This window comes from Malus sylvestris, chromosome 13 (genome assembly GCF_916048215.2).
Source record: "Malus sylvestris chromosome 13, drMalSylv7.2, whole genome shotgun sequence".
In the NCBI taxonomy this organism is placed as follows: domain Eukaryota; kingdom Viridiplantae; phylum Streptophyta; class Magnoliopsida; order Rosales; family Rosaceae; genus Malus; species Malus sylvestris.
Window position 1 is genome coordinate 13,426,854 of NC_062272.1, and position 70,500 is coordinate 13,497,353.

General features: G+C 38.9%; 5 protein-coding genes and 1 long non-coding RNA gene across 10 annotated transcripts; 3 read left to right on the top strand and 3 right to left on the bottom strand.

The window, feature by feature from the left end:
- Positions 1-3,355: 3,355 nt before the first annotated feature.
- On the top strand, positions 3,356-7,570 carry LOC126597106 (lipase-like). Of its 2 annotated transcripts, none has more exons than XM_050263875.1 (11): positions 3,356-3,522; positions 3,638-3,707; positions 4,396-4,475; positions 4,807-4,872; positions 4,951-4,998; positions 5,084-5,151; positions 5,403-5,475; positions 5,560-5,721; positions 6,070-6,264; positions 6,773-6,861; positions 7,048-7,570. In XM_050263875.1, exons 2-11 carry the CDS (start codon positions 3,641-3,643, stop codon positions 7,259-7,261), a joined length of 1,062 nt encoding a protein of 353 aa, XP_050119832.1. In that variant the 5' UTR covers positions 3,356-3,522; positions 3,638-3,640; the 3' UTR covers positions 7,262-7,570. The 2 variants fall into 2 exon arrangements, with proteins under 2 accessions (XP_050119832.1, XP_050119833.1); XM_050263876.1 differs by having other exon boundaries at positions 3,367-3,550.
- Positions 7,571-8,029: 459 nt separating this feature from the next.
- Positions 8,030-9,506, bottom strand: LOC126597107 (uncharacterized). Of its 2 annotated transcripts, none has more exons than XM_050263878.1 (2): positions 8,717-9,506; positions 8,030-8,445 (listed from the first exon to the last, which is right to left on the bottom strand). In XM_050263878.1, the coding sequence occupies exons 1-2, from the start codon at positions 9,309-9,311 to the stop codon at positions 8,312-8,314; spliced, it is 729 nt and encodes a 242-aa protein (XP_050119835.1). In that variant the 5' UTR covers positions 9,312-9,506; the 3' UTR covers positions 8,030-8,311. The 2 variants fall into 2 exon arrangements, with proteins under 2 accessions (XP_050119835.1, XP_050119834.1); XM_050263877.1 differs by having other exon boundaries at positions 8,030-8,451.
- Positions 9,507-9,963: 457 nt separating this feature from the next.
- LOC126595779 (uncharacterized) lies at positions 9,964-11,612 on the bottom strand. 2 transcript variants are annotated; one of them, XR_007613680.1, is made up of 3 exons: positions 10,867-11,612; positions 10,534-10,618; positions 9,964-10,102 (listed from the first exon to the last, which is right to left on the bottom strand). It is a non-coding gene; the product is annotated as an uncharacterized LOC126595779 (long non-coding RNA). The 2 variants fall into 2 exon arrangements; XR_007613681.1 differs by having other exon boundaries at positions 10,534-10,622.
- A 30,213-nt stretch (positions 11,613-41,825) lies between these two features.
- On the top strand, positions 41,826-45,418 carry LOC126597342 (E3 ubiquitin-protein ligase MIEL1-like). The gene is made up of 12 exons (XM_050264127.1): positions 41,826-42,301; positions 42,414-42,501; positions 42,618-42,674; positions 42,863-42,895; positions 43,011-43,088; positions 43,299-43,342; positions 43,449-43,489; positions 44,265-44,347; positions 44,444-44,535; positions 44,621-44,690; positions 44,822-44,863; positions 45,024-45,418. The coding sequence occupies exons 1-12, from the start codon at positions 42,252-42,254 to the stop codon at positions 45,147-45,149; spliced, it is 804 nt and encodes a 267-aa protein (XP_050120084.1). The 5' UTR covers positions 41,826-42,251; the 3' UTR covers positions 45,150-45,418.
- A 2,328-nt stretch (positions 45,419-47,746) lies between these two features.
- On the top strand, positions 47,747-51,479 carry LOC126597515 (uncharacterized). Of its 2 annotated transcripts, none has more exons than XM_050264308.1 (11): positions 47,747-48,114; positions 48,518-48,616; positions 48,712-48,866; positions 48,954-49,047; positions 49,139-49,209; positions 49,298-49,404; positions 49,579-49,700; positions 49,877-49,965; positions 50,413-50,472; positions 50,835-50,939; positions 51,055-51,479. In XM_050264308.1, the coding sequence occupies exons 1-11, from the start codon at positions 47,943-47,945 to the stop codon at positions 51,172-51,174; spliced, it is 1,194 nt and encodes a 397-aa protein (XP_050120265.1). In that variant the 5' UTR covers positions 47,747-47,942; the 3' UTR covers positions 51,175-51,479. The 2 variants fall into 2 exon arrangements, with proteins under 2 accessions (XP_050120265.1, XP_050120264.1); XM_050264307.1 differs by having other exon boundaries at positions 47,748-48,114; positions 48,518-48,628.
- Positions 51,480-58,684: 7,205 nt separating this feature from the next.
- Positions 58,685-61,263, bottom strand: LOC126597259 (CASP-like protein 1E2). The gene is made up of 2 exons (XM_050264042.1): positions 60,852-61,263; positions 58,685-59,240 (listed from the first exon to the last, which is right to left on the bottom strand). The coding sequence occupies exons 1-2, from the start codon at positions 61,097-61,099 to the stop codon at positions 58,901-58,903; spliced, it is 588 nt and encodes a 195-aa protein (XP_050119999.1). The 5' UTR covers positions 61,100-61,263; the 3' UTR covers positions 58,685-58,900.
- Positions 61,264-70,500: the final 9,237 nt, after the last annotated feature.

The following is a 70,500-nucleotide window of genomic DNA, read 5'->3' on the forward strand; positions in this document are numbered from 1 at the left end:
GTTGTGTTACAAGTGGGAAATGAAGCATAATGAGATGAATGAAATAATGTGATATGACGCACGCCTTACGGATTAAGGTTTCTCTCAAATGCCAGTGATTGATAGCAGCATTATAAATGTGGTTAGTGTTTTCTCCATGGGGATATAGATATAGAGATTTACATGTAAGTTCCCGAAAAATTACATGGACTAGTTCAAATAGTTCCAAACCACGGAACACCCTCTTAACTTGTTTGAGGCGTTCACTTATGGATTGAAACAATCTGACGGATGTCGTATACCCGTCTAAATGATTATTTAATCAGTAAGGGATATGAATGAATACCCTTGTGTGTTAAACTATGAAGTCTTATTTTAAATTGCTAGAGTTTCAGTTTATGTCGTCGACACGAATCTCATTAAGACTCTAGAAGAGCTTGAGAAAACTGCCTCGCACCTGAAGATGAAATTTAAGATGAAGGATCTTGGGAAAACTTGTTTATACCTTGACTTGAAGTTCAAGTATTGTTCTGATGGTACTTTGGTTTACCAGTCAAACTACACTCTGAAGGTGTTACTTTTGAGTATACATGTGATCGTCCATACGTTATATGCAAATGAGACCCTTGAAGAGGTTATGGAATCTGAAATTCCATGTATGAGTTCAACTTTGCGCTTTGTTGTACTTAGCTCATTGTAATAGACAAGACATCTATTTCGCTGTTGATCTATTGGTAAAGATGCAGCATCGCGCCTACACGTAACCACTGAATTGGTATTAAAGACGTACCCTGAAGGTACTACGAATTTGGGTAAATCTCAACGCATCTTAAACGGATCCGACCCCCCTGATCGTCGGAATGATGCTTACCTTGTTTGTTATGCTAACGCTGGTTACTTATCAAACATGCATAAGGCAAAATCCCCAAATGGTTATGTCTTTACCATTAAGGGATATCGCAATATCTTGGAGGTCTATGATATGACCTTAGTTGCGAAATCTTCGAATCGTTCCAAGACTCACCTCACTTCACTATGCCACACGTGAGACATGTTTAGGAGTTCTTGTTGAGCATATTCGAAGTACTTGTTGTTTTTCATCCATCGTTGAGTCCCAACGACAATCCATAAAGACTATGTCGCATGTATCCACCCGACCAAGACATGATATATCAATGAAATCTACATCACATCAGTAAAGCATCATGAGATTGAAGTCATGCAAGTCGATCCTAAACAACCTTGCTGACCTCTACACTACGTCACTGATGAAGTCAACCTTTCAGAAGCTTGTCCGAGGAATTGGTATGCCTAACTATTCATATGCAATGCTTGTAGTTGTCATTTGGAAGTTCTGTCAAACTCAGGAGGGGTATCCAGAAGTATACTCACTTGATCTTAATGTACTCTTTTTCCCTACAATTAGGAGCATTTTTCACACTAGGTTTTTGCTATCTAACTAGGTTTTGACGAGGCATCCATCCTAGGCTAATCATACCTTTGTGAACTCTTCTACTTGTGTCCAGAAGACGTATAGTTTTGACTTAATGCAACTTCTCACTTTTCTCATTAGTCTATGGGTTTTTCTCCCACATTGGGTTTTACCATAGCGAGGTTTTGTGAGTTATACCTTTTATGCATTATTCTGTTGTTTTGAGACTCGCATTCGCTCATTGTGCGGACGACTTCATCAACTGTACTTACTTCATCACTTAAGACTTAATGCGCCATTGTTTGAGTATTTACACACTCAAGGGGGAGTGTTGCAGTCCTATTAGATTAGGAATGTGATTGTGTAAATCCTAACATATATAGGATATCCTTATGGGATTCTACCATATCTCTTAGACTATATATTATCCTATTAAAGTTGTAATCCTATTAGGGTAAGGAATTAACCTTCTTTACTACTATAAATAAATGCACAATGGGGTGGAATAGATCACACCTCACAATTACACATCTCTCTCTTTCTCTCTACTATTGTCGCACCCTTCTCTCTATGCCCTCTATAATTGTTCAAATAAATTATGCCTACAACACATTAGACTTACTAATGTGGAGTTGTGGTTAATTGAAAGATTTGCGAATTCAACGTGGTCCATGATGTCCATAAAATGGTCATAATCAATCATGGCAATCTCTTTTATTTCATTGCAACGATAATAAAAAAAATATTAGTCCACAAGCAGAAGAATCAAAATCTCATTGTCACAAACAAAGGCAACATGAAAAATTTCATCCAACTTTACCATAGATTGGATGGTCCTTAATGACTATTTTTTAGCCATCTTCAATTCGAAACACATAAAAAAGTGTGCATATTGTTCCCTTTTTTGAACAAAAAACCATCAAATCATCACATCCCAACCCCTTTTTGTGTTAGATGGAAAGCTTAACGAAGTTAAGGTAAGATATAAAATTAAATATTTTAGAACGTTGATATGACGGATCATTTAAAATTTTAATTCATATGACAAATTGAAAAAAGTGTATAAATTCATCTGACATTTCAAAAAATTCCCTTTCTCCAAAGTATCCATACAAAATTTATTCCTTTAATAAAATAGTACCGCTATGCTTCTCAATTTGATTTAGATACAATTGAGTTTCATTTATCAAAATCTTGACTTAACTTTTTCCTTATTTAATAAAATGAGGAATCGAATTAAAGAGATGTTTTTCAATATTGGGAAGTTAAGAATCGTAAGGCCAATAGGTAGTCTGTACAATCTAGACTTATTTTGGACGTCGTTTGCTTCTAATTGATTTAAATAGATTTGGATCCTCTCTCGAGCTTAGCCTGAGCAAATTACACGGATTGTTGGATTTTGATCAAACGGCTACAATTATTATAACTTTTAAAGGAATTCCAAATTTGTAGCTGTTGAATCAAAATTCAACGGCCCTTGTGATGTACTCAAGAGGCTCAACAGGTTGAGCTTAGGAGAGGATCCAAATCCGATTTACATATGGAGGCGTAAACATAAATACATTACTTAGAGCAAGTGTGTTTTCCCCGTTCAAAACTTCATTTCTGTATTTTAAAATAAAATATCGATTCGATCGAAGAACAAAATAAGTTCACGATCAAAAGATATGTTGAAATGATCAAATTGGTCAACAAATTAAAAGATATAATAATTAGCAAGGGTGAAAATTCATGTGATCCAAACCCAATCCTATACGAAATTAAATTACACATCAGCACGTGCAATTCCACACGCTTCAAACACCGGCAACTTACCGTAATTACCCTCCAATCGTGGCCCTCAAAGACACATAGAGACAAGATCAACGGCTAAAGAACAGATAAGTAAAGGATAATTTCGGAAGTCTACACAAAAAAAACAAACTAGTTTTCTCTTTTGCCTCGTCAACTGCTTTTCTTCGGTCTCCCTCTACAATCTTACCGCGTTGCCAACCACCACCGCAAGAGCTTCGAAACGGTGCGCCGCGATCATAGCACGCCACGGTTGCACGGTCGCAAAATCCGCCTATATTCGATAGTCTTCGGAGCTCCGAAGCCGCTGCCGGGTTGGGGTGAGTGGAGTGGGACGTCGTGGCGTTGGTCGGTTTCTCTAATTTTCGGATTGCTTGAAACTAATAATTGCTGAATTGTGCCCTAATTTGTTTTTCTTTGCTGTGAAATTATCAGGCCATGGAGAAAAGAAGATGGCTGGTATTGGTAATATTAACGTGGATGTTTGTTTTCTCTGCTGGGAGAGGTAATATTTCAATTTTTGCATCAAAAGTTTTATCTTTTATGTTTTATTAAACAGGTTTAAGTTCATGGCGGTTGATTAGAGGCTTTTTCGTTGCGTATATCGAAATTGTAAATTGGGTTTGAAGGGAATTTGATGGTTGGAGAAGAATTAGTTCAGGGGATTCAATGGGTCATTAGAGTCATTATTCTAGTTTGGAAGTGCTTTTAGAATAGCTAAGCAAACCAAAAACCCTTATGACAAGGTTTGGTAGAGAAGGTTAAAAGTGCTTCGCAGTTTTGAAAGTGAAAGTGCTTCCTGGAGTGGTGATTTATGAAATCCATTTAATAGAAGCACTTTCAGTAAAAGCGCTTATGAATAGAAGTGCTATTTAGAAAAGAATTTGCAAACTGTCTATGAATGCCTTTGCAACAATGTGGTGCTTGTTGGTTTTACCTTCTCATAGATTACTAAAGGATGATTTGGTATCAGTCTGTTAGGGACTAAAGAGGTTCTATATTCACTTAGGAGAAGATAATATGTGATGAGAACTGTACCATTATAAACTGGTGGTGTACTGCAGATTCTTTGTGTATTTTTGTTTTGTTTTTGGTGTGCAGAATTATAGATCAAAATAGTTGGAAGCAGAATTTAGTTGTTTTGAACTTCTCGGACCCATTTTAACGGGAGTAATTTCTTCTTACAAATGCAGAACTGAAAATTAAGCACAACGATCGTGGCCCCATATACAATCATACGCTTGCCACTATACTAGTGCGATATGCTTCTACAGTAAGTTTCATCAGATTTTTGCTTGTGTCACCATTTATGGGGATTTGGTTTGTAAAAATATATGTTACAGAAACATTTAGAAATTTATGTTACAGAAACATTTAGCCTCACCATTTCCCTTGCAAATCTTTACCATATGCGTTGTCACTTGTCAGTCATGGTATGTTGTAATTGTGACATAGAAAAAGGTTGGTTTATGGGAAGTATTGAATCCGTCTAAACAATGAGGAAACCAAATGGAGATTTTCTGGATTATATGTCAAGATTTGAATTATTAGTATGTACCTGCTATAAGGTCCGTAACAATTGAAATCAATTTCTGCTCTTGTAGGTTTATTTGTCAGATTTGTCAGAGCTGTTTACTTGGACATGCTCATGCTGTAATGATTTAATTAAGGTACTGAGGCGTTTCTGATTAATTTGAAATTCTTATGCTTGAAAATCGTTGCCCTTATTCCTCATTTCAATGGAACAGGGGTTTGAAATGATAGAGATTATTGTTGATGTCCAGCATTGCTTACAGGTGCGATTTCATAGTTCAGCCTGGTTTTATGTGTTAAAGTTATTTCTTTGTTGCCTCTGTATGACATAGTCATCACTTTTTCTAGGCTTTTGTTGGAGTGGCACAAGATCCCAATGCTATTATAATTGCATTTAGAGGGACTCAGGAACACAGGTGTGGTGCTAGAGTATTTATCATTCTCAATTAAAGTTTCTGCTGAATTATTTATTGAGCCCAAACTATGACATAGGTGAAGAGAAAATTGAAAAATACATGAATAAGGATGTGGATTCAGAACGTAATGGAAAATTATATCTACATTCGTTTGCTTTTCCTTTAAATATAACTATATGTATCTCTATGGGCAATCTGATTTGCCCTTTTCCCAGAATTTGTTGATTAGTGGATTTACTTTATGTGTACAGCATACAGAATTGGATTGAAGACTTATTTTGGAAACAACTTGATCTAGATTACCCTGGCATGCCTGATGCAATGGTAATATGGTATTGCAGTAAAGTTTCTCTACTTTGTTGCTTGCTGGAATGTAAAGTATCAGTTCTCATTCTTTTTCTGTTTTAGGTGCACCACGGGTTTTATAGTGCTTACCACAACACAACCATACGCCCTGGAATTCTAAATGCTGTGGAAAGAGCCAGGGAATATTATGGAGATATCGGCATCATAGTTACAGGACATTCAATGGGAGGGGCAATGGCTTCATTTTGTGCTCTTGATCTAAGGGTAATCATAATTAAGCCAGTCTCCATTTTGCAAGATATGTTTGAGTTTTTCTTTCACTATTGTTCATCTTGTTTTCGGTTGTCAGTATACCTGTCAGAGCCTGATTCATGTGTTTTATAAACTTGGTTATTGCCAATTGAGCTTTGATTGGTTTTTTTCCCTTTCATTTTAACTGATCAAGATATGGTAGTATGCCAACAACATTTCTTGAATGGCATAAAATGTTGAACTTATTCCAGAAGGGTGTTTGAATAGTTAATTGCATTCACTGCTTGCTGAAATTATAGTCTATTCTGGAAGCATGTTCTTCAAACCTGCAACATTTAATGTTTTTTTTTTAATTCCCAGGTCAATCAGAAAGAGAAAAATGTTCAAGTTATGACATTTGGACAACCTCGTATTGGTAATGCAGCTTTTGCATCATACTATAGTACACTTGTACCAAATAGTATTCGAGTAACAAATGCACATGATATGGTGCCTCATTTACCTCCATACTATACTTATTTTCCTCAGAAGACATACCACCACTTTCCACGAGAGGTATTCTCTTAGCTGACATTGCTGGATTACTTATTCCTTGACTTTGAAACCTATAAGATCTATTAGAAAATAAACTGATTCAGTAGTTTCTTCTAACAAATCTATCTGTGGCAAATTTTCAGTATTTTATGTTTTTCTAGCCCACAGAGGTGGATTAGTTACACATTCAATTCAAAGCCTTTAAGATCAATCAGAAAATAAACTGATTAAGGAGTTTCTTGTAAAATGTCTGTTTGTGGCAAAGGTTTCAATTTTTATGCTCTTTATATACAACCAATTATTTCTGAATAGCTTAAGATTATGTGAAATATTTGTAAGTCATGAGAATATTGTCAGATGATATCCAAATTGTTCTGGTCATATTTTGAATAGGTGGATGAATATTATCGAATACGACTACTTGATATACACTTGCACACGGCACTTGGATCATAATTTCGTATATTTAGGACTTTTTTTTGGGAGTTTCTTTCTCTTCAGACCAATGAAAGCCTTATTCTGATTCTAGGTGTGGCTTTATAACCTTGAAGTTGAAAGTCTTGTTTATGAAGTTGAGAAAATCTGTGATGATTCAGGCGAGGACCCAACGTGCAGCAGGTAATCCAATTTTTCGTTGTGATAGCATTGAGAGTTGTCTCTTTGATTCTGTTCTTTCATCATGTTTCAACACATAGTAGCTCGCTGGTGCAGTCTTCTATGGTTAGAATAATAATAAAATAACGAAGTAAAAAAGAATATTCTGATCCCAAAAATATGATACAAGTTCTTGGGACGCTTTTGCAGGTCAGTGAGTGGGAACAGCATTTCGGACCATTTAGTTTATTATGGTGTTGACTTAATGGCCAAGACATGGAGACGGTGCAAAATTGTGATGGGTACTGGTGTAGCAGAGTACAGCAGAACAGATCTTGGAGGAAATTTTATACTGTCCAGAGATCCTGCAACTTCTGTTCTCAAGTTGAACATAGCGCCAGACACTGGGGCAAAACCCCTGTAGATTGCTGGCCATGTTTTCGCTTGGAAAAATCTAAGAGAGGTCAGTTGTAGCCTAGGTATATGTCCTGGGAAAGCTGTTTCGTTGTATGCCTAAAAGCTCTTGCTTTTCAGAAGCCATAGCTGATGAATATCGTGGGGTGCGATGGGGCTGCGGATGACTTGTGTATATATGAATGTGCTCATCTTCATTCTTTGGGATTTGAATGCTGACATTGTGTTGTGTATATAATGGTTGTTCCCTACGCAGAAATGCTATACTTTGCCCTTTCTCCTGGTAATAATAAGTATACCAATTACTTATTAGATCAAATACTTTTGGATCTTTGGGCTCACCGGTTTAGCTCGGTTGTCAACCCAGGAGAAGATCTTAGGTGCAACCGGGTTTTATAACGAGACCACATTGACGTAACGCTGCTCAAATGACGCTACATTTCCTAATCATTTCCAGTGGGTTTAATCAATTAACCTACCAAGCATCCCTTATAATTCAAGCGGCTTAATCAATTAACCAAGTAAGATGGTCCAAAATTCAAATGTCATTTCTGGTTCAAGCATAGGAAACCACCAGGAAATGCCTTCCCGTCAAATTTTCTTCATTTTTACTGTAAGACGATTTTATAAATTACTCTAATTTATATGGAGGCAGATTCAAGTATATAGGTGCAAGGAGGTTGACGTACTGTCATGGCTAACCGGTCTAATTCATGTCTACCTATTACATTAATTAATAGTGGTTGAATTTGGTCAAATTTGGTCTATAAAAGCGAAATTGAACAAATTTTGGAACAGAAAGTAATTCCAAGAATACAAAAGACCGTACCACTACATATTCTCTGTTCAAGTAACATGTTATATGCATAGCAAGATCAGCTTTGTAGGACAGCAGAAAACCTATAGAAACTAGGTGATTGATCAATTACAAACGCAAAAGCTAAGTGTGAAGCTTTAGATTTCCTAATTTAACTGCCCTTCGCACTTAGCTTGTCTTCTCATCCTTGGCTGGGGAATCACACACATATTGTTCCTGCACTCATGTATTTGTAGATTCAGATTAATTCTTCACTTCTTCAGCAGGGATTGAAACTTCAGGTTCAGCGGCTTCAGCCACTTCGGCTTCAACAGTGGTTGTAACTGCCACTTCTGTTTCCTTCACCGAATTCTCCTCCGGTTTCTTTACAGGCTCTTCTGTACCTACACAATAAACAAATTAAATTAGCAGACATTACATTAGATAGTAATATACACATTTCCAAACGTATGTTTATATTGTCAGACTAGGCATATTTGCTTGATACGTTTGTAGCTAAATTGGACACAATCAATAGGTCAGATTCACAGTTCGGCAAGAGAATGATTCCTTTCAGAAATAAGACCTACTCGACGTGTTCATGTATGCATGCAAATATGTATAGTTTTTTAAAAATGTTGAAATAAAGCAACATTGAGGTTTACAAACCCTTATTTTGTGTCTCCACCACTGGAGCTTTTGTTTCTGCAGCCGGCAGATCTAATTCGTTATCGTCCTCTGCAATATCATCATCTACCTTGAAGTGCAAGTTTCCCTTACTTCCATGGCGTGGAGTATAATAGTCCGACGTCCCAGACCGTCCCTCAGAAATAATCGCGTCAATTCCCTCCTCATCCAATTTCCTCGATGAAAAGAAACGATTCGGAGAACCATGCGAAATCAATCTCCCCGCGGCCCCGTCGTGCTCTTCTTTGTCACCTTTTTCCAATACTTCCTTACCACCATCTTCTCCGTCCTTGTTATTTACCTTTATGTCCTTTACATTCACATTCACATCATCGGCCACCGCAGACGTCTCGCCACCACCAACATTATTGGCAATCGCATTGTCCTCCTTGACTTGTTCTTCTTGTTGGTCATGTTGTTGTTGGTGTTGCACCGATGAGTTTGCGGCGCTGTCATTGTTTTCAAGGACGATTTCTATGTCTTTGCTCTTCTTGGAAGGATCGGCAACACTTGATTTCTTGCGGCGGAGGATGGTGTTGGTGGTGGCAACCGCCAGCTTTGATTCCCCGCAACCCATTTTTCTATATTTTGTGTGTTGTTAGGTCTCGGAGATGTAAAGATTGGCAGATCAAGAGAGACCGAGACAGAATAATTAACGTCTCGAGCTCCCTTTAATAATATGAGGCGGAGAGAGATGTGACAAATGGAAGAAATGGAAGCTGTTTAAAAAAAAAAAAAATTGTTATTTGTTTGTGTTGGAGCTGTGGTTTGCACGGGTGTAATTTGGTGGCGTGCATATGTGATATGTGTACGTAGCTTATATATACAACCGTTTTAGTCGTTGTGTTTTGAAGGTGGAGATGGGTTTATATCTTGGCAGCTCATCATCATTAACACAACAATGTGGCTTGGTGTATTTTTAGATATATACTAGATAGTAATGCCTGCGCGTTGCTGCGGGATTAGAAATCGGCTGCAATATATGAATTTGAGCTAATAATATATGTTAGAATAACATTAATTAATCTAAATAAAAATATCTCATGATAGGAAAGATTTTTATTTGCTGCAAAAAAATTCTTATTTTGTTACTTTACAAAGGTAATTCGCTCCAACTACCTTGGTATCATTGCTCATCTCTGCGACAACTCTTGGACATTCCAAAGAACTAAAAACGAATGCAAAATTACCTAATCAAAATTCTAAGCAAACCGATTGAACAATGAAAACATTTGCAGACATGCCGTATAAGTATTAAATGCGAAAGGGGAACAAACCTTTTCCACGGTGATCTTGAAGCAAGTATGCATTAACAAAATCATCAATGTGATCCTTCAAATCCTCCAAGAAAGTGGCTTGCTCATTCTTCTTTCGGCATGAAGCGTGCACAGAAAAATGCATACAAAAAAGAGGCAACAACATGGTGCAAGTTAATTATTTGGGTTGAAAATAAAAAACAAAGTAGCTGAAAAACTCTAAAACATCGTAAACTGGATATCTTTTAAACACAAAATTGTAATATGTTGTTCATGCATTTGTATAACTCTGACATATCCAATAAAACACACCAAAACAAAGAATGCAATTTCACACAACACAACAGAACACATTAATCAAACAAACCCCAATACATAATGAAACAAAAATCAAATATCCAAAATTCAAATAATTTGTAAAACATGAAAAATTACAGTAATAAATGAAGGATAAGGAGAAGCAACAAAACTTAACATTCTGGGGAAGATGAGACAAAGGTAGGGCAATGGAAGTGTCTCTGAAAGTCTATAAATAAAATTGACCTTCTGGGTGGGGATTTGGTTTCAGTTTAGCTACAGTCTCTGATGCAGTTTCCATGTTCCTTCTTGGGATCTCTAAACTCTTCCTCTTTCTCCAATGACCCAAAATTCCAAAATTTCCAACAGAAAAAAAGGGGTAAATTTATTAGAGATTTTGAGGTAATTGCTAAGATATTTAAAATCCAAGCATGAAAACTTTACAAAGATAAATTTATAAATTAACTAATTAGGCTTTGAATAAATGAAGCTAATTCCTTTATAGTAACAAATTGTTGGTTAAAATACTACAATTTGATTAAATATTTAATAAAAGAAAAATAGGAAAATGATGCTTACCAATATGGACATATGGATTGCTTCGAAAGAATGTAAATGCAAGGTTATTATCTCAATGGTTTTGTCTGCAATAAGAAGAGTAACTAACTTAAAAAGAAGCATCATTGCTACTTGCTAGTCTTCCTACATGATCTAATCACATTGACCATAAACTATTACATGCAACTTAAAAAATAAAATGAAGATAGAGAAATTCACCGAAAAACTCGAAAACACTTGCCGGAAAAACTCACTGATAAGCATTTAGATATCTTTTAATAATTGCACAGTTAAAGCGTGATAGCTACGATATTCCTCTAGCCATCAGAACCTGGAACACATAACTAATGAGTGTTATAGAAACTTACCATGAAATTGTCAAAAGAGAATATACGACCATAAGCTTCATCCAGTTTCATGGCATATCGTATCAGTTTATGAAAATCTCCTTGCAGTTTGTCGTTCAAAAAATCCAACTCAAGAGTAAAAATCAACAACAGTAATTCATAACAACATAAAGTATAACCATTAAATTAAATTCAACATAACAAAGAAACAATTTCACTACCATACATAAAACTCCATAAATTCCTTACCACATAAACCTTGAGAGGTCCAACAGGTCTAGAAGTCTCAAAACCTTCTCCATATTCAGCTCCAGCCACCTGAAAACACCGAAAAATAGAGGGAAAAAAAAAACATAAATTCATCAAAATTCCCTACCCAAACTAAGCTAAAAATGGAAAATATTCAAACCTCATAAACTCTAGTTTCCTAAACGCCACATGGATCTACATTAGAAAACATTGGAGTAATGGTATAAAAGTGAAAGATTAAAGACATTTCAGTACAATGCAAGTGGCAGACATGTCAAATTTAAGTTTTATTAGATAATTATCAAGGAATATCATCTATAAATGACAAAACCAAATTATAGTTGTAGCAATGATTTCACCCTTGTTTATTTTTCTTTTACAATAGGTCCTACATGTGTGTTAATCTCTTATAAACAGTTATTTGATTGAGTCTAAAAGCTTTAGTCAAACATTTCAACAATAAAAACTCTTTGATCCATTCAAATTATGTATTAAATTTTATTATCAAATATAGGTGCACTGGGCAATTGAGACTCATGCAAAATAGAGGAAATACATGCATACTCTTTCACTCTTTCCCTAGGTTTTGTCTATTGACTGTGAATTGTAAACAACAACATTATAAACAATGTTTACCCTCGGTACGCAAAAAAAATTAAAAGAAAGAGGCCCAAAATTTTAGCATGACAGATGAGATTATAAATGTTATTAGAATGAGTAGTGATAGAATGAAGCAAACTATATGCATTGGTTAATTGAGACTCACCCAAAACAGAGGAAATACCTGCATACTCTTTCACAATTTCCCTAGGTTCTGTCCATTGACTGTGAATTGTAAACAACGACATTATCAACAATGTTTACACTCGGTACACATAAAATTTTAAAAGAAAGAGGCCCAAAATTTTAGCATGACAAATGAGATTATAAATGTTATTAAAATGAGTTGTGATAGAATGCAGTGCAGATTTTTAGGTGGTCACATTAATCTACTGCATTTATCTATGTCAATATCTCCTTATGAGATGTGAATGTGGTAACCTATAAATTGTTTGAATTCCACAAACAACTACACACCAATTCTCAAACTGCACAACTACTAAATTACAACAGTACTATATCGATGACTGAAATGATCTTTAGAGCATCTAGGTACCCATGTTTTCGATTAAAAAAGTTATCCAATTGAATTCAATTTAAAAAATGATCTCTCGGGCATCTAGGTACACATGCATGCATTCAAGTGCACAAACACACTCAATTGAGTTATGAATTAACAGAAAACATACCAAAGGCAGTGGGAAGCTGTACGTCGATGTCAGACATGAAACTTAGCTGATTCAACTAAGTGGGCTTGCTAACCAGAATGCTCAGACCTGGATCATATTTAAAAATACCCATAAATCATCATGACCTCAATCAAATATAATCAAGATAAGAAAAACATAACATGCACATATCACATAATAGAAAAGAAGTTTTACAACTCATCCACAATCATCAACAGCTGAATTAAACCCAAAAATTAATCATGATCATCCATTTGTATATCAAACCATGACAAAGATTTAAAATTTATTCCTAATCCATCAAACTTTTGAAATTTTTACAAACCAGGTTCAATTTACTACACAGAAAAATCCATACCTTTAACGCCAAGAAAACCTTGACAATATGAGAGGTTAAGTCAATCTACCACACAAAACCCAGATGCAGATTTACATCAAGCATTAAATTTTTCAAAAATTCGAATCAAATTTCATAGAAAAAGACAAAATTCATCCACAATGAGGCAAAACCCAGATGAAAAAACTCACCATTGATTGTCATATCCCACCACCACAGAAGCCAAATAGAAGTGGATGGAGAGAGAGAGAGAGAGAGAGAGAGAGAGAGAGAGAGAGAGAGAGAGAGAGAGAGAGAGAGAGGAGAACGTGCGAGCCTGCGAGGTCTAAACGGTGTCAAGAACCATATTTAAGCTTTGGTCTCTGACGTTTCAGTGGAGGATAAGAATCAGAGGAAGAGTGACAGATGAGGAAAGGAGAAGAGAGAAGACCATAGAGAGAAAAATGGAAACGGAAGGAAAAGTCGGGAAGAAAGTCCCAGGGAACCTTCGACAATGATCGACTCGTGGCCAAGAAAGAAAGAAAGAAATGAAAACTGAAGGAGGATCGTGAAAAGGAACAAAAATAGAGGGTTAAACGATGAGTGACCCGTGGCCAAAATGGGTAAAACCGGAATTTTGTTGTACCAAGACAACAACAGAACATGGGAGTGAGAAGAAACAAAGGGTATTTCCGCCATTTCACTGTTCACGAACAGTGAAAAACAGTGCCGACCGAACTGAGTTTTAGTGTATAGATAATGTAAAGTGGTAGCTAGGCTAGCTATAGGTTAGTGATTATAAGGAAACATTTTACTGATAAGTTTTACATATAATTATTGTGTTGGTCCATTGTGTGACTTATCTCAAATCTCTAAGGGATTAGAATATTTTCGTATCAAGAAAAAAAAAGAGTAAACTTGGATTAAGGTGAGACAAACTACAATTAGTTTGGATTGGTTTAGTTTGACCTATTTGGGAAACACCTACATTGCACCAAATAACATGCATCATTTATACTGTTTTTGTTGGAATATATGCAAATAATATAAAGGAATTTGATATAGGACATACCAAGCATAATGAAGAATTCTGGATCACCGTCTCGTTTTTACGAACCGTTGCTCGAAGCACAAATAAGGACGTCACCAGAGGAGGATTTAGTTGTATCTACCCTAACTAGATTGCCTACGTACCTTGTGCCAATGCACAAGGACCAAACACAATAGTAATCCACCCAGCATAGGGTGTGGTATTGATATGTGTTCTTTGTCCCATATCAACCGCTTTATTTTTTCTTGCCCTCCTAGCCACTATATGTAGAGGGCTTTGGGGAAGAGAGAAGACATACTAAGAGAGACAATTCTCTATTCTCTAGAGAGGAGAGGAAATCTCTCCACTCTTCTAGTAATCTTTTTCTCTCTTAGTTCCAATCGTAACATATGAGAATTAGATGAGCTAATTGAGATGATGCCAATACTCTATGTGGATGAATGCGAGATGTAAGATTTATAATAGCTAGATAAGGAGGAGAAAATGAAACGGTCTATGTAGGACAAATAACATATATCAATACCACATCTTATATTAGGTGGATTAATATTGTGTTTTATATAATACAATTAATATAATCACCATTTACTGTTGTATTTCATCTTATATATTGACAACATGTCCTTATTATTAGATGGGTATAGTTAGCTATTTGATGTGGTGTTGAAGGTATTGTACGGAAATTCTCCAATAACATTAGTGGAAAATTGCTTATTGTCGATGAATTAAGATGACAGCACACACTCAATGCAACTGCAGCACTATAAGAAAAAAATTAGTGAGCAACAACTACCCCAATTAGTAACTAGCCTTCATCCACATGCGTATTTTTTGAATCATGGCGTGCTACAACTTACACGTTTTAAATGCATTTATATGCGAAAATTGACAAAATGAAAGTCAAATATTTGAAGTAAATGAATAATCTTAGATCATGTAAGAAGAAACCCCTCATAAACCAATTAAAGCAGTTGAATTCACATAATAAAATCAGTCTCTATAGAATTTACAATAAGAATAGAGAAAATAATATTTAATGAACAATTGATGGAATTACATTATTACTAGCCCATTGTGAGGCTAAGCCAATCCCCTTCCCCTTAGTGTATATAATATCGTTTGTTAAAAAAAAATCATTTGACAACTAATTTAATCACATTATTATCCACATGTGAAAGACCTTTTTTATAACCGGCATTATACACCTCTTAAGATGTTTTGAATGTGTTTAAAAATAGAAAATAATATTGAACGAACAACTGATTGAATCACATTATTGCTAGCTCATTGTGTGCTAAGCCCACCCCCTCCCTCTTAGTGTAGATAATATCATTTGTTAAAAAAAAAAATCATTTGACAACTAATTTAATCACATTATTGGTAGTCCATTGTGAGGTTAAGCTCACCCCCTCTCCCTTAGTGTAGATAATATCGTTTGTTAAAAAAACAAATCATTTGACAACTAATTTAATCACATTATTGCTAGCCCATTGTGAGGTTAAGCTCACCCTCTCTCCCTTAGTGTAGATAATATCGTTTGTTAAAAAAAAATTATTTGACAACTAATTTTGTCACATCCTGACCCGGGAGCTCCACCACCGTAGCACGATATTGTTCGCTTTGGGCCCCGACCACGCCCTCACGGTTTTGTTTCTGGGAACTCATGGGCAACTTCCCAGTGGGTCACCCATCATGGGAGTGCTCTGGCCACCTTCTCGTTTAACTTCGGAGTTTCGACGGAACCCGAAGCTAGTGAGCTCCCAAAAAGCCTCGTGCTAGGTAAAGATGAGAATACACATTTAAGGATCACTCCCCTAGGCGATGTGGGATCTTACAATCCACCCCCCTTAGGGGCCCGACGACCTCGTCGGCACACTTCCGGCTAGGGATTGGCTCTAATACCATTTGTCACATCTCAGCCCAGGGCAGACCACTTCCCGGGCCCGCTCCACCACCGTAGCACGATATTGTCCACTTTGGGACCCGACCACGCCCTCACGGTTTTGTTTCTGGGAACTCACGAGCAACTTCTCAGTGGGTCACTCATCATGAAAGTCCTCTGGCCACCTTATCGCTTAACTTTGGAGTTCCGAAGGAATCCGAAGCCAGTGAGCTCCCAAAAGGCCTTGTATTAGGTAGGGATGAGAATATACATTTAAGGATCACTCCACTCGGCGATGTGGTATGTTACAATAATTGTCACAGCCCGTCCCGAAATGAATTATCGATGGCGTAGAAATTACTGAATTACCCTTAGATGTTGAGATATAATCGAGTTATGTGGTGGTGTGGTCTAAGTTTAAAATTGTAACATCCCACATCGCCTAGGGGAGTGATCTTTAAATGTTATATTCCCATCCCTACCTAGCATGAGGCCTTTTGGGAGCTCACTGGCTTTGGGTTTCGTCAGAACTCCGAAGTTAAGCGAGAAGGTAGCCAGAGCACTTCCATGATGGGTGACCCACTGGGAAGTTGCTCGTGAGTTCCTAGAAACAAAATTGTGAGGGCGTGGTCGGGGCCCAAAGTGGACAATATCGTGCTACGGTGGTGGAGCGGGCTCGGGAAGTGGTCCGCCCCGGGCTGGGATGTGACATTTGGTACTAGAGCCAATCCTTGGCCGGAAGTGTGCCGACGAGGACATCGGGCCCCTAAGGGGGTGGATTGTAGGATCCCACATCGCCTAGGGGAGTGGATCATGTAAGTCTTATATGTATATTCCCATTTCTACCTAGCACGAGGCCTTTTAGGAGCTCATTGGCTTCAGGTTCCGTCGGAACTTCGAAGTTAAGCGAGAAGGTGGCCAGAGCACTCCCATGATGAGTGACCCACTGGGAAGTTGTTCGTGAGTTCCCAGAAAAAAAATCGTGAGGGCGTGGTCAGAGCCCAAAGCGAACAATATCGTGCTACGGTGGTGGAGCGGGCCCGGGAAGTGGTCCACCCCAGGTCAGGATGTGACAAATGGTACCAGAGCCAATCTCTGGTCGGAAGTGTGCCGACGAGGATGTCGGGCCCCTAAGGGGGGTGGATTGTAATATCCGACATCGCCCATAGGAATGATCCTTAAATGTATATTCCCATCCCTACCTAGCACGAGGCCTTTTGGGAGCTCACTGGCTTTGGGTTCCGTCAGAACTCCGAAGTTAAGCGAGAAGGTGGCCAGAGCACTCCCATGATGGGTGACCCACTGGGAATTTGCTCGTGAGTTCCTAGAAACAAAACTGTGAGGGCGTGGTCGGGGCCCAAAATGAACAATATTGTGCTACGGTGGTGGAGCGGGCTTGGGAAGTGGTCTGCCCTGGGCCGGGATGTGACATTTGGTATCAGAGCCAATCCTTGGCTGGAAGTGTATCGATGAGGACGTCGGGCCCCTAAGGGGAGTGGATTGTAAGATCCCACATCGCCTAAGGGAGTGGATCTTGTAAGCCTTATATGTATATTCCCATCACTATCTAGCACAAGGCCTTTTGGGAGCTCACTGGCTTCAGGTTTTGTCGGAACTCCGAAGTTAAGCGAGAAGGTGGCCAGAGCACTCCCATGATGGGTGACCCACTAGGAAGTTACTTGTGAATTCCCAGAAACAAAACCGTGACGGCGTCGTTGGGGCCCAAAGTTGACAATATCGTGCTACGGTGATGGAGTGGGCCCGGGAAGTGGTCCGCCCCTGGCCGGGATGTGACAAATTTAATCACAATATTATCTGCGAAAGACATTTTTTTTATAACCGACATTACACGCCTCTTAAGATGTTTTGAACATATTTAAAAATAAAGAAATTGAATTACATTATTGCTAGCCTATTACGAGGCACAAATTAAAAATAAAAAAAAGCACAAAAAAAATTAATTATTAAAAAAAATACTGTTAAAATGATGAAAATGCTCATGCCTTATTTGATGCATTATTTTAGGATGCCTTTGAAGTTTTTTGTCTTGGGGGCATTTTTCTCCAAGTGTTTTTGTTGAAGCTTGGTGATACCAAAATCACTATTCACCTTTTCCATTGGCTTTATATATAGATTATATTGGTAACTGTTGTTGGGATGACGATGACGTTGTCCATAAATGGAGTTAAAAAATTAAAAATATATAGAACAATTTTAGGCACATCAAATGACTGGCACCACAATTAAATTTGTCCTTTAATTCCCAACAGGTTATCTCCAGATCATTTTGGTGAGGATCCTGGGGATCCGTGAATCATGTTCGTTAATCGTACATCATGCGATCAGTTTTTGTCAAGTAATGTTTGTGTTTAATTTTAAATAAAAATATTTAAAATATTTTCTGACTGCATGACGTACGATGAATGGACAGAATTGACGGATTCCCGGGATCCTCACAAAGAGGATCCGGATTCCTTTAATCCTAGTTGGAATTTGATTAATATGGTGATAAAAATTTATATGATGTAGAATGTGGCCCCACCATTTGTTGTTATTTACATACTTATTTTTACCTTTCACACACTTCTTATTAATTTATGGTGTTTAATCATTCCCAATTCATTCGATCTGACGCCCGAAAATTATGAAGAAGTGTGCGAAAGGTAAAAGAGATATGTGGATAGCATCACCTTTTCACATTTGCTAAATATTAAAACTCCACCATTCAACTCTTTCTCACTCTCTTGGAAAATTCATAAAATATTAAATTTATTAAAATAGAGATTATTGTTGAAGATGTAAAGTTAAACTCACTAACTATAAGGGCACATTTGTTTAGCCTTTTAAGTCTCACTGGATTACATTGCCTTAGATTGGAGTCCTAGCCCGTATTTGGCCCAAACAAAGACTGCCTTTAATGAGACTAAGTTGAACTCGCTCCGACTAAAAGTTTCACTAGCTATTCTTAGTGAGTCCCTTGGAAAACTGGTGGATTGCTAATCTCGTTTCTAGCGCCCGCATCATCTGCAAGCATGCATTTCTGATCTCCTTCTTCCCACGAACCCAGTCACCAAATCATGCCTTCCACCCCTTTCTTCAGTCTCCAAATTTGAAACAGCTCTCGCCAATCTCCGTCCTGCCAACTCAACCCCTTCTTGCTTTAGCGATGAATTCATTCAGTTAAGCTTCCAATAAGCTTAATCCACACCATAAACAACACTTCAATTAGAAGATTAAACCTTATAAATCCCAAATATAGAAAATATCAAAATCTGCAATAAATCCAGAAATATATTACCTTGGGTTGCTATGCTTTTCTCCAAAAATCCCAGGCAAAAAACGAAAAACCTCCAGAAATCTGCAGTGCTCTTCTCCAGAAACCAAGAAATCTATTACTTTGATTTGGGATTTTTGTGAAAAAAGAGAGCTATTTCTGCTTTGAGGAACAAGAAGAAATTCCTATTGGTCTTTTGATCCAAATTAGGTGTGTTGATGTACAAAACCGGAGGTCTTGGAACAACGTAAATCCGACCGTGAATCTGCAAGAAATGTAAATAACACAAGATGTATCGTGGTTCACCCCAAGGTTTGGGCTACGTCCACACTGATTATGTATTTATCTGAGAAGTGAGGGAGAGAGATTCAGAGCCTCTGAGGGAGAGAGTGAGGTCTCTGATGGCCTAGGAATTGGCCTCTCCTAATGAGGAGGGTGAAGAGTCCTTTTATAGAAGAATGGCTCCTTACTTATTACATATTTGCCCATTCCTTTATTATATAATTACATTTAAGTCCCCTGAGTATTTGTACGAGATCTAAATACGAGGCCCTAAATATGGTATAAACAGTAGTCTCCCAAGTCTTCAGTCAAGAAAGTCTTTTGGCTGGAGACTTGAAATTCAGTCCATGTGTGGGCTGAAGTAACTAGATGTTATCTTGAACTGATGTTCAATATGAGGCGATGCTCAATCTGAAATGAGGCTCAAGTAGATGTAGCACATGTTGCGAGGCTGCTCGGTTTGTGGCTTATGTTGCCTTGGTTAGCTCGGTTTGTGGCGTTTGAAGGTAAGGGAGTCCCTTTTATAGAATAAGGGCTCACTCCTCAATACATAAATGATGGGCTAGAGTTGATGCTCGCGACGATGCGGTTGCTCAGTTGGCGGCAATGTTCTCTAATGATGGTGAGAGAGTCCCTTTATAGAATAAGGGCCCGCTCCTCAATACATAAATATGGGCTAGAGTTGATGCTAGCGGCGAGGCGGTTGCTCAGTAGGTAGCGATGTTCTCTAATGATGGTGAAGAAGTCATTTTTATAGAATAAGAGCTTGCTCCTCAATACATAAATATGGGCTAGAGTTGCTGCTCTCTAATGGTGGTGAGGGAGTCCCTTTTATAAAATAAGGGCTTGCTCCTCAATACATGAATGATGGGCTAGAGTCCTCCAAGTATTTTTTATGAGGCCCAGTTGAGGCCCAATATATGGTACATAATGTAGTCCTCCAAGTCTTCGGTCAATAGAGTCTGTTGGTTGGAGACTTCAAATTGAATCTATATATAGGCCGAATTGGCGGTTGTTCAGAGGCGGTATTTGTATACCTTGCATTGAAGCTTTGTAGGTGAAGCTTTGCAAGTGAAGCTTTGAAGCTAGAGCTCTGTAAATGAGGTTTTCGAAGCTAAAACTTTTGTAAATGAAGCTTTTGAAGCTAGAGCTCTGCAAATGAAGCTTTTGAAGCTGATTGACATGAGTGATGCTCATGAATGTTTATGTTGATTGATATGAGTGATGCTCATGGATGTTGTCATGAGTGATAATCATGAATGTTAGCATGAGTGATGCTCATGAATGTTGACATGAATGATGGTCATGAATGTTGACATGAATGATGGTCATGAATGTTTATGTATGATTGTCATGAGTGATGCTCATGAATGTTTATGTATGAATGACATGAGTAATGCTCATGTATGATTTGGAGTATTAGGCGTACTTTTGATCACCTGGTTGGTGGCATGAAGGAGAGTACGGGTTGTACATTTCATCACCTGGTTGGTGGTAATAGCGGCAGGTTGCCGAATAATTTTGGAGTACTGGGCGTACTTTTGGTCACCTGGTTGGAGCTATTTTGGGCTTATGGGCCTTCGCCATCTACACAACATTCCAGCCCATTTATTTTGGGCTTTGTCGTTTTATTTTATTTTATTTTTTTATTTTTTTTATTATTACCCTCTGATGGGGTTTATATAGATGTCTCCGAAAGATAAGAAAAATAATATACATCAGTCTGAAACAAGAAAAGTAAATCACATCATTCTGGTGGGGTGTTTATTCCTCACTTTTGCTTTCTGCTTTCTCTTTTCCACCGCACATCTTTCTGCCTCTGTCTCTGCACTGTTGTCCATTTTGTAAAGAGCATCTTTTGGAGGTCATCACTCATAAGCTCTGCGACCACTTTCTTTGGAGGTCATCAACCCATATGTGCTTGCTTGCACTCCTCTTCAAGAAATTCATATTCAATGGTTGCTTTGTCTGTCTCTATCTCACATATTATATCACCCACTTCTATCTCATCTCCTTATTTCTTTCTCCACTTAAAAATGTTTCCATGGCTCATTGTCGGTGATAGAGCTGGCATTTCAACAACAATGTGAGAAGGAAGTTCTGATGTGTTTATGCCTACAGAACTTGTATCTTGTACCCCCTCTTCATTCTTGACATCCTGAGGTGCTGGTATATCCTTTTTGACCTCAGAGCCACTGACCACATTAGCAGGGAGGTTTTGGATATTATCTGCATCTTCAACCATTATTGCAATAGGCTGTCCCACTGGCACATCTTTTGAACCTTCAGGTACCAGTATCTTGGCTAGAAACCCTTCTTCAAGACTCTCCAGCAATAATGCCTCAAAAAGTAATAATAAACAGGCGCCGCGACCGCAAACAAATGCTTGAAGCACAATAGCACAACAAAAATAAGCCCACCATTCCTCAAAACATGAAAGCGAAATCAATAAAATCCCAAGCAAAAACCCATTGTATTGGAAATGCAAATGGTCCACAATCACAAACATTGGCGACCAAATCACCAATACCCAGATCATCTTTTGCTTCATCGAATTCGAATTCCTAGTCAATCGAAAAACCTATACAAAAGGCACAAATCCGATAAGATTACAGAGATTCTTTGGAAGTAAAGAGCTGTGTTTGAGCTGTAGTTCAAGCCCTTTTGGAGGTGAATGATTTGTGGGTCAATGAGATTGCGAAAACGGAAAGGAATCGCTCGAAGTAGGCAAAGAATGGCAGGTAGTCGAGGTCCAAATGCTCGTCTCGTCGGAGTACCTTTGGGAGAGAGGGAGAGAGTGGGTTTGGCTAGCCAGTGGCAGTGGACCTCAAAGTCTGTGCTTTTGTAGACTGGGATCAGAAGTAGCTTTACGCAGGTAGAGATGGTGAAGAACCACCATAGCTCTGTGATGGGGTTGCAGGGTTTCGAAGGGTTTTGAAGTTTCAGAGCGATTTGAGCTTCACAGTACTAAGAGATTTGAGGAACATGGGCATGGCAGTGCGGCCTAGTTCCAGTATAGCAAAGATATCCTTCTTCGAGCGGTTTTGGTATCTTTGAAGAGGCACCAAATCGAGTAGATCATGGTAATTTAGGGGTAACTTAGATTCCCAAGCCGAATCAGACGACGCCGTATCGCGAAACGCCCTGTTGAGGTTAGGAAGATTGCAAATCTCAGGAGGAGTCAGGTACGTGAACACGCAGGCCACACAGCTCTCGGGTATGTCGCCAAGACCCGGTTCATGACCCGACCCATTCGTCCCTTCCGTCAGGTTCGAGAGCAATGCTTCCATATCTTCTTCTCCTATATTTCAGTGTCATGGCCGAGGGACTGCAAAGTTCTTTTTCCGCTATCAACAGCCGTCACTTTACGAGAGGATGATGTCGACGGCGAGCACATGAGCTTCTTCTGAAGTCAACGGGGGTGAGAGGTGGAACCTCTCCGATCTCTTCCGCCATGAGACAACACCGCACCGTGAAACATGATAAGCTACTGGTGCAGTAAGAGGACTGAGAGCTGAGGAGAGAAAGATTTGATTCTCTGGTTTCCTGAATACGAACCCAAAACCCAAAAAGAAAAGACCTTTATCTTTCCTATGGGCTTGTGAGGAGTGTTTGAGATTTGAATCTTTTTTGCTTCTGGGTTTTTGTGATTTTGCAGATTCATGGCGGAGGTGAAAAATTGAGAGAGAACTGACATAACTTTTCGTGTCGATTCCCACAGACGGCGCCAAATGTTGATGCACAAAGTCAGAGGTCTTGGAACAACGTAAATCTGACCGTGAATCTGCAAGAAAGGTAGAAGGAGATGTTTAATTCTTTCTTTACATAAAACAATGTTCAGATCATCTTCAAGAGTTTAAATTTTTGCTAAATTAGCTAGTGAATAGTGTTGAAAAACTATTAGGGTGCGTTTGTTGTATCAGACTATCTCTACGAAGCTTGGAGAAGAAAAACCAAGATATCAAGGTTTTAAGTTTTACCTAGTTTCCGACGCCGATGACGGTTGCCGGAGGTTTGAGGTTAGGGATGACAAAATATTCCGTCAACTTTGACGGAATATTCCAACGGCGTTAGTTAACTTTAACGGATTCCGTTACTATTTAACGAAATATTCCTAACGGCGTCACTGTTGCCGTTGGTGAGCCAGGCACGTGCCCGCGCGTGGGCGGCGCGTGAGTGGTCAAAATTTTTTTCTAAAAGTATGGGGATGTTCGTGGAGTTGTGTAGATCACATTGGTATATTCAAACACCCCATTTGAGCATTGTGAGAAGTTATTAGCTAGTTTTGTCTATGTGCTTTAAATAACGTTTTTATAGTTAATTCGCATATAGGTGAGACTTATCCCGAGGACAAGCGCGTTCAAGGGCGACTCGGGGGCTACGATCATTCGACATACTAGTGAGTGGGATTTTGGTTTTCAGTATATATATATATATATATATATATATATATACACACTTGATATTTTCCCAGAAAAAATGTTTAAATGAGATTATGCCTTGAATGCCATGCATATAAGTTTATAATTCGTATATGAATTGGTATATGATGCATTATATATAATTGTGGTGATGTGGACGCTCAGGTAAGCTCAGGTGAGTTATGTTTGGTTATGTGAATTATCGATGATGTGATATGTGATTGAATAACACTGAGAACATAAAACTGCACCTAGGGTGATTGTGATTTAGCCAGAGATATGACACATGCCTATTTATAATGTCACCTCCCGCACCATATGCTCATATTGGATCCAATTTAGGTGCACAGTCTTGTCGTACAGACCTTTACTATGGTTCCGACTTGTAGGTGACTAGCGATTTATCGCCCAGCTATTATGTGAGAGTAGTATTGAGCATAATTATATTACACCCAGTATTCGTATAGACCTTTTCATTTGGTTCCGACTCTTGTGCAGTAAAGTGTCGTATATGTCATTGTAGTGACTCCGGCTAGATTGACTTTTGAGTTATGAATTCAGCAGTACAGACTACCACAGGGGTTCCGGCTAATATGTTATATTTCTATGAAGTTATTCTCACCTGAATTACTTACTCTGTTATATCTTGGCATGACATACATATGAATATGATTATGTGAAGCATGATTTGAATTGATATATTTACATATATATTTATGTATATGCTTATATTCTAATTCTGGGAAAAATTATACATGTTTTACAGCGAAGGGTTAGAAATGTTGATAAATGAAATGGTTTTGTAAAACATTTGTTTTTGCCCACTCACGTTTTATGTTTTGCGCCCTTCCAGGTTTTAGGTAAGCTTGTTGTTGCTGGGTACGAGGATTTCGGCGTTCTGACATATTAAAATAATTGTAGGACATCTTATGGTACTGTATAATGAGTACTTGTCCTACTGGACTGCACCTAGACTTTCTATGCTCTGATTAGGAGTATTTACTTTTATATCTTACTCTTAACACTTCCTGTTTACTAGTGCACTCTAGTAGTTTCGGTTTTTAATTATTCATATATTTCTTATCCTTATTGCTTCTGCACTGTGCACATGGCTACGTCACCCTCACGTGACGGCCAGCATGCTTTGATCTCGATCGGGGTGTGTCAAAAAATATATTTTCTCTTTGCTTATATTATAACACATAAGGTATCCGATTTGTATCCAAGATCGAAAAAATCTCTCCTCTGCCACACATTTGAAAAGGAGCTGCATTCTTTTGGGGACCGTAATGCCAGAAATCCAGCTTGAATGTTGCATGCATCTCATGTTTCGCTAACATCCATTGCATAGACCCCTGTATACCATCATTAAACAAGATAAAATAAATGGGCAAAATACAAGAAGTAGGGCAACAAGAACTCGGAAATGTACAAGAAATAAGTAGTTTCGATTTCCCATAAATCTCTAGATGCATGTGAATGTGATGTCATGTCATTTCCACCTCATATATATAAAATAATGAACATACGTTGAGAAAAGAAAACGAAAAGATAAAACCTATCGGGTTGAGGGTTTTTTTTCCTCTTCATTTTCTCATCATTAATTACAGTTTTTTTTAAGCCTGAACTTACCAAACATTGGAAATTAAGTAACTTCTCATTTCCAAGTCTCTTTTGCCGCCAACCAAACGCAACCTAAAGTTTTTGGTTTTCTTTTTCATAATTAAACGAACCTTTCAAATGGTGATTAGGAAGCTCTGATAAGTTTGTTGATTCAGAATAATTGATTAAGTTAGGAGATGTTTATTTGATGGACGTGAATTATTGTTCTAATGTATGGCGTTAGATTAATAATTTGACAAAATAATATAACAAAGTCCTACGAATTGGATAAGAAATAAATATATTGACTCAAGCAGCGTGGGAGACAAACAAGCATGGGGAGGAAAGCTACATAAAATGATAACTTATTTCTTGCGTCTATATTAAGGCAATTGAGAAAGAGTGAGAGGGATCCTTTTCTATTATCAAACTCTCCAATCTATGATGTCTTTTGTAAATTTTATCTATTGTGTTTTGGCGTGTGACATGCACAGAAGTAATAGATATTGAATATAGTCAAACATTTAGCGAATGAATCAAGCAAATCTTTTGCAACAACGAGAATTCTTTTGATTTTAGACGTTAGTCTATACTATGCACCGGTGCATATTAGAAAATTTCATCTATAAAGAAACGATATTATTTACACAAAGGAGAGGGGTAGGCTTAACCTCACAATGAGCTAGCAATAATGTGGTCCAAATTTGCTTTTGGCGAGAATCGAGCCTAAAACCTCATCTATTAACAAACGATATTATTTATACTAAGGGAAAGGGGTAGGCTTAGCCTCACAATAGATTAGTAATAATGTGATTCAAATTTACTTTTGATGAGAATCGAATCTAAAACTTCATCTATTAGTATTAAAGATTTGTTCAGCTGCAACTGGATTTGAAAAAAAGAAAAGAAAAGAGAAGAGCTACTTGAGTTTCATTTAAGATTTCTTCATTCAAGGGCTTCATTCTCTCTCTCAATGAAAAAGAGAAAAAGGGGAAACAGGGATACTGGGGGGGGGCTTCATTCTCTCTCTCTCTCCATGAAAAAGAGAAAAAAGGGAAACAGGGATACTGGGGGTGATATAATTATGCCCGGCAGGTGCTTGTCAAAATGCCCACAGAGGGGACTAGGAGGAGGACATGATTGCTTTTGTTTTGGTAAGCCTGCTGCCTCTCATTTAACCCTTTCTCACTCTCTTGGAAAATTCATAAAATATTTAAGGATAAATTACACTTTATCATTTCAGATTTGAGGTCTTTTACAATCTCATATAACATATTCGAAAGATTTCACTTTCATACCTCACATTCTATTTTATTTCAATATAATACATTTATTATATTTTCCATCCATTGATCCTTTAAGTGCTGACGTGACGGTCACATTTGTGCCACGTGGCTGCCAAATTTGTGTTAATTTTTTATTCATTTAAAATATTATAATAATTTACCCTAAAAATAAAAAATAAAAAACACAAACTGATTCGTCTTCCCCATCCCTTCTCCCCACTCGAGCCTATCCCCCATCACCCGCCCCCTTCTCCTATCCCCATCCCACCCCAACACCCCCCCACCCACCCCACCCCACCTCCCATGTAGCCTCTATACCCTACCCACCCCCACCCCTCACCCAATTCCTCCCACATCGCAACCTGTATACCCTACCCGATCTTCGATACCACCAACCCATCTGTGTAGCAGCGAGACCTGCATCATACCCAAATAGGTGGAAGAGGAACGGGCAGATGGATGGTGTGTGGGGAGGGTGGGTGCAAGGAGATGGAGGGAAGAGGGTCAGATGGGTGGGTGTATGGGCATCGTCGAATTCCCAGAATTAGACAAATGAGTTGTCGTCATCGTTATCCCTGTCGTCTATGGTGTCGTCGGCGATAGCGTTATCGATGTCGAATGGGGATTTGAGAGGGGTAAGGCTGACTTCTGTGGGTTGATTACGATGGGAGCAGAGATGGGTTTCTGGTTTTTGGGTTTGTTCGAACTTCTTCTTCTTCTTCTTCTTTTATTTTAAATTTTTTTTATTATTATAAATAGGGTCAATATTATAATATTTTTAATGTATAAAATTATTTTTTTACCATGTGGCACAAATGTGGCTGCCACGTCAGCTCTTAATGGAAAAATGGATGAAAAATGTAATGGATGTGTTGATGCACAAAATCAGCGAGGACTTTGGTACAATAGAAAGTGTCAAGTTTGTGACCTTCGCTAGATTGCTCCGGTCACTATTGTGGATAAGTAAGTAAATGGATAGGGACAGGGAAGCAAACACAAGATGTACATGGTTCACCTAGATTGGCTACGTCCACGGAGTAGAGGAATTCTCATTAATTGTGAAGGGTTTACACAAGTACATAGGTTCAAGCTCTCATTTAGTAAGTACTAGTGAATGATTTAGTACAAATGATATTAGGAAATATTGTGAGAGAATGATCTCTATTTATAGAAGAGAGTTTCTAGTTTCATTCTGACATTGACGCGTGTCGTGTTGTGATTGGCTTCTGATGTTGACACGTGTCGCGCTATGATTAGCTTTTGATGTCGACACGTGTCGTGTTGTGATTGGCCTCCTGGTTAGAGGGAAACTCTTCTGGGTCCTTGACGGTATAATGTTGACCGGTGCTCAGTAGTTTCAGGATTGGTCAAGTATGGTACAAACAGTGCTCCCCTAAGTTCCCGAGTGAGGGAAGCTCCTTGATTAGGGACTTGCAAGATCCAAGCCATTGAGTAATCAAGAAACTTCTAAGTACCGAAGTGTGGTATCATTTTCACTTGCCTTATCTATCTCATATGTAGATGTGGCATCTTTTCTGGAAGCATTTTTCCTCCATCCAGGGGTGGTATCTTTAACCGATGAAGATGCACAAGGTAATGTATCAATTTCACTTGAAGCTTACTTGTAGTTTCGGGCTTGGTCAAGTGCCATACAAACCCTATAGTAGGAGTCCCCCAAGTCATTGAGCTAGGAGATTTTCCGAAGGAGGTAACAGATGGTGCGAAAATTAACTTAACACACAAATTAAACTCTCTTGTTGTCAAATTGTAGTATAAATGCAAGTAGGGATCGTTCTAAACCGGGGATTATGAGGGCTTGCTAAAACCTCTAAACTGACTTAAAAACATATAAACAAAGTTAAAAACACTAAACTAGACTCAAAGAACTTAAAAACAAACTCAAAGGACTCAAAACAAGCTAAAAACGCTCAAATCTGCCTAAAAACACAAACTGGGCAGATTTGGACTCTAACACACTTTTGGGACACCTAAAAACACAAATCAAAACAGATTTTGACTAATAAAATACTTTAAAGTAAAGGGGGTTTTGGTTTTGACGAATTTGAAAACAAAACAAGTAAATTAAAGAACTAATGAAATCTGCACGACTTTGAGTAAATTGAATGGATGGAAGGCTAGCTAGGAGGTTCTTCTCCACACATGACATACTTGCACATAAACTAATTTTTAGTTGTTCTTTCGATCAATCATGAAACTCAACACCCCAGGTAAATTAAGTCCGCTTAAATTAACCTTCAAGTTCTCATTAAGTTATTGAATTGGATGGGAAATCGCATACATCAATTCAAACATTCTTCAAAAGTTCTTTACATGAACAGCACAATAAAGATACAATCAAAGATCATTAAGCATTATGAAAACTATAAATATTGATGAGGCATTCGTTACTATGATGAGCATGAAACTCCTGCCAAGAATTTATTTAACGCGATCGTTTATAAGCGACCTCCACTACTTGTGAATATAAGTTTGTAACTATTAGGTGAAACTCCCTTATACTCTAGCATCATATTCATGCATGCAAACTAAGTGTGCATTCTTAATAAACATACACGAATAAGTTATCAATCAAGCAGTTAAACAAATTGAATTCACAACTTATGAAATCACAACTGAAGGTAATCAAATCATATTGCAAGCATGAACATGGTTTCGAATTCCCCCTAGCTAAGGGGGGTTTAGTTCCTCATACTCACAAAGCAAAGATAAAAAAATTTAGACATTGAAAACAAAAGAATGAAAACACCTAAAAACGCTCCAACAATCCAACTTGAATGGCAAGCACATCCAAGGGTCTTCCTTCTTCTCTTTGTTGCGGCACAAGGTGTGGTTTGATGGATGAGTGGTAAATTATAGTGGTGGATGGATATAGGTGAGTTATGGTGAATGGTGGATGGGTGGATTGTGTTCTCCCGGCTAAGGAATGACAGTGTAAGTGTATGAAGTTGTGAGATGTGAATGTAGTGTCTTTTGATGGATCTTTTCTCCTCCTTGTTATGGTGAAGGGTGGATGTATTTATAGGCTAGGGAGAGGACCACCATCTAATTAAGGTGGTAGTGATGAGTGTTGTGGTAATGAGTGGATGTAATGGGTGTGGTGGATGGATGTTTGGTAATGAGTGGATGTAATGGGTGTAGTAGATGAGTGTTTGGTAATGAGTGGATGTAATGGGTGTAGTGGATGAATGTTTGGTAATGAGTGGATGTAATGAGTGTAGCGGATGAATGTTTGGTAATGAGTGGATGTAATGGGTGTAGTGGATGAGTGTTTGTAGTTGTAGGTCAACACACTTGCACACATACATGCTGATTTCTAGCCTTCTAATCTTCAAAAACGTCCATCCTTATGTCTCCATGCTTGCATTATCCAATCTTGGCCCAAAAATGCTCCAAAGTGCTCCAAATAGCACTTTGTTGCCAACTTTGTTATTTGAACCTACAAACACATGAAAATAGCTTAAAGTACTAAAATAACTAGAATTAAACTAAGTAAATGCCAAGAAACAAGCTCACAAAGTTTCATAAATATGCTTCTATCAACAGACAAGGTAAGCAATCAGACTTCCAAACGAGCAACCTGGATCGGAGGTTCGACTTCAGCTTCCGGTTGATTGTTCTCATTCTCCTTGTGTCGTAAACAACAACAAGGGTAAGGAGAAGCAAATGGAGAAGAAATGATATGAGATACTTTTGCTTTTGAAGAAGTAACTTTCCACAGACGTATTCTTGAACTGGGCTGGAGGGTTTTCTGGTTTCCTCCAGATTATAAGGTTGACTCAAGAATTTGAGGGTCAAAACAAGTCCATCAAATCTAGAGTACATTCGACCCTGATGATATGAGATACTTTTGCTGTTGACAAAGTAATGGATGTATCGGCACGTGTTCTGTTACGCTTGTCTCCACATGCTTCTTTGTAACCTTCTCACTTGGTCTATCTGTTCCTCAAGTAGATATGGTATCTTCTCTGGAAGCATAAGATGTTGAAGATGAGTACTCGAGAGCAATGCTAGGTAAGTAATCAGGCAAGGGGTTCCAGGCAGTCAGTTCTTGACTGGAAGCTTGATTCCAATTGCTGACTGATTGCTCCATTTCTCCTTGTCTTGTAGGTAGAACAAGGCCAAAGAAAAAGATAGAGAAAAAACATGATATATGATACTATTGCTTTTAACCATGATGATATGAGATACTCTTGCTCTGATGTGGCTTGTTTGCAGAGGTATTATTAGGAGGAAAAGAAGCTGAGTATTTCGAGAGACTCTGCTGAGAGTGCCTTCTTTGATGTGAAGAAAAGTTGAGAATTTTTTTTTATTTGCAGGTCTTCCTGGCTGTGGAGGATGGAGGTCAACATATATAGGAGTCTCCCTAACAACAAGTAGTAATGTTATTCCTTTACCCTTCTTGGTCATAGCAATGTAGTGGGAGCTGCAAGCTTCACGTGTTTTAACTTTGTCAGAGCACTTTGAAAAAGTGGTATGTGTTATCGGGAAAGCTGATGTTGCGTGTAAAGATTGCAGACAAGCTTTATCTAAGGAAATCTGGCTCTCGAAGTTCGGAGAACGGTGTCTCTTCGGTTTTCAAACAAGCAATCCTGTCGGGGATATGGCTCTCGAGATTCAGAGAACGGTGCCTCTTCGATTTTTGAGAAAGCAATCATGTTGGGAGTCTGACTCTTGAGATTCGGAGAGCAATGTCTCTTCAATTTTTGAGAAAGTAATCTTGTTGGGAGTCTGGCTCTTGAGATTTAGAGGGTGGTGCCTCTTCGATTTTTAAGCACGTAATCCTGTTGGGAGTATGGTTCTCGAGATTCGGAGAGCGGTGTCTCTTCAATTTTTTGAGAAAACAATCCTGTTGGGAGTCTGACTCTTAAGATTCGGAGAGCAGTGTCTCTTCGATTTTTGAGAAAGTAATCATGTTGGGAGTCTGGCTCTCGAGATTCAGAGGACGGTGCCTCTTCGATTTTTTAGCACGTAATCCTGTTGGGAGTCTGGCTCTCGAGATTCGGAGAACGGTGCCTCTTCGATTTTTGAGCAAGTAATCTTGTTGGGAGTGTTTTCTCAAATGTGAGTAAAGGTTGGGCATTTTTGCCAGTCTGCCTTGCTATGGAGCACGGAGGTTGACACACATTGGGACGTTCTAGTTATTAAGCAGTGGTGCTGTTCCTTTACCCTTGTGGGTAATAGTAGGGTAGCTGGACCTTCAAATTTTATATTTCTAAACTTTGTCAGAGATCTTTGGCAAAGTTATTTGTGGTACCAAGGAGCTGATGTTGCGTGTGGAAAGTGGTCCCTCTTCGAAATATGGAGAGTGGTGCAAGAAGTACATTCAGAGAGTTATTGCTTATAGGAATTTTCCCCTTACTTCAGAGATTTATTGCACCTCATTTCTCCTTCATCATTTCTGAGAATGTCTGGCCCATCCGACCGTCGTTTTGACTTAAAATTTGGTGAAGAGGCAGCCATGCCTTTTCAAGACAACATATGGCGCCCATCCTTCTTATCCCCTATTGGTCCTCTTACCGTTGGGGACTCTGTGACGAAGAATGATATGACCGCTGCGGTGGTGGCCAATAACATTCTCACTCTCAAAGATAACAGACTACTTTCAAAATGGTCTGATGAATTGGCTGTTAAGGATTCTCTGGCTCTCAGTGTTCAGTGTGTAGATTCTGTGTCTAATATGGCCTAACGCCTATTTGCTCGAACCCGCCAAGTTGAATCATTGGCGGCTGAAGTGATAAGTCTCAAACAGGAGATTAGAGGGCTAAAGTATGAGAATAAACAGTTGCACAGGTTCGCACATGACTATGCTACAAACATGAAAAGGAAGCTCGACCAGCTGCAGGAATTTGAAAGTCAGATTTTACTTGATCATCACAGGTTTGTGGGTTTGTTCCAAAGGCATTTATTGCCTTTGTTTTCTAGGGCTGTACCGAGTAATGAAGCTCTAAATGATCAACTTTCGGTGCCTCCTCATTCTGAGGTTCTGCCTAGTACTGAGGTTCCGAATAATCACCCTCTGGTGCCTCCTCTTTCTGGGGCTCTACCGACTGCTGAGACTTCTCCTAAGCAACCTTTGTGAAGGCTCCATCTGTTTGTTTATTTTGATTCATGTATATGTACATATTTGTAACTTATCAAAGATATCAATAAATAAGCTTTGCTTCATTTCAACGTATTGTGTTAAATACACAAAGGCCTTCTTCACTAAGTTCTTTGAAATTTTCCTTTTGTTGAAGCTTGTATGTTGAAGCTTTGTGAGTGAAGCATGTAGATTGAGGTAGTGCTCTCTTAATTTCCCGAGTGAGGAAAACTTCTCGTTTGGAGACTTGAAAAATCCAAGTCACTAAGTGGTCGTGAGACTTCTGAGTATCAAGGTGTAGTAGCACATGGTATGAGTCCCCCAAGTCTCCGGTCAAGGGAGTTGACGAATGAGGCATTTCCTTTCTAAGTGGTAGCCCAAAACTCCTTCTTCATATATATATATATATATATATATTTGTTATGAAAGTTGTTAGGTTCAAAGAAGATGAGGCCTAGGCAATTTTTTTTCGAATTTTTTTTTCTGAATTTTTTTCTTTTCGAATTTTCGAATTTTCGAATATATATATATATATATATATATATTAAAGCTTTGTAGGTGAAGCTTTGGTGTTGAAGCTTTGTAGGTGAAGCTTTGGTGTTGAAGCTTTGTAGGTGAAGCTTTGGTGTTGAAGCTTTGTAGGTGAAGCTTTGAGGTTGAAGCTTTGTTGGATACCATGAATTGATTTTGCTTCACACTATCTTGATCAAGATAGTGTGAAGCTTTTGTAGGTGAAGCTTTTGTGTTGAAGCTTTGTAGGTGAAGCTTTTGTGGGTGAGGCTTTTGTGGTAGGTGAATCTTTTGTGTTGAAGCTTTGTAGTTGAAGCTTTTGTGGGTGAAGCTTTTGTGGTGGGTGAAGCTTTTGTGGGTGAATCTTTTGTGGTGGGGGAAGCTTTTATGGGTGAAGCTTTTATGGTGGGTGAAGCTTTTGTTGGTGAAGCTTTTATGGGTGAAGCTTTTGTAGGTGAAGCTTTTGTGGTGGGTGAAGCTTTTATGGGTGAAGCTTTTGTGGTGGGTGAAGCTTTTGTGGGTGAAGCTTTTGTGGTGGGGGAAGCTTTTGTAGGTGAAGCTTTTGTTGGTGAAGCTTTTATGGGTGAATCTTTTGTAGGTGAAGCTATTGTGGATGAAGCTTTTGTAGGTGAAGCTTGTGTGGTGGGTGAAGCTTTTGTGGGTGAAGCTTTTATGGTGGGTAAAGCTTTTATGGTGAGTGAAGCTTTTGTTAGTGAAGCTTTTATGGGTGAAGCTATTGTGGATGAAGCTTTTATAGGTGAAGCTTTGGAGTTGAAGCTTTGTAGGTGAAGCTTTGGAGTTGAAGCTTTTGTTGGGTACCATGAATTGATTTTGCTTCACACTATCTTGATCAAGATAGTGTGAAGCTTTTAAGAATTTGTAGTTGTCCTCCATTGATAAAGCTTTGTTGAATTTCCTTTTTTTGTTTTTTTTTTGGGAAACTAGAAATTTGAAAATGTGGGAGAGACAACATATACAAATTTTGTTTCCACACTGTTGGGCAAGAGATTGTGATGCAAGCCACACCTTGTAGTAGTCGAAGGTTTGGATGAACCATATAAATTGAATTTGCTTCGAACAGTCTTGAATTTGCCTCGAAGGTTTGAGAATTGTAGTTGCCCTCCATTGATGAAGCTTTTGTTGGCACCATAAATTGGTTTTGCTTCACACTGTCTTGATCAAGAGTGTGTGAAGCTTTTGAGAATTGTGGTTGCCCTCCATTGATGAAGCTCTTGTTGACACCATAAATTGGTTTTGCTTCACACTGTCTTGATCAAGAGTGTGTGAAACTTTTGAGAATTGTGGTTGCCCTTCATTGATGAAGCTCTTGTTGGCACCATAAATTGGTTTTGCTTCACACTGTCTGATCAAGAGTGTGTGAAGCTTTTGAGAATTGTGGTTGCCCTCAATTGATGAAGCTTGCAGATTCACGACCGGATTTACGTTGTTCCAAGACCTCCGGTTTTGTGCATAAAAAAGCTCTTGTTGGTACTATAAATTGGTTTTGCTTCACACTGTCTTGATCAAGAGTGTGTGAAGCTTTTGAGAATTGTGGTTGAACTCTTTCGAAGCTCTTGTTGGCACCTTAAATTAGTTTTGCTTCACACTGTCTTGATCAAGAGTGTGAAGCTTTCTACGAGTTGTAGTGTTTGCATTGTTACAGAGGGGAAATGTCTGAAGCAGATGCAAGAGGGCTGAATAGCTTGATCTTCATATGCCATGCACTGAAGTTGTTGTTGGCTTGCAATAAGACTTTTTTGGTGATTATAACTCTTGTTGGGCATAAGTGCTCATCTAGTTGAGTTGTCAAGCTTGAAGGTTTTTGATTATTTGTGAATGCTAGGAGTTCACATGTATAAGTTGTACCACTCGTCTTCTGGTAGGTGGAATGAATGGTAAATTGCTTTCATCATTTGGTTGGTGGTATGAAGGTGAGTTCCTTCATCACCTTTCATCATATTTCATCACCTGGTTGGTGGCACGAAGATGAGTTCATTCTTCACCTGGTTGGTGGCATGAATGACAAGTTGCCAAATGATATTAAAGTATGGGTTTTACATTTCATCACTTGGTTGGTGGCATGAAGGAGAGTACGGGTTGTACATTTCATCACCTGATTAGTGGCATGAAGATGAGTTCCTTTTTCACCTGGTTGGTGGCATGAATGGCAAATTGCCAAATGATATTAGAGTATTGGATGTACATTTCATCACCTAGTTGGTGGCATGAAGGAGAGCACGGGTTGTACATTTCATCACCTGGTTAATGGCATGAAGATGAGTTCATTCTTCACCTAGTTGGTGGTATGAGTGGCAAGTTGCCAAATGATATTAGCGTACGGGTTGTACATTTCATCACCTGGTTGGTGGCATGAAGGAGAACATGGGTTGTACATTTCATCACCTGGTTAATGGCACGAAGATGAGTTCATTCTTCACCTGGTTGGTGGTATGAAAGAGAGTACGGGTTATACATTTCATCACCTGGTTGGTGGTATGATATTAGAGTACGGGTTGTACATTTCATCACCTGGTTGGTGGCACGAAGATGAGTTCCTTTTTCACCTGGTTGGTGGAATGAGTGGCAAGTTGCCAAATGTATTAAAGTACTGGATGTACATTTCATCACCTAGTTGGTGGCATGAAGGAGAGCACGGGTTGTACATTTCATCACCTGGTTAATGGCATGAAGATGAGTTCATTCTTCACCTGGTTGGTGGTATGAGTGGCAAGTTGCCAAATGATATTAGAGTATGGGTTGTACATTTCATCACCTGGTTGGTGACACGAAGATGAGTTCCTTTTTCACCTGGTTGGTGGAATGAGTGGCAAGTTGCCAAATGATATTAGAGTACGGGTTGTACATTTCATTACATGGTTGGTGGCATGAAGAAGAGTACGGGTTATACATTTCATCACCTGGTTGGTGGCATGAAGATGAGTTCATTCTTCACCTAGTTGGTGGCATGAGTGGCAAATTGCCAAATGATATTAGAGTACGGGTTGTACATTTCATCACCTGGTTGGTGGCATGAAGATGAGTTCATTCTTCACATTTCATCACTTGGTTGGTGAGAATAAGGGCAAGGTGTCGATGCACATTGTAGCAAGTGTCGAAGACACAAAGTATGTTGAACCCTTTCGAAGCACAGTTGGCTTATGTATGGATGTGTTGGAAGGTATGATGTTTATGTATGAATGTGTTGGAATGTATGATGTTTATGTATGAATGTGTTGGAATGTATAATGTTTATGTTGATTGATATGAGTGATGCTTATGAATGTTTTGCTATGCATGAAGGGATACATGCTTTTGATATGTGAACCATGTTGGTTGTAACACTTAGTATCACATACTTTATGTCAAAGTACGCATGTTGAAGCTCTGAGTTGGAGTATAAGGGTAGGTCAGCATAGACCAAGTGTTCTAGTGCTAGGAATGCAAAAGACTCAGAAGAAGTTGTCCGAATTCCCTCTTCTTTAAATATTTGCCGAATGGCTTGTGTGACAAAAGATCTCAAGCGGTTGAGAGTCAAAACATTTGTAATGTGTATGCCTTCTTATAATAGCCTTTCCTTCAGTACTTAGTCCTCCACTTTGAAAGAGTGAGGCTTGGCCCTATAGTCATAATAGTCGACGGTACGTTCACCCCTGGTTGTCTTGATACGAACTTTTATCCCTCTTGTTGTAATGGGCTTGCTGAGAGTAAAAATCCTTCCTTTTACCAAGAGACAGATACGTTTGGTGACTTAGTGAGTAGTTAAATGAGGCAGGAGATGATGCAATGGGTGTCTGAATGGCCAATATCTCCTCACTTGGTAAAACTTGACTTCCACTTCCCATTTATTGATAGGGGTTAACCATATGGGGGTTCCTTTGGTATGTCTTTGCTTCGGCAGAGGCGTGGTTGTAAGCCTGTGCCATCACTTCAGAGTAAGTCTTCCAAGTGTTGGCATTGATCATGTACTTGAAGAAACAATCATGTAGGCCTGTCGTTAAGGCATTGAGGGCGGTCTTGTCATCTGCCTCAGTGCAGCGAGAATACTCATGGCTGAAGCGACCGACATACTCTCGTAGTGACTCGCTCGGCTTCTGGCGAATAGTGTATAAGTCATCTACAGAATGCAAGTGATCGGTCTGGAAGATGTGTTGAGAGACAAACAGTTTCCTTAATTCCTCAAATGAGTTTACTGTCTCAGGTGGAAGACGACAATACTAGTTTATAGCTCCGCCAGAGAGGGTGGAGGGGAAGAGAAGACATCGCTCTTCGTCGATGTGCATCTGATATGCCATGGTGGACTCAAAGAGGTTAAGGTGTTCAATTGGGTTATCCCTTCCAGTATAGAGTTGTAAACCAAGCTTTTGTTTTGTCTTCGCTTGAAGGGGGTGTCGAATATCCTTCTTGTGAGAGGGCCATGCCTGGGTTAGTTCCAATCAGGTATCTCGGCCTGACGTTCGGCCTTCAACTTGTTTACTTCCTTAAGAAGCTGTAGGACATGGGGGTCTTGAGTGGAGTCATGTACCACTGAAATTTTCTTTCCTAAGTCTCCATCGCCTCTTGAAAGTACGAAAGTTTAAGCAAGGGCGTGTGGTTTTTTCTTGGACTTGCCATACTGATTTCTAGGGTGAGTTTGTCGGAATACCTCAGAGTCCCCCGTACCTTCATGTTCCTCTAGGACCTATCGTTCATTCCCTAGATTGGCAGCTGGCCTGGGTCGTGGGAGGCGACCGAGTCTTTCAGAAACCTTGGGTCATTGATCTTCGAGCATATGTGGAGGGGATTCTCTCGACGTTGCTTTAGGAAATCTAGGCAGTCACGATAAATGGCTTTCGATCCTTCCAACCTTTCTGCAAGGAGGTGTCTTCCTCTACTTCTTCTACTTCGGGTCGAAGCATCTGGGTTGAGAGAAGTCTCATGTTGATCAATGTTTTGATGATTAGTTCGCTCCTTATCAGGGATACCCATGTCAAAGGGAGGTGACCCTCCGTGTTGGGGGGCATCCAGATGATGATTGATGTCCAAAAGGGCAACGAGCTCGCATGTTTGAGTATGCCTAGTTTCGTGGAGCGTCTCAAAGAGCTTCTCATACTACTCATGGAGGACCTCATTCTTCATTGCTATCTTGTTGTTCTGAGCTTCTAGCTCATCAACTTTAGCTTGAAGAGCAACCCTCTTTCCTTCATTCTTTTGTTGCTTTGCACTAGATGCAAGATGGGTGTTATTCTGTGTGCTGTGGCTTCCTTCGCTCCCCATGTTGGAGAGGGATGCTTGGTCAAAAGAGAGTGTACGAATGGTGGAAACCAGCTTGGCAAAGCTGAAGAGAGTGGGAATAAGTGTCGTTCCTACAGATGGCGCCAAATGTTGATCACAAAATCAGCAAGGACTTTGATACAACAGAAAGTGTCAAGTTTGTGACCTTCGCTAGATTGCTCCAGTCACTAGTGTGGATAAGTAAGTAAATGGATAGGGACAGGGAAGCAAACACAAGATGTACGTGGTTCACCCATATTGGCTACGTCCACGGAGTAGATGAGTTCTCATTAATTGTGAAGGGTTTACATAAGTACATAGGTTCAAGCTCTCCTTTAGTGAGTACTAGTGAATGATTTAGTACAAATGACATTAGGAAATATTGTGAGAGAATGATCTTTATTTATAGAAGAGGTTTCTATTTTCATTCTGACATTGACACGTGTCGTGTTGTGATTGGCTTCTGATGTTGACATGTGTCGTGCTATGATTGGCTTCTGATGTCGACACGTGTCGCGCTGTGATTGGCCTCCTGGTTGGAGGGAAACTCTTCTGGGTCCTTGACGGTATAACGTTGACCGATGCTCAGTAGTTTCGGGATTGGTCAAGTATGGTACAAATAGGATTTATTATATTGAAATAAAATAGAACTTGAGGTATAAAAGTAAAATGTTTTGAAAAGATGTTGTATGAGATTATAATAGACCTCAAACCTGAGGTGGTAAAGTGTAATTTACCCAATATTTAAACTCCAACCATTCAACTCTTTCTCACTCTCTTGGAAAATTCATAAAATATTAAATTTATTAAAATAGAGATTGTTGTTGAAGATGAAAGTTAAACTGACTAACGCTCTACTAGCTAATTTAGCAAAAATTTAAAGTAACTCTTGAAGATGCTCGGACTGTTGTTTTATGTAAAGAAAGAACTCAAATGTTAAACAGCAAGTAACTTGATACAACGCTAGTCACTTATTCAAGCTTGCTTTATAATATTTTGTTATAACCTAAATTGATCATTTTATGGTTATAACTGAAAAGTCATCCCTGCAAAATTTCATTAGAATCATAAGACGTTTAGGTATTTGATTGTGTCCTAATAAATAGACAAACACAATATCCTCAATAAACCATGAATATTCACAATAACAACTAAAGGGCGAAATCCTTTCCAATTCAAGTGAACTTGCGCAAAAATAATCTATAAATGAAAACCTTAAAAATAAACAGTATGAATCATGATATTACTTTATATTTGTATATAAATACACATATTTGAAGTGAGACGGCCATCAGTACCCCCAATCCCCACTCCCATCTCCCACACATTTGAACTGAAGAGAGATGCTGACCGTGATCGCAGACTGTAATGACATACAACTGGTTACATTTGCTGCCTACGATCTATTAGATGAAACTTCAAAGACTACAAGTCTCAGTGTAGGTTGTACACATGTACATACACTACAAAATTTCCCACTTTCCACTGTCCTTCCTTACGAGAGATTTTTCAATGAACTTAAAACATAAAACAATATACTATTTATCATAATATAAATGAAGGAACACGAAAAATATATGCTCTCTTTGCTTGTATTATAACACGTAAGGTATCTGATTTGTATCCAGGATCGAAAAAAATCTCTCCACTGCACACATTTGAAAAGGAGCTGCAATCTTTTGGGGACCGTAATGCCAGAAATCCAGCTTGAATGTTGCATGCATCTCAGGTTTCGCTGACATCCATTGCACAGACCCCTGTATATCATCATTAAACAAGATAAAATACATGGGCAAAATACAACAAGTAGGGCAACAAGAACTCGGAAATGTACAAGAAATAAGCAGTTCGATTTCCCATAAATCTCAAGATGCATGTGAATGTGATGTCATGTCATCTCCACCTCATATATATAAAATAACGAACATACGTTGAGAAAAGAAGGCGAAAAGATAAAACCTATCGGGTTGAGGGTTTTTTTTCCTCTTCATTTTCTCATCATTAATTACAGTGGTTTTTTTTAAGTCTGAACTTACCAAACATTGGAAATTAAGTAACTTCTCATTTCCAAGTCTCTTTTGCCGCCAACCAAACGCAACCTAAAGTTTTTAGTTTTCTTTTTCATAATTAAACGAACCTTTCACATGGTGAATAGGAAGCTCTGATAAGTTCGTTGATTCAGAATAATTGATTAAGGTAGGAGATGTTTATTTGATGGACGTGAATTATTATTCTAATGTATGGCGCTAGATTGATAATTTGATAGCATAATATAACAAAGTCCTACGAATTGGTTAAGAAATAAATATAGTGACTCAAGCAGCGTGGGAGTCAAACAAGCATGGGGAGGAAGGCTACATAAAATGATAACTTATTTCTTGCGTCTATATCAAGGCAATTGAGAAAGAGTGAGAGGGATCCTTTTCTGTTATCAAACTCTCCAATCTATGATGTCTTTTGTAAATTTTATTTATTGTGTATTGGCGTGTGACATGCACAGATGTAATAGATGTTGAATATAGTCAAACATTTAGTGAATGAATCAAACAAATCTTTTGCAACAACGAGAATTCTTTTGATTTTAGATGTTAGTCTATACTATACATCGGTGCATATTAGAAAATTTTATCTATTAACAAGTGATATTATTTACACAAAAGAGAGGATGTAGGTTTAGCCTCATAATAGGCTAGTAATAATGTGGTTCAAATTCACTTTTGATGATAATCGAGCCTAAAAATCTTATCTATTAACAAACGATATTATTTATATTAATGAGAGGGAATAAGCTTAGCCTCATAATAGATTAGCAATAATATGATTCAAATTTACTTTTGACAAGAATCGAAGCTAAAACTTCATCTATTAGTATTGAAGATTTATTCAGCTGCAACTGGACTTTGAAAAAAGAAGAAGAAGAAGAGCTGCCCGAGTTTGATTTAAGATTTCTTGATTTCTTGATTTCTTGATTTCATGATTTCTTCATTCAAGGGGCTTCATTCTCTCTCTCCATGAAAAAGGAAAAAAAGGGGAAACAGGGAGACTGGGGTGATATAATTATGCCTGGCAGGTGTTCGTTAAAATGCCCACAGGAGAGGACTAGGAGGAGGACACGATTGCTCTTGTTTTGGTAAGCCTGCTGCCTCTCGTTCTCTGCAATCCGATTCGCTAATCTCACGGCGCCTGTCCTCTTCCCTATCAACGGCCACCAGCAACTGCCAAGTTGCCAACCCCACCTTATCCTCTCTCTCTCTCTCTCATATCTGTCTGTCCAAGTGGGTAGCCGCAAAAGCAACCATGGCCGTTACCAAAAACAATAAAAACAATATTAAATCTTTTCCATCAAAACTCTATTATTTTCCATTATTTTACAGCTTAATCCTTCAAAAACCAGAAAATATTGACTATTTTAATGGAAAGGGGACCCCTTTACTCTACGTGATGGCTCGGGCTGTTTTCAAATTGAGCCAACCCATCCTTCCAAATCAGGAAACTTTCATTCATTCTTTAAGCCTTCCCCTCTGCAATTCCTCCTCTTCCAACTCTCATGGAAGGCTCAGCCGATGAACGTCTCGAGTTTGGGAAGATGGGTTACGGGTAATTTGCCATTCCGCCCTTCCCCTTCTTCCTCGAATTTCTGCGAGAAATATGAATTGGGTTTTCGTTTTTATGGCTGATTGTTTCTGGGGTTTTGTTTTTGTTTCTGCAGATGCAAGCATTACCGAAGAAGATGCCAGATTCGAGCTCCGTGCTGCAACGAGATCTATCCTTGTCGCCATTGTCACAACGAAGCCACGGTATTGGTCACGTTTAACTGTGAAAAAGCATGTCAAATTTCAAATCGTGACATTGGTGATTGGTCTGTAATATATATCTAGCTGTTGATTCATCTGGGTTTGTTTGATTTTCTCAGAGCATGTTGAGCAACCCCTTTGATCGGCATGAGCTCGTTCGCTACGATGTGAAACAAGTACGTGACATTATATCATACTCTCTGTTTGTAATTTATGTATTTTTTGGTTTGACAAAGTGATGTTCTAAACTACTCTAATTTATGAGGAGGGAGATTCGAACTTTGTATGTGACGTTATTCGTTTATAATTTCTGTCTTTACTTTCCTAAGTGTTCTCATTGTGCTTATTTGTGTTGCTGTTTCAGGTTGTTTGTTCGGTTTGTGACACAGAGCAGCCGGTTTGTGTTCTTACTTCTTACTGTGTTGGTTCTAATCAAAATTAAAAGATGGAACAAAGAAAAATGTTGTATTGGTTCTGAACTTCTTGAATATCTAATTATCTGTCGGTTTTAGGTTGCACGAGTTTGTACAAACTGCGGCGTCAGTATGGGGGAATATTTCTGTGACATTTGCATATTCTATGATGATGATGTAAGCTAACTTCAATCTCAAATTCAATTATCGTACCTGGATTTTTGAAGAGCAAATATTTAGTTGAAAGTCTGTTATTTTGGCTTCATTGATTTATCAAACTTTATCTCGAAAATAACTAGATTCAGATTCGATAGTTGGTTTTTGATCTGTATATAATGTTGTTGGTTTCCTCCTTTTTGAAGTAAGCTTTCCTTTTATGTGTTGCAGACCACGAAAGAACAATTTCATTGTAATGATTGTGGGATCTGCAGGTTAGTACAATGTCAGAGTTTATTTCCTTCTTCTATATGGCTCATTTTTGTCATATAATTTCGTGGCAATGGAATTTCTGTATCTGACTTTTCATATCTAAAACAGAATCGGGGGTCGTGACAAATTTTATCACTGCAAGAAATGTGGTATGTGCTTACAACCATTATGGCAACTTTGTTTCTGAAATTGGAAACTTCCCTTCTTTAATGAACTTCTTGCTATCAGTTATTCTTTGGATCAATTAAATCTATACTTTTTAGTTTCACCTTTTGGTTTACTGAGATCTGTCCATTGCGATCGAGTTCTGGTGCTAATTTAAGTTTTGGAAATCCAATGTTGGGTTTACATACCACCAATCTTCGATTAAACATCGTTCTGATTCTACGACAGATTCTCATTTTTAGGAATTAAATTGTGGAACCGAATGCACATTGTTGCCCTGCACTTAACCTTGTATTTGTACCCCGCATTTGGTTTGAACTGTGCTCTCATTTATAGCATCTTATGCATAGATGAGTGCTAGAGAAAAAATTTAGGTCGTCTATTCATCGAATGTGAGCTGTTTTCTTGCATTAAAGATGGGTCCTAGCTGTTCCTAAAATTGTCATATGTGTGCACTTCCCATTATCTTCCGTGAACTACAACTTAAGTGATTGCTTTGTTTTAATTTGTCGATATATTATAACTACTATACCATATTAGATTTTATTTTCGATGAGAAGTTTCTCCTTTCTATTAGGGTGAGTTCTTTGTGCTCAAAAATCAGCTATTCATCTTGCTTCATGAAAAATCTTTTCCAGTTCAATGGGAATTTCGCTTTTGAGTTTTGGAAACTGGGGTGGATGGTGAATTTTTTTTTACTTTGTAACATTAATGTTCTGGTAAAAGTTCAGAATATAATGATGCTTTATATTTTTTCAGGGTCTTGCTATTCAAATGGCTTACGTGATAATCACTTGTGTGTGGAGAACTCCATGCGGCATCACTGCCCTATTTGTTACGAGGTTTGTGTTGAAATGTCAGTTGTAGTTATACAATAATAGGAAACCTTTGCTGTGCCCTAACTAACAGTAAATATTCAATCATATTGTGTTCTGTAGTTCCTTTTTGACTCACTGAAAGAAACTACTGTAATGAAATGCGGGCACACAATGCACTGCGAATGTTATAATGAAATGATGAAGCGTGACAAGTAAGTGGCATGACTTTAATTTCATTAGTTTACTATTCAAAAGACGATTACTTGATTCCTAACTCAATCTGGTTAAACGATTCAGATATTGTTGTCCGATATGCTCCAAGTCGGTGATTGACATGTCCAAAACCTGGAAGAGAATAGACGAGGAGGTAGGCTTCTCAAGTTCGAGTGTAAAGTGTTTTGCAGTTAATTCACATTTTGCGTTAGTTCTTTAGTTAACTGGGTTATGTGATGAAAATGAAGAGTTCATACTAATTAGTTGACATTTGCACACTGCCAGATAGAAGCAACTGTTATGCCTGAGGATTACCGGTATAAGAAGGTGCGTACTTCCGTCCATGTTCAGGCCTGTTTTTTTTTTTTTTTTTTAAAAAAGGCCTCTCTGGTGTAAACTCCTGAATATCCATTCCCATGTAACATTATGCCTCACGAATTCGGAACTATTTACCAGTACAAGTCTAAGAAGCAATGTTAATTCACAGGTATGGATCCTGTGCAATGACTGCAACGACACTACCGAAGCCTACTTCCACATTATTGGGCAGAAATGCAACCACTGCAACTCATACAACACACGCACGATTGCCCCACCAGTTCTTCCTCAATGATATCATCGAGTCTGGTAGTCGCAGTGAAAGCTTGTATCGTTAATGGGAACTTGATTGTTATCCTCCAATTGATTCTGTACCATTACTTTGTGATTCAAATGATTGTAATGTTGAAACGCGCCCATCGAACTCTTTCCAGGCCATTCTTCTTCTTCTTCCGATTTATATGGTTAAAAGTTCAAACCCAGGTGTGGTGACTGGTGAGTATTGGGTTGATGTAAACATTATATGTACTGTAATTCAAGGGAATGATTTATGGACCAAAGAAATGTTTGCCACATGATAATAACCATGGAAGAAAATATCGATAATATCGGCGATATATCGCCGATATTATCGGTTTTTCCCCAAACCGATATTTTAAGTGGTATCCAAGGGGTTTTCGTCAAAATTTCGCGATAATATTGATAATATCGCGAAATTTCGGAATTGTGCAAGTCGGAGCTTCTACAGCTCCGGCCGACGGTAAAAGACCTCCTCCATCAGAACCTTGAAGGGGAACTGCGGATTGGCGGCGACTCGGGATCTCCACCCATTAAGAAACATACCCAGAACTTCGAATCCCGAAACCGACGACGACGAGAGACATTGAAAGGGTGGTGGTGCAGAGCACCCGAGCCGGTGAGAACACCGGATCTCAACGCACCCTCTCGAAATACCGCAGCAAAACGCAGTTTGAAAGCAGCTGCATGCCGGATCTGAAAGATGAAGGAGGATGATCGCCGCTGGGGGTGGGTAGGAGGACATGGCCAGATCGGGAAAGGACGCAGGGGGGAAAAGAAAAAACACAGGAGAAAGCAAAAAGAAAAACAGAAGAAGAAGAGAAAGAAGAAAAGACAGAGGAACGATGACATGGGTTTTGATAGACTCACCCACTACACTTGATCCTCTTGAGCCCAGCGTCATAGATGATGATCAGTTGGGTGGGTGGGTGGGGGTGGTTTCTCAGGTGGGGGTACCGAGATCTAGGGGAAGGGAGAGATAACGGAGGAGGGCGGAGGGGGTCGGACATGCGGAGAGTGAGCACTCGATCCTCCTGAGCCCAGCGTCATAGATGATGATCAGTTGGGTGGGTGGGTGGGGGTGGTTTCTCAGGTGGGGGTGCCGAGATCTAGCGGAAGGGAGGGATAACGGAGGAGGGCGGAGGGGGTCGGACATGCGGAGAGTGAGGAATTTGAGAGAATATGGAAGGAGAGAGAGAGAGGCGACTAAAAGGCAAAGTGGGAATAAAAGGAAAAGAGTCTGACGGCAATAGGGATTTTGATAGGTTATGAAGAAAGATGATGGGTTGGGATTTTTTGCATTTTTGGGAATTAAGTGGGACTCTTTCTTTGCAATTTTCTTAATGCCCATTTTGCATTTTGAAAATAAAATAAAATAAAATATTGTTTTCAATCACAATTTTACATAATTTAAGAGCATCTTCAATATAAATTTTAAATAAAACCCCCACAAACATATAATTCTTAAATAAAAAAAATAAAGGGTAATAAGTCACTCATGTATCTTACCATGCAATGTATAAAGTGTAAAATATTGTACTAATTCATTATATATAAATGATTATGGTGTGTTTAGACTTCTTTCATTAATTACTACATATTTTCTACACTCACAATGTTTGTCAGCTCGCTATATAATCAACTTGATAATGTTAAATCCATCATGCAATGCATTTCCTTCCAATTTTTTGTGATAAACTAATAGATAATTGACTAAATAAACATCCTGCAAAGTTTCAATAAAAATTTCCAAGTTTTTCTTACAATTTCCATGGTTTCCATGTAATTTTTATCGATATCGATATTATCCCGATATTTCCATCGATATTTCCGTGTTTTCGGACTACCGATATTTCCGATATTACCGATAGTTTCTTCCTTGATAATAACCAAGCCCATCTTGCTTTCATCTCTTCACATTGCCTTACTTTGTGTAGCAACTATTCAATTTTTACACAAGCGATACTCGGGAATGGGAAGTCGGATCTAAACATCTTGAACAAGAGTGAATGATCTTAACGAACTTGCGACCGTGCAATATGTGCAACATTAGAGAGGCCAATATAAGAGTCAACTTTACTTTTGATAGTCTTAAATAATGGAGAAAATGTGAGCATTGGATCAGCTCTCTCTGTATTCTTTATAGTTTTTGGGGTGTTGGCTTGCAAGTGGCAGGTCAAGGCTGATACTGAGTCGTTTTCTCTCACATTGTGTGTGTCCCGTTATTTTAGATCCTATTGTTCAACAAAAGTTAAATTGCCAAGTATCGTTACATTATAACCGAACAATGGATGATTACAATTTTCTTAGATCACGGGTCTAAGAAAACACGACTGTACATTACATTACACATTGCAGTTTATTATGAGATTAATCTCTCTTATGAGAAAATGATAATTTATATGAAATAAGTTCATTTAATAATAATAATAAGTCTCTATACGTGCATTCTTTGTATCGTTTCAATTTTATCGAATGTCCCCGTCTCCTATACGTATACCTGTTTTGAAAATTACAGTCTCAGAAGATGTATTTTTTAATTAACCCTTTCGTGTTGGGTGCGATGATTAAAATTACGGGTGTATATAGCAAGTAGCAGCATGCGAAGCTCCACAGAAACAACTAAGCACCGCCGTTGCACGTATACAAGCTCCTCTCTCTTCCGCCCTCTTCCCTCTAAACCCTGATCGTTCAGTGTCTGGGCTTTAGCGCGCGCTCTCTCTCTCTCTCTTAAAACTCGCCGAGTTCAATCAGAGCCTCCAACTCGGCGTCGACTCGGTCCTCCAAAGCCATGCAAGTGATCTCCAACACTCGCAGGCTCTCCAGAGCTTTCAAATCTCCCATTTGTATCAAATCCGCCGACCAATTTCTCTCTCCCGATGCCCGAGTCGTCGAAGCTCCTCTCACTTCTCTCCAATGGCGGAACCTCGGCGCCGGCTCTTCCCAAACGGCCTTGTTCTCTGGTAATCTCAGCATTTGCTCATCTAATTCTCACTTGAAAATTCAATTTTTTCTGTTTTTGTTGAAATTTTAGTGCATTATCTTCTGTTTGGTAGCCGAGAAAATATCTGGAAAATCAAAGATGAACCTTTTTTTCTGGAACTGAGGAAATCTGAGCTTTAAAAGGAGTAAATTTTTTTTTTTTTTTTGTGACCATTTTTGTTAATTTCTTGTATTTGGATTTTGTTTCAATAGTTTATATTCTGTTTGGTTGCTAAGAAATATGAGGAATGAAAAGAACAGAAAAGCTCAAGTTATGAAATAATAGTCTTTTGTTGGGTCATTTTTCTTAGTGAACTAAGCAAACAAACTAATTCTACATGATGAAATCGATAGTTTCGTAACTTGAGATGCTGAATTATGTAGGCAGTACTCGTGGTCATCTTTTGCCGATGGAACAACATTCAACTTGTGCAGTGATGACATTGAGAGCGCCCTTTTCTTCTCAAGCGAGTACCATCGAAGGTGGTTCCACAGGTTGTAGTTTTGCTTTGGCAGGAGTTGGTTAAGATTGTTATTTAAGTTCATTTGTTGATATTTGCTTTGCTCGTTGGGTGCAGAGGCTGTGAAGGAGCTGTATGATAAAATGTTGCAGTCTGTTAATATAAAACGATCGATGCCCCCTAATGCTTGGTTATGGTCATTGATTGAAAATTGCAAAAAGGAAGGAGATATTAAGCTTCTATTTGACATCTTGCAGAACCTACGAAGATTTGTTAGTTCCTAAATTTTTAGCTCGCATCTTCTGAGCGAAGTGTAATTTGTTTCTGTTGACAGTTGTATGATTTGGTTCTGATTGCAGAGACTGTCAAATCTTCGCATCCATTCCGATTTTAATTGCAATCTCTGCCGAGAGGTTACTAAGGCGTGTGTTCATGTGGGAGCTCTTGACTATGGTATGCTATTAATCTGATTCTTAGACCTCAAGTTAGAGTTATTGATAGGTCTACACTTTTGGGAAACCCATGCATGTATCTTACATTGCAGGAAAGAAGGCCTTGTGGAAACATAACGTGTATGGATTGGCTCCTAGCATCGGATCTGCGCACCATTTACTGGTACCAATGAAATTGCGCTTTGACTGTTTGGGTTTCTCTTGTACTTCATCTTTGTATGCAATCATTTCTAGCTGTAAATTGGATGCAGTTGTATGCTAAAGAACGCAATGATTCTAAACTTATGGTGGAAGTAATGAAACTTTTGAAGAGGAATGGCCTACCATTGCAACCTGGTACAGCAGATATTGTTTTCAGGTATCTAGGTTATAAACTAGGATTGCCTCAGTAATGCTCTTCTTTCTTTATAAACAATTGCTGTGAAATAAGATAATCATTACAAAAGGTTATAGCTTTCAGTAGGGTTTTGTTTTTAGTTTTTTAATTGTTCTTAATAAGATCCTAAATCTGTTTTGGGTTGACCGTTTGCAGCATTTGTTACAATACTGATAATTGGCAGTTGATGTCTAAGTACTCAAAAAGGTTTGTCAAAGCTGGAGTAAAGCTACGTCAAACTGCTTTTGATCTATGGATGGAATTTGCTGCTAAAATAGGTCTCCACAAAATCACAGTTCTCTTATATTGTATTACACCAAATAATGTTCTTTTTCTATTGTCATCCTCAGCCATGCCAGTACTTGGTTATGCTTTCTTTTACTTCACATGAATATTCTCCTGTTTCCTGGTATTTAATTTATTATTTAAAGAATTTCTAGTTTCTCATTTGCAGGAGATGTTGAATCATTGTGGAAAGCAGAGAAGCTAAGATCTGAATTGATGAAGCAGCATACTGTTGCAAGTGGACTTTCATGTGCTAAGGTATTGAATTTGAACCTTACATACACACATGCCCCAACGCAAAAGTTCGATACCTATTTGTTAAAACAACTTATAGATGGGTCCAGTTAAGCAATGGACTAAAGATGGAGGATTCTACAACCACATATGGAAGAGAACCACTCAAACCTGGTTATAGCTGTTTAATTCAGTCTTGTACTGGTTAAATGGATTCTAAGAGACTAGAATCAACTAGCTCTTGGTCTAAGTGGTATTCCTTTTCCAATGTTGGAGGAAGCCTTAAGTTTGAAACCCCTCTTTTCTTAATAAGAAAATAAAATAAAATAAAATAAAGAGAACTTAAGGTAGAGCTTTGACTCAGCATCTCCAGTTAGAGCTTTGTCTGGGTTGAGTCGTTTGAGTAATTAGTTTCAAGGTTCAACCAACTACCCTATGCTTTTTAATTTTTATTTTTTCAATTCATTGCAGGGTTTTCTGTTAGAACGTAAGCCCGAGGAAGCTGCTTCCATCATTCAAGTTCTAAATCAGGTTTGGTTCCTTAACATACTCATACTTTATACTTATCATAGGGAGAAAAAAGAACTTTCGAGGTTTTGAAACCTAATTTAAATTTGACCCTTTTGGGGAACTGCAACATATTTACACAATACTACGAATTCCCTATGTTGAATTGAAAAGCATAGGTTGAATTGAATTGAACTGTTATATATCTGTACACCCATTGATACATGTTTGACATACAAAGAGGGAATAGTTCCTACACTGGTTTTTCATGAAGTTTGAGTTCCATTGTTAGCTACAGGGGACACAAATTTTGGTCAAACATGTCTCCAATGATCTAATATTATGTTTTCCTATTTGCTGAGGCCATTGGGATTTCTCTATGCCAGATTTTACCTGATACAAAGAAGTCCAGTATCGTGGTTGGGCTTGAAAAGTTAGTTAGTGAGTGGCCCTTAGAGGTTATTAGGCGCCAGAAGGAAGAGGACAGAAAGGTATGCCATTCATGCAGTTGTTTTTGAAAAAAAAAGAAAATGAAATACCTATGCAGTATGGTTGTTCAATTGTCCGTTTGAGAACTCAAGTTTACTTGGTTGTTCCCATGTCCAGGCATTAGCTACATCTTTGATCTCTGATATCCCTACAATGGTTAGTTCCCTATCAAACACGGGCTTACAAGTGAGCATAAACATTGATGACCTAACCAGCAAAGAAGGTATTCTTTATTGAACTCCGGCCTGTAAAAGAGAGAGAACCATGTTTTTCTGCCATGGTTGATGAGCATTCCGATAACCCGCCCTCCTTACAAAGGCACTCCCAGCTTTCTCAATGGTTCGTTAGATTATAACAAATTTTGTTATGCTGGTCATTTGATTGGATTTGATTATACTAGTGCTTTTGTATCATTTCTAATGTTTTCATGTTGAAACATGGTTTTGGTTGTGATATGGAGGGATATTTTCTGAATGTTAGTTTAATTTTATACTATCTCTAGCACTCTAGCTAGATCTTTCTAGCAAGAGGATAGTTCGAAATTTCTTAGTAATATTTTCAGAATTTAAACATGCTATTAGAACATCTTAGAAACGTGAAGACCATCTCCCTGTTTTCCAGTTTAAAGCGATTCTCTTCTTTTCTTCGGTCTGAACTCAATGTGCGTGAATCTAACTTATACACTCTTCTTCCCAACGGAGGGAGTGGAGAGTATACTTTCCCATGTTTTACACGCCGGAGTACTGACTGCTACAATTTCGATAGTTGCAGTCATTAGCCCTTGTGTGTGAGATCTGACTGTTGATGCTAAATTCGGAAATATTGCCCACACGCGTGGGCGACTGGATGTAGCGTACATCTTACATGAAAAAGGAGAGTTTACAAGCAGCTGCCTATCGTTCTTTCTTGCGCCTTAATCGCATGCACTCCTTGACCACCGCCTTTCCATCCTCAGACCGGGATCAGGAGACGCCTTCTAGATTATTGCACGGAGAAGGAGAATACATAGTGACTTTCTCTATAGGCACTCCCCCCTGCCCAAGTACATGCCTTCCATGGACACAAGAAAGTGAAGTACTTTCCTACTGAAATACTCAGTACAATCCGAGCTGCCAATTCAAGCTGCCAAACAAGACGTTTAGGGCGTGTTTGTTTGACCTTCTTAGGGGGGACTGGACTGGACTACACTAATTGGTATTGTAGTCTGATGTTTGGTAGGGGCAAGGATTAGGTTTAATGGGATTAGATCCGACTCGCACGGATTAAACCCCTCGCTAGGAGTTCTTAGCGAACCACCCCAAAAACGTCCGGATTCGTAAGACCTCCTCCCTCACGTCGTCCTCCTCATCCGATTGCGCTCTTGCTAGAAAGAAACTCGGTCATCCTAGGAGAGAGTGTCGTCGACGTCCTCCTCCCTCACGTCGTCCTCCTCATCCTCATCTCTGCGTCCTGCTCGCCGTCAGCTGCATCCTGGTCGCCCTCATCTGCATCCTGCTCCTCATCTGTTCCTCTCGTCGTCCGCTCCCTCGTCTTCACGTAACAGATCTGCTCGCCCTCACCTGCCTCCAGTTGTCTGGTAAGCTTCGATTGTTCGATTTTTTTCGTCGATTTGGGTCGATTTGGGTGGATTTTTTTCGTCGATTTGGGCGGATTTGTTTTGGGTTTGAGCTTTATTTGATTCTGCAGTTGAACAAATTTTAGGGTTTTGATATTTAGGTGAAATTGAGATTAGAAATTGGGGTTTTCATAAAGCTTGGAATTTGGGGTTTGAAATTGAGATTAGAAATTTGGAATTTGGGGTTTGAAATTTGGAATTTGGGGTTTTCATAAAGCAGTGTGTGTGTGTATGTAAGTATGCAGTAGAAATTTGGAATTTGGGGTTTTCATAAAGCTTGGAATTTGGGGTTTGAAATTGAGATTAGAAATTTGGAATTTGGGGTTTCAAATTTGGAATTTGGGGTTTTCATAAAGCAGTGTGTGTGTGTGTGTATGCAGTGTGTGTGCGTGTGTATGTATGTATGCAGGGTGTGTGTGTGTGTGTATATGTATGCAAGGTGTGTGTGTATGTATGCAGGGTGTGTGTAAGTGTATGTCAGTGTGTGAGAGTGTATGTCCGTGTAAGTGCAGTGTGTGCATCTGACCAGTGTGTGTGTGTGTGTGTATGTATGCCGTGTGTGTGTGTGTATGTATGCAGTGTGTGTGTGTGTGTATGTATGTATGTATGCAGGGTGTGTGTGAGTGTATGTCCATGAGTGAGAGTGTGTATGTCCGTGTGAGTGCAGTGTGTGCATCTGACCAGTGTGTGTGTGTGTATGTATGCCGTGTGTGTGTGTGTGTATGTATGTATGTATGCAGTGTGTATGTGTATGTATGCCGTGCATGTGTGTGTGTGTATGTATGCAGTGTGTGTGTGTGTGTATGTATGTATGTATGCAGTGTGTATGTGTGTGTGTGTGTGTGTGTATGTATGCAGTGTGTGTGTGTGTGTATGTATGTATGTATGCAGTGTGTATGTGTGTGTGTGTGTGTGTGTGTGTGTGTGTGTGTGTGTGTGTGTGTGTGTGTGTGTGTGTATGTATGTATGCAGGGTGTGTGTGAGTGTATGTCCGTGTGTGAGAGTGTGTATGTCCGTGTGAGTATATGTGTGAGTGTGTATGCAGTGTGTGTGTGTGTGTGTGTGTATGTATGCAGTGTGTGTGTGTGTATGTATGTATGCAGGGTGTGTGTGAGTGTATGTCCGTGTGTGAGAGTGTGTATGTCCGTGTGAGTATGTGTGTGAGTGTGTATGCAATGTGTGTGTGTGTGTGTGTATGTAGTGTGTGTGTGTGTGTGTGAGTGTATGTCCATGTGTGAGTGTGATTATGTCCGTGTGTGTGTGTTAGTGTGAGTGTGAGTGTGAGTATGTATGTGTATTTTGCACATTTGTCCATGAGTGTGTGTGTGTGTACTTGGTTTATAACCATGATATTACAATGTGAATGTTTTGTATTGTGTGGGGTTGATGCTGAATTGCAATTTTTTGTGGTTGTTGGTTGCAGAGAAGAGGAGCATAAACGGAAGGCTAAGGCTAAGGCTACTGCATTACAGGTGTCCTTTAATTTCCCTCTTCACATGCAATGCCTAGCAATGATAGCAATCCTCATACTAGTGTTCTTAGACACATGTTTATAGATGTATAAGAGTAGAACATTTTGAATATGATGCCTCGGGTTAATGATAACTTCTTTTTTTTCAACGCCACCTGTATATTTGTTGCCTCGGGTTAATGATAACTTTTTTTTTTTCAACGCCACCTGTATATTTGTTGCCTCGGGTTAATGATAACTTTTTTTTTTTCAACGCCACCTGTATATTTGTTGCCTCGGGTTAATGATAACTTTTTTTTTTCCAACACCACCCGTATATTTGATGCCTCGGATTGTGACTTCGCTAGTTACTTTGATCTAGTTCATTTCGTATCATAATCACTTCATTTCCATCACCCTTAATAACAGTAAATATTACATATATAATGTCCTTAATTTGTTTTTTGTTTTTTTTTTTGTTTGGATAGATATGGATCGAAGGAAGCTTTTATTGATCTTATTGTTAAAGATGTCTTATTTGGAGACAATTTGCATTTGTACGATTCTTGTGTTGATGATGCTACGTGGCAAACAGAGACATGTTGAACGACCCACATTGACTAACCGTTTACTTATTAGACGAGAGATTAGTTTGTGTTATCTGAATGGTATAATAGGGAATACTGATACTGAATGTGTCAACGAATTGAGAATGGATAGAAGGACTTTTGGCATATTATGTGACTTACTTCGTCAAGATGGGAGGGTAAAAACTGATGGTTTGGTGTCTGTAGAGGAGCAGGTGTGTATGACTTTACAAATATTAGCACATCATACTAAGAATCGTAGTGTTGGCGGTAGATTTTATAGGTCGGGAGAGACTATAAGTAGGTATTTCAATATCGTATTGCAAGGAATTTTGCGATTACAAGGTATCCTACTAAAAGTCCCTCAGCCTGTGCCTATTGATTCTACAGATCCTAGGTGGCGATGTTTTAAGGTATGATGAGAATTTTTTTTCATTTTCCCTAAGCTTTTAACTCTTCATTCCCTTTGTATAAATTAACAAAAACTTTTTTTTTTTTTTTTTAAGAATTGATTGGGAGCATTGGATGGAACACACATTGATGTGCATGTACCTGAAATTGACAAACCAAGATACCGAACAAGAAAGGGTCGAGTCGCAACTAATGTGTTAGGTGTGTGTTCAGGAGATATGCAGTTCATATATGTGCTTCCGGGGTGGGAGGGTTCCGCATCAGACTCTAGAGTTCTACATGATGCAATTACTAAGACTATTACTTAGTCTCAACTTTGTAAGTTAGGTCTAGTTCTGTTTGTCAACTACAAAACACTAATAAGGTCTGTTTTTCTTTTTCTTTTTCATTAGGTTATTATTACCTTGTAGATGGTGGTTATACAAATGGTGAAGGATTCCTTGCACCCTATAGAGGAATACCTTATCATTTATCTGAATGGGAGGGACGAACACCTTCTAATAAGGAAGAATATTTTAACATGAAGCATTCTAAGGCAAGGAATGTAATTGAACGTTGTTTTGGCTTGCTAAAAGGAAGGTGGTCGATACTAAGGAGTCCATCTTTCTATCCGATAAGGACACAAGGTCGAATAATTACCGCTTGTTGCCTACTACACAATCTTATTAGGCAAGAGATGTCTGTAGATCCAATGGAGAATTTGCCAATAATAGAAGATGGACAAAATACAGAAGAAGGTGAATATGTTGGTAGTGTTCAAACATCTGACCAGTGGACTGCAAAGAGGAATGACATGGCTCAGGAAATGTATAACGAGTGGAGAGCAATTAGGAACCAGCAACCAAACTAGCTATATGTGTTAATGATAACATTTTATTTTAGTATTCCTTTTTATCATGCATTTGTTAGATATTAGCACAATGATTGGATGGTATGCAAATTAATTGGATATTATGCAAGTTGATTGGATATTATGCAAATTGATTATTTGTATGATATTTTCCTTCATTAAAATATTTTTTGTTTAGGTATGGATAACGAAAATATTTTGAATGCTACTCAAGAGCCAAAAGTAAGAAGGCGTAAATGAGAAGCATTTGAGGAAGAAGTATTACTAGGAGTTCTTGAGGATTTTGTTGCTCGGAAGCAACGGTGTGACACCGGTGCTTTCAAACAAGGTACTTTGGTTGAAATAGCAAAAGCTGTCAATGTTTTATGTCCTCATTCAAATATAAAGGCAAATCCACATATTGAGTCCAAATTGAAGAAATGGAAAAAAACATATAGTATGGTCGTTGACATGATAAACACAAGTGGATTTGCATGGAATGATGTCAAAAAGTGCGTTGAAGTTGACAGTGATGACTCATGGCAAACTTATGTGCAAGTTCATATCCTATTTTATTTATACATTAGTTATATTATTGCTGCTATATTTGTTACGCATGCTAAATTTTAGTTTTGCTATGTTGATATAATCTTAGAGAAATAAAGAAGCCGATGGATGGAGAAGCAAAACTTTTCCACTGTTTGATAGATTTGCATATATATTTGGAAAAGATCGGGCTACGGGTAATGTAGCCGAAACCCCTGCTCAAATGGTGGAGGAACAAAGTCATGATCATGTTGGTGAAAGTGATATTGGAGGTGAAAATTTTGTTTCTTCAATGAACCAACAAAGCCAACAAAGCACCCTATCTGAAAATAGCCAAAGAAAGAGGAAAAGAGCTGTGGGAAGTTCAAGTGATGGAACCGAGGCAATTATCAGTGGACTGAAAGATTTTTATGTTGAAAGTGGGAAGAGGATGCAAATGGTAACTGAAGCTTTAGTTCAAGGTACTGCAGATCATACTGACATAGCTAATGAACTTGAAGCAATGGGTCTCTCTCCTATGGATCAAATTGATGCATTGTCTCTTATTTTGGATAAACCAAAAAATGTGGGAGTGTTCAGGGCAATCAAACCGGAACTCAAGAAAGTGTTCGTCCAAAGGCTTTTAAGCGACAACGCAAGCGGATGAGGATTTTGGCTAATGTTAACATGGATGTATTTTATTAATGTTAACATGGATGTATTTTATTAATCATACAATCTTATATTATGGCTTATAACTTAGCTTTGCACTAGTATTTTGGCTTATGTTAACTAGCCATTTTGTAAATTATGGAGATCTATTTTGGCTAATGTTAACTAATGTTAACTAGGATTTTCTAAATTATAGAGATCTTCTTATGTACTTGTATTTGTTGAAGTTGCATGTATTGGGCACTATTATTTTTCTTCTGTTGGGTGATAGAGTTTAAACCAAGCTACATTTGCAAATTAAACCCAATTCTATTAGCAGGTAATAGAAACAAAACAATTGTCAATTTTTTTTAAGATTCATAATATACATGGCAAAAATATGCTCCAATTAACCCATATCATGAGATTTGTAGCATTACTCTATTATACAATGACAAAAATTTGTAGTCCTAGTCTAAGCAAACACAAATCTGGTGAACAGTACTGTTTTTCTTATCCTGCTTCTTAGCCCGACATTACACCAAACGCTTCACTAAGTTAGTCCAGCTTAGTCCAGTCTAAGCCAGTCCAGCTTAGTCCCGGCAGCTAGTCCAGTCCGAAACAGTCCGGCGCAACAAACGCACCCTTAGGGACTTTTGGAATATTATTATTGAATAGGGTTCTTTGAGCGGTATGGGCTCTTTGCGTCTTATTCCTTTTTCGTATGTCTGTTCAATGTGAAGTTGTTGACCTGTGCGCTTCCGGACCCGCATCAGCTGTTGTCAGTTGTCAACGTGTTTGCTTCCGGATGGATCAACAAGGGGATTTTTTTAACATGACAAATTTGCATTTAAAGAAACTGAGAGGAACCTTGCAGATGTCGGTAACTTGGATTTCGGTTGTCCTGATCAGGCCCCGTTTGGGATTGAGGTGATTTTAAAAAAAGCCACTGTGAAAAAAAGCTGAGGGTCATTTTTGTGTTTGGTAAACTGAAAAAAAAGGGCTTATTTTGGAAGCTGCTGTGAGAATAAGCTGAAAATCAAAGGAAAAGCTGAAGCTGCTATTTGCTGCTTTGAAAAAAAGCCAGTTTTTTCAAAGCACACGGAGCTACAGTGCTCCTTTAATGAAAAGACACACTATCATCCTGATTTTTTTTCCAAAAGCACTTTCACAAAAAAGTTTACCAAACACTCTACTGGCTTTATTTCACAGCCGCTTATTCTCACAGCACAGCCGCTTATTCTCACAGCAGCTTTTTTTCAAAGCACAACAATACCAAACCAGCCCTCAGTCTTGTCCCACTTTGTTGGGAACCAAGCAGGTGCTCTCGGTTTGAGCAGGCAACCCATCTCCTTCATTTCTCAACTCGCCAAAAATAAGTTCTCGTACTTCGACTAAAATGGTTCTCATATTTCAATTAACCTACTCCCATTAATGTTTCAAATTGAAATTAGTCTTCAAATTAAGTGTCGCATTCTTGTTTGATTTTTTGGTTAGAATGGAAGGGAGTCGAACTTATTCTGGGTTTTTACAAAACTTCGCCCTAATCAACAAATAAAATTGAATTAATGAAATATTAAAAAAAATAGGATAATTTGTATATAGCCTTGTATAACCTTTTTGTTTCCTTGCTATTTCCTCTTTTGTTCCAAATATCAGAAGTCTATGGAAAACAACTCTTAGCAATAGTACTTCCAGAAATATTGGTAAAGATCATTTGGACAGGATATAAATTACATGGAGTAGTAAAGATGGAATCGAATTCTATTATTATGCGCGCGCGCACACACACACACCCCAAACTGGCTAGTACGAACTTGACAACATGAGCAATAAAAATTACGTTCTACCTCTACAGGCATTGTAAATTAGAGGGTTCCGAGCAGACGATTATTCTACATAGACCTCCTGCTAAGGCCTAGAACAGCAAGCACAACTAGGAAGAAGAATGCCAGAGATCCAAGGAAGGACAGGGCGGTGGAGGCTGCGACTAGGTGGCAGAATTTTCCGAAAACGTTGCAGACCTTGTTCCACTGCACACGTGTATTCCCTTGATACCCCATTAGGCCAATTGCCCCGGCAGATCCAATGGCGGAAAAGAGCAACGCCACCATTGACAGATCGAGCACGATGATCACCAGCCCTAACTTATTCTTCGTGCCCCGATTCGCAAAAGAAAGGACTAGGGAAAATGCTGCATATGCGCATGCTATGGCGTCTGCTACCACAAGGTACCTAGCACATATTCAATCTTGGTAAAATTAGTTGCTTAAACAATTACTGAAGAATTAGCAAAATAATTATAAAAAAAATTTAGTCAAGAAATAACACGCGTAGGTAATTTAGGATACAAGTATACTAGTCTAGACTGAGGTATCCAGGACCATGCTAGCTAGCTGATTGAATTTTTGCGAGCGAAAGTGGTTGAGGTTATTAATTAAGTGATTAAACTTTTTCTTCAACTTAATTTTCCTGTCACAACAATACAGATGGAGTACTGATGACAAGGGACCAGGGAGGATTCCGTACTTAGGAGGGACTTGTAAAGTCTTGTCCTGACTTGATACCTCTATGTACATGTGGAGAGGAATACTACCAGATTGTAGTTTTACTAGCATCTTGCATAGGTGAAAAACTTATATGACACATGTATACTACTACGATGACATCGAAAAAAAGATATATATGAGTGTTTGTTATATCCTCATTTTATTAACAAGAGATGTCACATGATGATATACCGGTATCATATAAGTTGTTCGCCTTGCATAGAGAATTATACGTACTCAAATTCAGGAAAAATGTAGCGGAGAATTTTATTGAGATAAGGCATGGCAACGGACTGAGTGAGTGAGCCATATGAGTTGGGTATAACTTTGAAGCAAAGATTATCTTCCACTACATCAATCTTCATCTATGACTCGTGTTCTGTTTGATCTGAGAAAAGACCTCGTTTATGACAAAAATTATATTCTTACCATCTATTTATTTCATCTCTTTAATAGAGATGAAATCCACACGTGTTAATGAGTCTATCTTTATTAAAAAGATCACACAAATAAACGGTAAATCTAGCATCACTCTGTTTACAATTTCCACATAAGCCTCAATTTGTATGGAATGAACTCTTGTTTTACGCAAAATAAATATATAAATAAATGCATGTGTTCACTGCATTAGTAACACCACGTGGAAAAGTAACCATATCAATTTGAATAATGTATGGTATTGCTTTCTTGCTCTACGTTGATAGATATCTCGTACATTATGTTTGACGCTGTTAATTTGGATCACACAAATACATAAAATTTCACATAGTTAAAGATGGAAATTTCAATTTGTTGCCAAGCATAACGTATACTGCTAATTACATATACAAAGAAGATTTTACCTTAGTTTACACATAACATACTAGATTGTCTAACATAACATAAGCTTTTACTTTTGACCACCTATTTAAACAAAACTTCACCTAATTAAGGTCTACCCGATTAACAGTTTGGCAACATAAATGTCTGACATAACTTGAAGGTTGATGAAAGAATACAAGTGATGCATCAAAGGATTTTCCTACCCGTTATATTGAACTCAAAGACTATGACGCACATATGTTATCCACAAAATCCATAGATTGCTTGGTAATGTATTTATATATCTGGACATTCACATGTAAGTTTCCCATAACATTACACTTTTAGAGGAAAAATTTGACAACAAGAATTTATTTATTTATCTCTTCAATTAAGCTTTTGAAGTAATTTTGTATAAAACTTAGAGTTGTCGGAGTGTTTTTAAGTTTAATTTACTATTAAAACTTGTCGAAAGAGAGAGAGAGAGAGCGCTCACACAAAAGCAGATAAGTAATGCCACTTAGCCGTAGCAGGAACATCAATAGGAGGCAAGGTTGGGATGAGCTTCAACGATACAATTTCGGTTTGCTTACTGACTCCAAGGACAATAGAAGCCGTAAGAGTTAGCACCAAGGCCAAAATCCTCAGAATCGACTCACGTGTCCCACCTCCTCTTTGGTTTGCTATCTTCACTTCCTTCTGCTGTTCCATCCCACTATTGCTCCCAATGTACTGGCTCTCCATATCAAAATTCCAAAATACAAACCCAACTCAGAGGTCTTCCAGAGACTCAGAAACTCAAGAGAGAGATAAGAGAGATGAGGGAGAGGGGATAGAGAAAGAAGAAGATAGCCTTTAAATAGAAAGAGAGGAGGGGAGAGAGAATAATAAAGAGAAAATTGGATATTGGTCTTTGGATTTTGGATTTTGGTTTAATGGGGTTTTGGTTTCTGAATTTAAAATTTAGGAGTATTGATTTTTGAACTTATCATAATGTGAGAAATGATCATTTTGAGTAACAACCTTTGAAATTTCGTTAAAATTATAGGGTTTTTAGGAGAAAATAAGAGACATAAGTTCTAATAATTACCCCAAAGATTATTACTCCATATTTTAACAAATTCAAAAATCAAAATACTCATGAATTTTTAATTCAGAAATCAAAATTTAAAAATTTAGAAACTAATGCTCCAACTATCTAAATAACAAATATTGGCCTCTGTATGAAAGGAAAGTTAGCGGTGGGAAAATTAAGCAGGGTTGGGTCTGTTTGAGGTGGTTAGGGAGGAGAGGAGTGAATAAAAGGGGTGGGGGCCATGTGAATGAATGCAAATGACAACTAGTGTCCGTACACACACGCACGTCTACGTGTGCATGCTCGAGCTATATTGCTACGCATATTTTTCCAATATGTATGCGATCAGAAATCCCGGCGCCATGTTTTTCGAGCAGCTTTTTTCCGGTAGTCAAATTATGTGTATAGGACCAGCGCAGATCCAGAGAAGTTCAAGATAACTTTTGAATTTTGATTGGTTGGCCAAGTGGCAAGAACGAACAGTGTTGCGTGATCTTTAAGAATCTAAACTCAATCATACCAGCTATGTTCGATTTCTCTCATGTGTGATGCCTTAATTTTTTAGAATTAGTGATTGTTTATAAATAAGTAGACGATTTGATTTGATACAGATGATTTACGGGTAATTACATGTTTGATTTTAAGGAGGCTTGTTGTGCTTTTAAGTTCTTATTAAGAATTATTCATGCAAAAAATATACCAAATCAAAAGTTGTCTAATTCTTTGATTTGTAGTAATTTTATTTTAACTTTATTTCAAAAAGATTGTTGTTTTACGCTTTTAAAACGATTAAAGAAACTTATATATGTTGAGAGTTGTCCCACATCAGTGAGGGACAAGGTTTGCTATGTGCTTATGTGATCTTAAGTTATTCCTCATATTGCCAATTAATTTTATGGTGGAACCTCAATTTCATCATGGTATCAGAGAGGGTTGTCCTCGTATGAAGCCGAACGGCCACACGCGTTCCACGTCACCCAGTTGTTGTCCACGTGTAGGCTTGAAAATCCGCCACATGTGCCGGGGTGTGTTGAGAGTTGTCCCACATCGGTGAGGGACAAGGTTTGCTATGTGCTTATATGATCTTGGGCACCTCCACATATTGCCAATTCGTTTTGTTTGTACCATACTTGACCAATTTTGAAACTACTGAGCACTGGTCAACGTTATACAGTCAAGGACCCAGAAGAGTTTCCCTCTAACCAGGAGGCCAATCATAGTGCGACACGTGTCGACATCAGAAGCCAATCATAGCACGACACGTGTCAATGTCAGAATGAAACTAGAAACTCTCTTCTATAATTTCACAATATTTCCTAATATCATTTGTATTAAATCATTCACTTGTACTCACTAAAGGAGAGCTTGAACCTATGTACTTGTGTAAATCCTTCACAATTAACGAGAACTCCTTTACTCCGTGGATGTACCCAATCTGGGTGAACCACGTACATCTTGTGTTTGCTTCCCTGTCTCTATCCATTTACATACTTATCCACACTAGTTACCGGAACAATCTAGCGAAGGTCACAAACTTAACACTTTATGTTATACCAAAGTCCTCATTGATTTTGTGCATCAACATTTGGCGCCGTCTGTGGGAACGACACTTATTCCCACTCTCTTCAACTTTGTTAAGCTGTTTTCCACCATTCGTACACTTTCTTTTAACCAGGCATCCCTTTCCAACATGGAAAGCAAAGGAAGCCACAATACACAGAATGACACCCCTCTTGCACCTTGTGCGAAGCAACGAAAGAAAAAACAAAAGAAGTTTGCTCTTCAGGCTAAAGTCAATGAGCTGGAGGCTCAGAACAACAAGATAGCGATGAAGAATGAGATCCTTTAAGAGCAGTATGAGAAGGTCTTCGAGATGCTCCACGAGGCTAGATATACTAAAACACACGAGCTCATCACCCATGTGGAAGTCAACCATCAATGGGTGCCCCCAACACGGAGGGTCATTTGCCCTCGACATGGGTATTCTTGTTAAGGAGCGAGCTGCTCATCGAAATGGCGACCAACATGAGACTTCTCTCAACCCAGCTACTTCGACTCGAAGCAGGAGTAATGAAGGAAGACACCTCCTTACAGAAGGAGTGGAAGAATCGAAAGCCATCTTTTACGACTGTCGAGACTTCCTAAAGCAATATCGAGACAATCCCATCCATGTAAGCTCGAAAATCAATGATCCAAGGGTCTCTGAAAGACTCGATCCCCTCCTATGTCCCATGATGGCTACCAATTTGGGGAAAGGGCAACAAGTCCTAGAGAAACACAAAGGTATAGGGGACTCAAAGATCTTCCAACAGACATACCTTGGAAGTCAGTACGGCGAGTCTAGGGAAAAATCACATGCTCTTGATCAAACCTTCCTACTTCCAAGATGAGATGGAGATTTACAAAAGAAAGCTCTAGTGGTACATGACTCCACTCAGGACCCTCTTGTCCTACAGCTCCTTAAGAAAGTAAACAAGTTGAAAGCTGAACGACAAGCCGAGATACCTAATTGGAACCAACCTAGGCCTGGCCCTCTTACAAGGAGGATCCTCGACACCCCCTCCAAGCAAAGACAAAGCAGAAGCTTGGCTTGCAACTCTATACTGGAAAGAAGGACTCGATTGAACACCTTAACCTCTTTGAGTCCACCATGGCATACCGGATGCACATCGACGAAGAGCGATGTCTTCTCTTCCCCTCCACCCTCTCTAGTGGAGCTCTAAACTGGTATTGCCGTCTTTCACCTGAGACGATAGACTCATTTGAGGAATTGATGAAACTGTTTATTTCTCAAGACATTTTCAAGATCGATCGCTTGCACTCTGCGGATGATTTGTACACCATTCGCCAGAAGCCAGACGAGTCATTACATATGTATGCTAGCTGCTTTAGCTATGAGTATTCCTGTTGTGTTGAGGCAGACGACAAGACTGCCTTCAAAGCCTTCACGGTAGGCCTACGAAACTGTTTCTTTAAGTACATAATCAATGCCAACACTTGGAAGACTTACTCTGAGGTGATGGCGCATCCTTATAACCATGCCTCCGCCGAGGTAAGGACATACTAAGAGAAACCCTCAACAACCATCCCCTATAAGCAAGTGGGAAGTGGAAGCCAGACCCACCCAAATGAAAAGACCTCAACTTTCCAAACGACAACGGTGCCTCTCCCTGCCTTACTTAATACTTCACCAAGTCAACAGACATATTAATCTCAGGGCAAAAGGAAAGATTTACATCCTTACCATTCCCATTTTAGTAAAAGGAGTAAGGGACACTATCGCGATAACCAAGGGTATCGCCACGATAATGCCCGCCCCCACGCAGTCAACACGGTGGGCCAAGTACGTGTCAGGACAGGCCCTACCCCGAGGTATGAGACATACACACCTTTGAACGCCACATGCATGGCCATTTACCCCAGCATAGCATACCTGATACCGAAGCCAATGCCGAGGCAGTCGGGTTACAAGCCCACTAAGAACACGGGCACGTTTTGCTGCTACCACGAACATAACGGCCATGAAGGCGAAAAGTGTATCACCCTTCGTGATCATATTGAAGCTTTGGCGCATGAAGGAAAAATTGATCGATTCCTCCTTCACCCTTCAAAGGATAACCGTAACCAATGCCAAGTGAATGTGATATATTCCATAAGCGGCGGCACACCCATATCTGAATCTTCTAATAGGGGTATGAAAAACAGCGAACAAGCTTTAAGGCTTGGCCACCAAGTGTTTCACGTGGAAGACATCAGGGGAGACAAGTATCAAAAGCCTAATTGGGATCCAATATGTTTCTACCATGAGGAAGAAAGAGGTATCATCTACCCTCATAACGACCTACTGATCATGGAGGCTCACATAGCCAACTTTGAAGTAAGACGAATCCTGGTAGACACGGGGGACTTCAGTCAATATCATGTTTGCTGAAGCTTTCAGGGCATTTAATGTAGCTGAACATTTGCTCGATCACTCGATTTCTCCTCTGATAAGCTTCTCCGGTGATATCGTGCAACCTATAGGGAGCATACACTTACCTTTCACCATTGGTACAAGCCCTTACACATCTACCATTACCACTAACTTCCTGGTAGTTGATTGCCCAATGGCATACAATGTCATTTTTGGACGCACAGGCATCAATGATCTCAAGGCCATGGTATCCACACATATGTTGTTAATGAAATTTCCAACCCCCTATGGCAATGGTTACATCAGAGGAGATCAACTTAGTGCACGGTCATGTTACAACACTTCGATCAAGCAACAACACCTGCTTGTGCCCAAGGAAATCTTTTCTATACATGACCAAGTCATAAAGACCAGCCTGGACGAAGCCAACTAGGATCTTCACAGTGGCAACAGTCAACCCGACGATCATCGAGATGACTCTTTCACCCAGCAAGCACAACCCGCTGAAGAGCTGGATAAGGTTTCTATATAAAAAAATTATCCAGATCGCATGGTAAATATTGGCACCACCTTGTCACCACCCATTCGGTTGGCATTGATCTCTTTTTGGCAAAAGAAAACTGAGGTCTTCGCCTGGTCATACGAAGACATGCTAGACATCTCTCCAGATATCATATGTCATCGCTTGAGTATTGACCCCAAGACCAAGCCGGTGAGACAAAAGCAAAGATCTTATGACGCTGAACGATACGAAGCAATAAAGGCAGATGTTGAAAAACTCAAAGGCATAAGCTTCGTCCGCGAAGTTAATTACCCAAATGGGTAGCAAATGTGGTATTTGTTAAGAAAAATCCGACCAAAGAAAGTCTCATACTCCAAAAGATCTTGTGGGGAATGTGTGTCAACTACACCGACCTAAACAAAGGATGCCCAAATGATAGCTTTCCTCTTCCTCTCATTAACATACTTATAGACTATACGGCAGGGTGTGAACTCCTGAGCTTCATGGATGCTTATTTAGGATACAACCAAATCCTCATGAACCCTTCGGACTAAGAGCACACAGCCTTTACTACTGATGAGGGACTATATTGTTATAAAGTCATGCCTTTCGGCCTAAAGAATGTAGGAGCGACTTATCAGATACTAGTTAATTCAATGTCCGCCGAACAGATTGGGAAGAGCATGGAAGTTTACGTTGATGATATGCTAGTCAAGAGTAAACATATTGACCAACACATCACCAACCTATCTGAAACTTTCACCATTCTGAAGAGGTATCAAATGAGGTTGAACCCCAACAAATGTTCCTTCGGCATAGACTCTGGCAAATTCTTAGGTTTCATCATAAGCCAACGAGGCATTGAGGCTCATCCATAGTCTAATGGACAAGTCGAATCCATCAACAAAATAATCAAGCGAACTTTGAAAACCAGCTTGGACAAGGCTAAAGGTTGTTGGCCAGAATTTGTATCCCAAGTTCTTTGGTCATATCGCACTTCGTATCGGACATCAACAGGAGAAACCCCATTCAAACTTGCCTTTGGTACAGAGGCAGTTGTCCCAGTTGAGCTTGAGCAAGCAACGTTCCAAGTCCAGAACTACGTACAAAGTGAAAATGACAAACAACTTACCCTCAACTTAGATCTAGTCAAGGAACACAGAAATCAAGCTCACTTGAGGAATGTCGCCTACAAGCAGCGCATCTCCAACTACTATGACTCAAGGGTCAAACTTCGTTCTTTCAAAATGGGGAACTGGGTATTGAAGAAAAGATTACTCTGCGACAAAGTCCCGAGTGAAGGAACACTTAGTCTAAACTGGGATGGACCGTTTGAAGTTGTTGGCATCAGTCGCCCTGGCTCCTACAAGCTTAAAAGCTTTGATGGCAAGACCCTTGGCCATCCATGGAACGCTGATCACTTAAAGTACTATTACAAGTAAACTCACATTGTACAATTGTTTAGCTTCAGCCGTTCGGCATCCTATGTAACGAAGACTATTTGACATGAATTCAATAAAGAGGTGATTTAGACAACTCGGTCCTAATCCTCTTACATTCTTAGCAATGAAACACTAAGGTTCAAACCTTCAACATGAATGCTTCCAACATGAAACAAAGTATAAGTATATGTCAACAAGACTATACAAATAAACGAATAGCTTCACAGTATATTCATTCAATCATACATTCCAACACATTTATACATAAGCCAACTGTGCTTCGAAAGGGTTCAACATACTTTGTGTTATTCGACACTTGCTACAATGTGCCTCAACACCTTGCCCTTATTCTCACTAACCAGGTGATGAAATGTGAAGAAGGAACTCATCTTCATGCCACCAATCAGGTGATGAAATGTACAACCCGTACTCTCCTTCATGTCACCAACCAGGTGATGAAATGTACAACCTGTACTCTAATATCATTTGGCAACTTGCCACTCATGCCATCAACCAGATGAAGAAGGAACTCATTTTCAAGCCACCAACCAGGTGATGAAATGTACAACCCGTACTCTCCTTCATGCCACCAACCAGGTGATGAAATGTACAACCCGTACTCTAATATTATTTGGCAACTTGCCATTCATGCCACCAACTGGGTGAAGAAGGACTCATCCTCTTGCCACCAACCAGGTGATGAAATGTGATGAAGGAACTCACCTTCGTACCATCAACCAAGTGATATAAGCAACTCATCAATTATTCCACCTACGAAAAGACGAGTGGTACAACTTGTAACATGTGAACTCCTAGCATTCACAAATAATAAAAAACCCTCAAGCTTGACAACTCAACTAGGGGATCACTTATGCCCAACAAGAGTTATAGTCACTAACAAAGTCTAATTGCAAGCCAACAACAACTTCAGTGCATGGCATACGAAGATCAAGCTATTAAGCCCTTTTGCATTTGCTTCAGACATTTCTCCTCTGTAACAATGCAAACACTACAACTTGTACAAAGCTTCACACACTCTTGATCAAGACAGTGTGAAGCAAAACCAATTTATGGTGCCAACAAGAGCTTCATCAAAGGATTTTAACCACAATTCTCAAAAGCTTCACACACTTTTGATCAAGACAGTGTGAAGCAAAACCAATTTATGGTGTTAACAAGAGCTTCATCAATGGATGGCAACCACAATTCTCAAAAGCTTCACACACTTTTAATCAAGACAGTGTGAAGCAAAACAAATTTATGGTGCCAATAAAGGCTTCATCAAATGAGTTCAACCACAATTCTTAAAAGCTTCACACACTCTTGATCAAGACAGTGTGAAGCAAAACCAATTTATGGTGCCAACAAAAGCCTCATCAAATGAGTTTAACCACAATTCTCAAAAGCTTCACACACTCTTGATCAAGACAGTGTGAAGCAAGACCAATTTATGGTGCCAACAAGAACTTCATCAAAGGAGTTCAACCACAATTCTCAAAAGTTTCACACACTTTTGATCAAGACAGTGTGAATCAAAACCAATTTATGGTGCCAACAAAAGCCTCATCAAAGGAGTTCAACCACAATTCTCAAAAGCTTCACACATTCTTGATCAAGACAGTGTGAAGCAAAACCAATTTATGGTGCCAACAAAAGCTTCATCAATGAAGGGCAACTACAATTCGTCGAAAGCTTCACACACTCTTGATCAAGAATGTTCGAAGCAAATTCAATTTATATGGTTCATCCAAACCTTCGACTACTACAAGGTGTGGCTTGCATCATAACCTCTTGCTCAACAGTGTGGAAGCAAAATTTGTATATGTTGTCTCTCCCACATTTTCAAATTTCAAATTTTCCCAGAAAAAAAAAAAGGAATTGGGAAATTCAGCAAATTTCTAGTTTTCCCAAAAAAAAAAAAAAAGGAAATTGGGAAATTCAACAAAGCTTCAACACAAAAGCTTCACCAACAAAAGCTTCATCAATGGAGGACAACTACAAATTCTCAAAAGCTTCACACTATCTTGATCAAGATAGTGTGAAGCAAAATCAATTCATGGTACCCAACAAAGCTTCACCACAAAAGCTTCACCACAAAAACTTCACCAACAAAAGCTTCATCAATGGAGGACAACTACAAATTATCAAAAGCTTCACACTATCTTGATCAAGATAGTGTGAAGCAAAATCAATTCATGGTACCCAACACAAGCTTTAACTCCAAAGCTTCAACAACAAAGCTTCACCTACAAAAGCTTCAACTCCAAAGCTTCACCTACAAAGCTTCAACTCCAAAGCTTCACTTACAAAAGCTTCAACTCCAAAGCTTCACTTACAAAGCTTCAACACAAAAGCCTCACCCACAAAAGCTTCATGCACAAAAAGCTTCACCCACAAAAGCTTCACCCACAAAAGCTTCACCCACTACAAAAGCTTCACCCATTATAAAAGCTTCACTTACAAAAGCTTCACTTACAAAAGCTTAACCCACAAAAGCTTCATCCACCACAAAAACTTCACCTACAAAAGCTTCACCCACTACAAAAGCTTCACGCATTATAAAAGCTTCACCCACTACAAAAGCTTCACCTACAAAAGCTTCACCCACAAAAGCTTCATCCACCACAAAAACCTCACCTACAAAAGCTTCACACACTGTCGATCAAGATAGTGTGAAGCAAAATCAATTCATGGTACCCAACAAAGCTTCAACACCAAAGCTTCACCTACAAAGCTTAATATCTATATATATATATATATATATATATATTCGGAAATTCGAAAATTCAGAAATTCGGAAAGTCGAAAATTCGAAAATTTGAAAAAAAAATCAAAAAAAAAAAAATTGCCTAGCCTTCATAACAAATATATATGAATGAGGTGTTTTGGGCTATCACTTAGAAAGGAAATGCCTCATTCGTCAACTTTCTCGACCGGAGACTTGGGGGACTCCTACCATATGCTACTGCACCTTGATACTCGGAAGTCTCACGACCACTCAGTGACTTGTATTTTTCAAGTCTCCAACCGAGAATTTTTCCTCACTCGGGAAATTAAGGGAGCACTACCTCAACATACATGTTTCACTCACAAAGCTTCAACATACAAGCTTCAACAAAAGAAAAATTCAAAGAACTTGTGAAGAAGGATTTGGTGTATTTAACACAATACGTTGAAATGAAGCAAAACTTATTTATTGATATCTCCGATAAG

What these genes read in the sequence shown, in the direction of transcription:
- LOC126597342 (XM_050264127.1), top strand. Translation starts at nt 42,252, where the DNA reads ATGGAAGGCTCAGCCGATGAACGTCTCGAGTTTGGGAAGATGGGTTAC. An exon ending in TTCGCTACGATGTGAAACAA is followed by an intron (nt 42,675 to 42,862) that starts GTACGTGACATT and finishes TTGCTGTTTCAG; the next exon opens with GTTGTTTGTTCGGTTTGTGA. An exon ending in GAAATGATGAAGCGTGACAA is followed by an intron (nt 44,536 to 44,620) that starts GTAAGTGGCATG and finishes TAAACGATTCAG; the next exon opens with ATATTGTTGTCCGATATGCT.
- LOC126597515 (XM_050264307.1), top strand. Translation starts at nt 47,943, where the DNA reads ATGCAAGTGATCTCCAACACTCGCAGGCTCTCCAGAGCTTTCAAATCT. An exon ending in CCAAACGGCCTTGTTCTCTG is followed by an intron (nt 48,115 to 48,517) that starts GTAATCTCAGCA and finishes TGAATTATGTAG; the next exon opens with GCAGTACTCGTGGTCATCTT. An exon ending in AGAAGGAAGAGGACAGAAAG is followed by an intron (nt 50,940 to 51,054) that starts GTATGCCATTCA and finishes TCCCATGTCCAG; the next exon opens with GCATTAGCTACATCTTTGAT.
- LOC126597259 (XM_050264042.1), bottom strand. Translation starts at nt 61,099, where the DNA reads ATGGAGAGCCAGTACATTGGGAGCAATAGTGGGATGGAACAGCAGAAG. An exon ending in CATTACTTATCTGCTTTTGT is followed by an intron (nt 59,241 to 60,851) that starts GTGAGCGCTCTC and finishes AATATGTGCTAG; the next exon opens with GTACCTTGTGGTAGCAGACG.
- LOC126597107 (XM_050263877.1), bottom strand. Translation starts at nt 9,311, where the DNA reads ATGGGTTGCGGGGAATCAAAGCTGGCGGTTGCCACCACCAACACCATC. An exon ending in GGTGGAGACACAAAATAAGG is followed by an intron (nt 8,452 to 8,716) that starts GTTTGTAAACCT and finishes TTTATTGTGTAG; the next exon opens with GTACAGAAGAGCCTGTAAAG.
- LOC126597106 (XM_050263875.1), top strand. Translation starts at nt 3,641, where the DNA reads ATGGAGAAAAGAAGATGGCTGGTATTGGTAATATTAACGTGGATGTTT. An exon ending in ATGTCCAGCATTGCTTACAG is followed by an intron (nt 4,999 to 5,083) that starts GTGCGATTTCAT and finishes CACTTTTTCTAG; the next exon opens with GCTTTTGTTGGAGTGGCACA. An exon ending in AGAGGGACTCAGGAACACAG is followed by an intron (nt 5,152 to 5,402) that starts GTGTGGTGCTAG and finishes TTATGTGTACAG; the next exon opens with CATACAGAATTGGATTGAAG.